The following is a 72,089-nucleotide window of genomic DNA, read 5'->3' as shown; positions in this document are numbered from 1 at the left end:
CACTACAAGTCTACTATAACAATGATTGTAACTACGGGCTTTAAGCCATATCCGGGTCTCAGCCCATCTCTGGCCTATTATCTTGAAACTTGGCTCCGGGCTTCTGGCAACGACCCTACGAGTAACCCGGCCCCTCCTGGCGGGTGACTCTAAGGTCTATATCCTCAACACTTCCTGCCATCTTTCATGTCCTTGCATGCTGGAAGAAGCGAACTGGGTGAGGCTCTGTTCCGCGGAGGAGGGCGTTTTGCCTTTTTCGAAGGAACCTCATCGTTTCCATCACCATCTCCTTTGCGCTTCCTCGGCATTGTGTCCATGTCACGTAGGAACAAAAAAGAAAGCGAACGAAACCAATTAGATGACTTGTGAAAAACTTATATCACAATTAACAGCAACATTTATAAAACTGGTGTTTGACAAAGCAATAATACATCTAATAAATAAATCAAGCAAACTGCACTTGGTTCACCACACCTACTAAACTACAGCAAAACAGATGGCACAGGTATATAAAAGCATGTGTAACTGATAAATGAGGCACACTAGTATTGGTAAGTTAGAAAGGCGACATCAATTTGATGATGTACAACCAAATTACCAGTGATAAAATTAGCATTGACACATGGTCATTAATAATCACAAAAATGATGTCGGTAAGCACACAAAAAACAACCAGACCATTGAATAAGAAATGAGCATTGTGTTGCATGTAGTTAGACTAGAAAAATACTGGTAACTACAATAACATGATAATGGTAAGTGTAATACCATCATCATGATAATTTAACCATAACAAACAACACCGATAATAGCAGTGCTACAACATCTGGTAATTTGAGTGCAATGTCATTCGCAAGTTCAATACAAACATCATGATAATTAAACAGAACAAAACATCACAGGAAATTCAAGCATTGTAACCATGCTAATTAGAGCACCACAAGCCTAGTCGATAGACAGACCGCATCAACTGGTAACTACAGTAACATGATAATGGTAAGTGTAATACCATCATCATGATAATTTAACCATAACAAACAACACCGATAATAGCAGTGCTTCAGCATCTGGTAATTTGAGTGCAATGTCATTGGCAAGTTCAGTACAAACATCTTGATAATTAAACAGAACAAACCATCACAGGAAATTCAAGCATTGTAAACATGCTAATTAGAGCACCACAAGCCTAATCGATAGACAGACTGCATCAAACAAAACCAACATAACAACATTTTGTGAATAAACTTAGGGTTACTTTTCAAATCCTCATCCACTAATGCACATCTTAAAATCCACATCCACAACACTAACAGGAGAACAAAAAACGTGTGGGCAAATCCTTAGTAGAACCGACCACGCTTACCACCACGAAGACATAACCACACCCACCAGCCAACTAATTTCACACAAATTGAACCAGTTCGAGCCATATTCAACTGGAACTAGAAGGCGACCTAATCTAACCTAATGAGAACAACAACGGGCCGGAATCGAAGGGTCCGAACACCAAAAATCAACGGCGGAGCATGCCGGCGGAGCAACAGGAATCCAGAGCGGGGGCAGGTGTGGGGGGAGGGGGATGCGCTCCTCAATGTCGATTCAGAAACTAGAAGCCAGCCTAAACTAACATAATCTAACCTAATGGAAACAACAAACCACCGGATTCGAAGGCTCCGTGCAGCAAAAATCAATAGCAGACTGGCGGGAAGCTATCGGCGGAGCAAAACAGGAAGACAAAAGGGGTGGGGAATGTGTTCCTCACCGCAGATTCCAACGCCGTCCGCCGCCAACCGGACCGCGCCACCACCAGCAACCGTCGCGGACGAGGGGGAGGGCAGCGAGAGGGGATTCGAATGGAAACCGCCGCAGCAGACGAGGAAGAAGTAATGCGGGCGAAGAGGGAGAGGGGGCGAGTGGGGATTGTGCGCATTGGGCGAGACGGGCGGTTGCGCGGGGCCTGCTTGTCATCGGCAGATAAACAACGTAACGGCTATCGCCACGCGCGCTGCGCGCACCATGGACGACGCGCGACATTGGATGCGGATCGAGCGGCTCGCGCGTCGTACGCGCCTATTGCAAACCACCAGTCGGCAGGATTTTAGCTTTGTTGTAGTTTTATTTACAATGAGCTGTTTGATTGCCGCTAAAACTGTTGTTTTAATATTGTAGTATTCGACAAACTGCAGTTTTTTCTCTGAAAAATAAAAAGAACCCAAGACCTGTTTTTAAAAAAACAAAGAAGGCGAAAAGAAGGGACTGGCGTCGTTATCCTTCCGCACTCTGCTCAACAACTCGCTACTTGCTCTGGCCTCATTCCCACGCCGCCGCCGCCCTGTCGTCTTTGGAGGAATCTCCCTCGGCGGCCATGGGGAAGCGAAGAGACAGCGATGGAGAGACCAAAGGTGATTACTCTGCCCTTCATCCTCCCTCATCGCTCCTCCCACCTCTCCCCGCCGACCGCCGGCCCCTTCATCCGCACGGTCGTGCCTTTCTCCACTCTGCATGCTGCTGGAACCTGCGGACGGCGTCACGATGCAAAACCTTGAACCCTCGACGCCATCCGATCGTTGCTGACGAGAAGGCGAGGAGGTTACGAGGAGCTCCATGTTTGGTCCGCCGGCGACGACCCCAGCGCCTTGGGGAGCAACAACGCACCAGCATCACAATTGGCACTGGCCGGTGGTAGCGGATAGCCGATGATGTTGATTGCTTGAACTCTGGCCGGCCGACTGCTCTATTGTTGTCGGCCGCAACACCCCGCATGATTTGTCTGAAATCTAACAGTCATACCATAGAGATTTTGCTGTTTTTCATTCAAACAATTCAGATTTAGGTATCCCTGTTCAAACCATACCACAACAAACTACACATGATACTTTTAGCACGGGGTGTGGGCTAGAGGTGAGTGCATGGAACGGTGGCTCAGCTTGGCTCAGCCGGCGGGAAGGAGTGAGGGGGACATATGGGCTGGTTGTTTCTTCCTCCGGGCTCCTGATGGGATGGCCCGTATGTTGATCAGCTCCGGCCAGCAGGCGTGTGCTTGCACTGCTAATGGCTAGGTAGCTGAGTGTTTGAACGCATCAATACTATGTTTTGCGGCAACAACCAAACAGGTCACAGTAATCTCAATACTTCAACATACTTTGGTATATCAAAACCGTGGTATCTTGTACCCACTGACAAAAATATTGTGGTTTTCAATACTTCAGTTTTTCTAATACTTTGCTACCAAACATAGCCTAAGCTTCAAATTGCCTCTGATCCGCACAAGAGTGAGCCAACCAGGCCGGCCCCTCAAGAAAAAAAACATTACATGAACCTTGTAGCACCTAAAAGCAGCTCCAACAACTCCCTTAAAAATCCTCCTCTAAAATTGTTTTTTCTGCCTTCTTGTAAAAGTTAGGGAAAATTTTCTCGAAGCAACTTTTGTCAATTCCCCTAAATTTCTTCCCCTAAATCCATTTTTATTTTATTTTTAATAAACACAAATAATAATGGCTAGGATCCACCAGTCAGTAACACACTGATGGTGTGCAATGCGGTGATGCCGGTGAGGGGCGATGCTATGCATTGCCCGTCAGTATGAGGCGACGAACGATAGTACGGGCATGGCGGCACGGAAGCAGGCGGCGATACCAGGGCGTGGTGACCCCAACAACACTGAAAAAGAACCTACACAAACCTTGTAGTATCTAAGAGCAACCCCAACTACTCCTTCAAAAATCTCCCCGAAAAACTTTTTTTTCCTTCCATAAAAGTTAGGGGAAGTTTTCTGGAAGGTACTTTTGTCAGTTGTCAGTTTCCCTAAACTTCTTGCACATAATTCATTTTCTATTTATTTTAATAAAATAAGAAGATAGTGCCTAGGATCCGCCAGTAAGCGACACACGTGATGGTGTGCGTTGCGGTGTTCGCCGACGAGGGGCGGCGCAAGGCCGTGCGTTGCACGCCAGCGTGAGGTAGCAGGCGAAGCTGTAGGCACGGGCAACGGTGGCATGGGCATGCTGGCGAACGCGGGTGGTAACATGGGCGAGGCGGCGCGGAAGTGGGCGGCGACTGCAGGGCATGATGCCGGCAGTAGGGGAGCATCGACGGCAGGGGTGTGGCGGCAACGATGGGGTGCATAAGGACTGCCGGCGGTGGTAGGGGTGTGGTGCACATGGTGGTAGTTGTTCAAATTCCTTTGAAATTAAGGCGAGGAACTGTTGGAGGTTTTTAGACCTTCACTTTCTGTAAATGACAGTTAATTTAGAGATACTAGAGCTGTTGGAGTTGCTCTAATACGCAACGGCCAAGAACACACCCGAAAACACTGTAACCAAAACACAATAGCGTGCAGGTTTGTTGGTCAGCTTTGGAAAACAATCTAAAATTTCTAAAAAATCATAAACCCATTTTTAAAACATGAATCTATACCTAATATTAAAGAACGGTGCTTTATGGTTGTAACACCCCGCATGTAACTTGCCATATTTGTAACTCCGACTCTTGCCATTTTCGGCTATGTGTTATGATATTCCCTCCGTGGTCGGGTTTTCTCTTTCGTTTTGCATTTTGTTCATGTCATGCATTTCATATCATGTCATCATGTGCATTGCATTTGCATACGTGTTCGTCTCTTGCATCCGAACATTTTCCCCGTTGTCCGTTTTGCAATCCGGCGCTCCTATCTCCTCCAGCGCACCCCTCTTGTTTTCTTTCGTGTGCGGGTGTCTAACATTCTCGGAATGGACCGAGGCTTGTCAAGTGACCTTAGTATACCACCGGGAGACCACCGGTCAAGTTTCGTTCCATTTAGAGGTCGTTTGGTACTCCAACGGTTAACTGGGCATCCGCAAAGTCCATTTGTGTGTTGCAGCAAGACTCCCCTAAAAAACATCCCAAAACCCACCAAACTCTCTTTCATGCTCTAGGTCGTTCGATCACAATCGTGTGGGCGAAAACCGCACCTCATTTGGACTCTCCTAGCTCCCTCTAGCTATATAAGTGCACCCCCTCCTGAAAACAAACGCAGACGAAACCCTAACCCTCGTCCCTCCGCGCGCCGGACACGTCCGCCTGGCACCGGACAAATCGCGCCACCGCCACGTCAACGTCCGCCGCCGCCCGTACCGCGCCGGCCCACGGAACCCACGTCGGGCCCCCGCGAGCCCGCGCCGCCCGCGCCTGCCCCGCCGTGCACCGCGCCGCCGCGTCGCCGGCCGCCGCCCGCCGGCGACCGCGCCCCCTCCGGTCGCCGTCCCCGGCCGGCGCCGCCTCTCCCCCGCGCAGCGACCTCTCCTCCGCCCTCCCTCCGCCGCCGACTGCTTGCTCCGGCGAGCTCGAGAGCTTCGGCCTCGATCCGATCTGAGATCTACCGTACGTTGACTTTTCCCGTAGCCCGAAATCTTCCAAGTCTTTTCCTGTTATAGCATGTGCCCCTGTTCAACAGTGCATAACTCTCTGTACATAGCTCTGTTTCGCGCGTGTAATATGTCAAATTGTTCGTCTCGTGATGCTCTACATTTTGGTCAATTGCACCATGTTCATTAGAGGCCATCTTGATACCCAAATCTCTGTTGCAAGAGGGCTAGTTGCTGTTATCTGCTGGTTCTTAGCAGAACTTGGAGATTTGTCATTTTTGTATCATTTAATCCGTGCATCTTATGGGCATGAGCTCTACATGTGTTTTGTTTTATGCCATGCTATCTTTCCAATCGTCTATGCCATGTATTTTTATGATCTCTGTGGTGACTATCACAAGCATGCAAACTAGGCCCCGTAATGTTTCTGATTTCAGGGACTTAGTGATTTCTCTAAGTGTTTGTCTGCTGTTATTTTGTTGCCATGTAAACTTGATGCTACAGAGAGATCCATGCATATTTTGGAGATGTTTAGTAAGGATGATTTGAAGCTATAGTTGCAATTGATCCATTCCTGCACTTGTTTGCAATTATGGAGTGCCATAGCATGACTAAAGCTTGCTCTACGTTTGCTATAAAATATTTCTGGCAGATTCTTAACATGATATGCAATTTTGCCAAGCTTACTGTAGTTGATCCATAGATGCTATGCTTTTGTTCTTGCCATGGATAGCTTCATATACATGCCATCTTGCTGTAGGTATGCTAGTTGTGTCATGCATTGCTTTGTGGTCAGTGCATCAAGCTCACAAAGATGCCCTCATATTATTGTTTCTGCCATGCTCTGTTTTCTGCAAAGTCTGAAACCTATTAACGAAACTTGCTATGTTTACATGCTTGCCATCATATCTTCTTGTCCTTTGTGGCTTATGGTCAGTAAGGGACTTTTGTCATATGAATTTAGTAGAATACTACCATGCCTTGCTTTGCCATGTTAACTACCTGTCTGTGAACCTGTTATCTTTTGCACTTTTGCCATGCTTGTTTGAGCTTGTTATGTTGTGAACTAGCCATAGCTGAGTGTTCATCTTTTGTGAAGCATCTCCTGTAGATTACTGCCATATTCTTTGTTGCTATGTTGGAGTGCTGTAGCATTGTTACATGTTGCATTTTAAGTGCTATCATGCTGTTAATCGCAGATTCGTGTCATTCTTGTTTTGCTTGCCATTTGCAAACCGTGCATCCGTTTCCGGTGATCTTTATATCGATTTCGACCGAAATCATCTCATCTTTCCAGTGGCATGCTTGGTTTGCCAAGTTACTGCCTTGTTCATCATTTTCCTTCCGGAGCACGCATATGCATCGCATATCATATCTTGCATATCATACATGTTTTGCATCATGTTGCTTGTGCATTTCTCGTGATTGATTGTGGTTCCGTTGCTTGTGTTCTTGTCTTGGTTAGAGCCGGGAGATGAGTTTGTGAACGACGAACCTGTTGAGTACGCTTACGAGGATCAAGCTTTCGACAACTCTGAGAACCTTGCAGGCAAGATGACCACCCCTCGAAATCACTTCTATCTTTGCTTTGCTAGTTGTTCGCTCTATTGCCATGCCGCGCTACCTATCACTTGCTATATCATGTCTCCCATATTGCCATGTCAGCCTCTAACCATCCTTTCCTAGCAAACCGTTGTTTGGCTAAGTTACCGCTTTTGCTCAGCCCTTCTTATAGCGTTGCTAGTTGAAGGTGAAGTTGGAGTTTGTTCCATGTTGGAACATGGATATGTTGGGATATCACAATATCTCTTATTTAATTAATGCATCTATATATATTTGGTAAAGGGTGGAAGGCTCGGCCTTATACCTGGTGTTTTGTTCCACTCTTGCCACCCTAGCTTCTGTCTTACCGGTATTATGTTCCTTGAGCTTGCGTTCCTTACGCGGTTGGGTGATTTATGGGACCCCCTTGACAGTTCGCCTTGAATAAAACTCCTCCAGCAAGGCCCAACCTTGGTTTTACCATTTGCCACCTAAGCCTTTTTCCCCGGGTTTTCGCGAGCCCGAGGGTCATTTTTATTTAAACCCCCGGGCCAGTGTTCCTCTGAGTGCTGGTCCAAACTAGAGCCACTTGCAGCGCCACCTTGGGGAAACTCGAGTATTGGTTTAAGTTGTACGTAGTGTTCATCCGGTGTGCCCTGAGAACGAGATATGTGCAGCTCCTATCAGGATTTGTCGGCACATTCGGGCGGCTTTGCTGGTCTTGTTTTACCATTGTCGAATGTCTTGTAAACCGGGATCCCGAGACTGATCGGGTCTTCCTGGGAGAAGGTTTATCCTTCGTTGACCGTGAGAGCTTATAATGGGCTAAGTTGGGACACCCCTGCAGGGTATTATCTTTCGAAAGCCGTGCCCGCGGTTATGAGGCAGATGGGAATTTGTTAATGTCCAGTTGTAGAGAACTTGTCACTTGACCCAGTTAAAATACATCAACTGTGTGTGTAGCCGTGATGGTCTCTTCTTGGCGGAGCCCGGGAAGTGAACACGGTCTGAGTTATGTATGACGTAAGTAGGAGTTCAGGATCACTTCTTGGTCATTTCTAGATGACGACCGTTCCGTTGCTTCTCTTCTCGCTCTCTCTTGCGTATGTTAGCCACCATATGTGCTTTGCCGCTGCAGCTCCACCTCATTACACCATCCTTTTCCTTTAAGCTTAAATAGTCTTGATCTCGCGGGTGTGAGATTGCTGAGTCCTCATGACTCACAGATTCTACCAAAACAGTTGCAGGTGCCGACGATGCCAGTGCAGATGATGGGGTCGATCTCAAGTGGGAGTTCGACGAGGAACGTGGTCGTTACTATGTGTCTTTTCCTGATGATCAGTAGTGGAGCCCAGTTGGGACGATCGGGGATCTAGCATTTGGGGTTGTTTTATTTTCATTTGGATCTTGACCGTAGTCAGTCTATATGTTTGTATTTTGGATGATGTATGAATTGTATTTATGTATTATGTGAAGTGGCGATTGTAAGCCAACTCTCGTTATCCCATTCTTGTTCATTACATGGGATTGTGGGGAGATGACCCTTCTTGCGACAAAACGACAATGCGGTTATGCCTCTAAGTCGTGCCTCGACACGTGGGAGATATAGCCGCATCGTGGGTGTTACAAGTTGGTAATCAGAGCCATCCCCGACTTAGGAGCCCCCTGCTTGATCGAATCGCTGGCGTTGTTGAGTCTAGAACAAAAATGTTTTGAGTCTTAGGATTATATATATCGGAGAGTAGGATTCTTTTTACTCCTCAGTCCCTTCGTCGCTCTGGTGAGGCCTCCCGACGTAGAAGTTTTGACTATTCTCTCCTCAAATTTCACTAAAAAAAAATTAGGATCACGCGGGTATCTTGGAATCGTTCCGATGGTTTTGTGATGAGAACATTGTTCTTGGTGCCTCCTGACATTTAGGGGTTGTGGCAGTGTCCCGGGGAGTTGAGCTCCGAGGTGTTGTCGTCACAATATTATCGTTGCAGTTCTGGAATACTTGAGTTTCGCCGACATCGAAAATCTCTTTTATGCAGTTGTTGGTGAGATCACCTCGACGCCACCCAGTACTGTGGCGGGAGTTCAGGAGTATTGCCATAACTCGTATAACGGATGCTTTTCGAAGGTTGAGGTACACGATTTCTGAAGGTTTCTTGGTTATGTGTTGACGGATGGATACAGCTGGATCTAGGGATTGCTAGTTTGGGTGATATATTTTGTGTCCCCTGTATCCCCAACACCAGATTGCATAACCAGAAAGTTTCGGGAGTTTATAAAAGGGAATTCAAGTAGTTCCTAGGATATCTTTCCGACAGACGCATGATATGAGATTGGGGTTCGACGTCTAGTGGTCCGCCTTTCCACGGTTGGTTTTACAGTGGTCTCGTAGTGTCTTAAAGAGTCCTTGGCTATGCTGACTCGGGGACGCTTCATATGTCATGTGCACAGCCTTGTACATGATGGTGCTGTACAATTGAGCCCGTGTGGGCCCCACCACGAAAACTTCGGACGAAATCTCTATCATATGTTTGTTCCGGCTTATTCTGCAAGCCAATACTTTGTTTTGTTTTGAATTGTGGTATTCGAGTTGCTTCGAAGTCAGATGTTGATTCCATATCTTTTTCAAGTGGCTTCTCAATTTATGGAAGTGTGATGATTTACTACGGAATTCATTCGTTCATCTTCGTTCGAATGTTTATTGTGAAGACTATATGTTGCAATTTCTATCCGTTGATTCTACTTATCTATTTGTCTATCAAGATGCTAAGGGATGTCACCCTCTTCAGGATGGCTCCGCCAACGCGTCAGAATCCGGAACGCAATGAAGGGAGTCAAGCGAACCCTCCGCCACCACCTCCACCACCGGAGGCATGGCAGCCACCAACGCCAATGCTCAGATGATTCTGCAACTCTTGTAAGAACGCACCCAAGGGCAAGGCAATCAAGGCAATCAAGGTCAAGGCAACAATCAGCCTCACTTCGCTACCCTCAACCAGTTTCTCGCAAATCAGCCCCAGTCTTTCAGCTACTGTGCCGAGGCCACGGATGCCGATGATTGGCTCGTGGACATCAACAAGCATTTTGAATGTAGCAATGTCAGGCCTGAGGACTATGTCAAGTTCGCTTCTTTCCAGCTCAAGGACCAAGCTGCTGATTGGTATCAACAATACAAAGATTCCAGAGGAGGTCGTGTGATCACTTGGACTGACTTCTGTCGGGATTTCAAAGCGCACCACATTCCACAAAGTGTTGGTGAGAGCAAGCGTGAGGAGTTCCGCAATCTCAAGCAAGGCAACATGTCTGTGTATCAATACAACATCCAGTTTCAGAAACTTGCTCGCTTCGATAAACAAGACGTTCCTGACGAAAAGAGTATGATCTATCACTTCAGAGGTGGCCTTAAAGAGGATCTGCAGTTAGCTCTCGTTCTTGTTGAGCCTACTCAGTTTGATCAATTCTACAATATGGCACTGAAGCAAGAGGCTGCTTAGCTCAAGTGTGAGGCTTCTAAGAAGAGACTCAGAGACGCTGTTCAGTCTTCTTCTTCCTCACTTGTGACTGCTAAGCAACAGAAGTTCTGGTTGCCTCCTCCTCCTTCGTTTCGTCAGCCTTACCAGCAGAAGAACAAAGGTGGCCATGGTTCTTCCAACTCTTCCAACTCTGGCTATCAGAACAAGTCTCAGAATCAAGCTCCAAAGTCGAATGCTCCTTATCACCGTCCACTCTCAGAGGTGACTTGCAACCAGTGTCAGTAGAAAGGTCACTATGCTAACAAGTGCTTCAACCAAAGGCGTCTGCCTCCTCCTCCTCCTGTCAGATCTTCCAGCAATGCAGTGGTCAAGCATAATCCAAAGTCTGCTAAGGTGAACATGATGAATGCAGCTCAAGCGGAGGAATCTACTGATGTGATAATGGGTAATCTCTCAGTTAATGATATTCCTGCAAAAGTTCTTTTTTATACTGGTGCATCGCTTTCTTTCATTTCAAGACCTTTTGTTGCCAAGCATGAGTTTGTGATGGAAAAGATTCCTATCCCGTTGAAGGTTGTGTCTCCGGGCAAGCAAATGACATCTAATAATTGTGTCCCGGATGTTTCCATCAAGATGGGCGACTATAAATTTCTGTCTAAACCAGTTGTTCTTGGTGACTCGGATATTGATATAATTCTCGGGATGGACTGGCTTTCTAAGCACAAAGCTCAACTTGATTGTGCTGCCAGGGAAATTCAATTGACACACTCGTCTAAGGATGTGATTATTTATGCCGCTCGTGATGAAACCATTCGGTTTTTTTCTCTCAATGAGAAGGGCGAATTGAATGCCATCTCTCAAATTCCAGTCGTTTGTGAGTATCAAGATGTCTTTCCAGAAGAGCTTCCGGGTATGCCTCCTCATCGGCCAGTTGAGTTCGTTATCGAACTAGAGCCTGGCACTGAACCCGTTTGCAAGCGTCCATACAAGCTTGGACCTAACGAGCTGAAGGAATTGAAGAAACAGCTCGATGAACAAGAGCGTCTGGGTTTGATTAGACCGAGTTCTTCTCCATGGGGTTGTGGTGTTCTTTTTGTCAAGAAGAAGGATGGCACGGACCGACTTTGTGTCGACTACCGTCCATTGAACAAGAAGACAATCAAGAACAAGTATCCACTTCCCAACATCAATGAGCTATTAGAGCAACTCAAAGGTGCTAAAGTATTCTCCAAGCTTGACCTTTGTATGGGTTATCATCAGATTCGCATTCGTGAAGAAGATATTCCCAAGATGCCGGGTCATAATGGGACCATTACGGTTCACGGCAGCCGGAAGGTAGCCTTGGAGTGTGAGGAAGGCGATGCGGCTTATGCAGAATCTGTTTGCGCAACGGAAGAGTTGAAGTTTTACAAGGACAATGTTGACCCAACAGATATGACCTCTCTGAAAAAGCCGACTACAGAGCATGAGCCGACAATGAAATTTAAGTCGGCTGATGAGACTAAACTTGTTGATTTCGTTCCAGGTGATTCATCTCAGCAGTTTAGCATCAATGCCAATCTGGATCCAAAATAGCAAAGCGCGCTCATCGAGTTCATCCGTGAGAATAGGGACATTTTTGCATGGAAGCCTTCTGACATGCCAGGTGTACCTAGAGAACTCGCTGAGCACACTCTCAATGTTGATCTGAAATTTAAGCCGGTCAGGCAATTCCTTCGGCGGTTTAATGAAGAGAGGCGGAAAGCGATTCGTGAAGAGGTGGCCCGGCTCTTGGCGGCCGGGTTTATCGTTGAAGTCTTTCACCCAGAGTGGTTAGCTAACCCGGTGCTCGTGCTCAAGAAGTACGGCACCTGGCGGAAGTGTGTGGACTACACGGACTTGAACAAAGCGTGTCCGGCTGATACTTTTGCCCTTCCCCGTATTGATCAAATCATTGATGCTACGGCGGGTTGTGAGCGTTTAAGTTTCTTGGATGCTTACTCTGGATATCATCAGATTAAGATGGCGGTTAAGGACCAGGAGAAGACGGTGTTCATCACTCCCTTTGGAGCCTTCTGCTATGTGTCTATGCCCTTCGGACTCAAGAGTGCACAGGCGACTTACCAGCGTTGCGTGCAGAACTGTCTTCATAACCAGATTGGGCGCAATGTTCATGCTTATGTGGATGATATTGTGGTTAAATCCAGGAAGGAGGAAACCTTGATAGATGATCTGAGGGAAACCTTTGATAACCGACGGGTCTACAAGATGATGCTTAACCCGGCCAAGTGTGTTTTTGGTGTTCCTGCAGGCAAGCTCTTGGGTTTCTTGGTTTCTAACAGAGGTATTGAAGCTAACCCAGAGAAGATCAAGGCAATCACCTCTCTGGCTAAGCTGGCGTGCATAAACGACGTCCAGCGCTTGGCGGGTCGTATTGCTGCTTTAAGCCGTTTTATAAGCCGTTTGGGGGAGAAGGCCATGCCATTATATCAATTGATGAAGAAAACTGATGACTTTGTCTGGAATGATGTAGCTAATACTGCTTTTGAGGATTTGGAGAGGCAGCTGGCCGAGCCCCCAGTCCTTGCTGCTCCGGTTGACAAGGAGCCTTTATTACTGTATGTGGCTGCTAACACACGAGCCGTCAGTGTGGCCGTGGTGGTGGAGCGCAAGGAAGAGGGTAAGGAGCATCCGGTTCAGCGGCCGGTTTATTATGTCAGCGAAGTACTCATTGAGTCCAAGCAGCGGTATCCGCATTGGCAGAAGCTTGTTTATGGTGTGTTCATGGCAAGCCGGAAACTTAAGCATTATTTTCAGGGTCACCCCATCACTGTGGTCAGTTCTGCCCCCCTTGGGGATATCATTCAAAACAGAGAGGCCACAGGGAGAGTGGCTAAGTGGGCTATAGAGCTCGGACCTCATGGTCTGAAGTACGTGCCACGCACTGCTGTTAAGTCTCAGGCCTTGGTGGATTTCATCAATGATTGGACAGAGCTACAAGTGCCCGAACAAAAACCGGATAACACTTATTGGACTATTCACTTCGATGGGTCCAGGCAATTGGAGGGCTCGGGGGCTGGAGTCGTATTGGCTTCCCCTAAAGGTGACAAGTTCTATTATGTGCTACAATTGATGTTTCCTTGCACCAACAATGCAGCTGAGTACGAGGCCTTGCTCCACGGTCTTCGGATGGCTAAGGAGATGAGCTTGAGCCGGGTAAGGTGCTTCGGCGACTCAGACTTGGTGGCTCAACAAGTATGGGGCAAGTGGGATTCCAAGGACCCTCTTATGGCAGCTTACCACCGTGAAGTTGATGCCATTGCTGGACACTTTCAGGGTTACCAAGTAGAGCACATCGATCGCAGGAAGAATGAGGCGGCTGATGCTTTAAGCCGGCTGGGCTCTCAGCGAAAACCGGTGCCGCCTAATACTTTCCTGGATGTCTTGCATAACCCTTCTGTCAAGCTGCCTACAGAGGAAGACTTGGCTGTCCCTGACCCGGAGGCACAGTTGGTGGCGGCTCTCCACATCATCCCGGACTAGACAGTGCCTTATCTGGCTTACATGACCCGGGGAGATTTGCCCGAGGATGAAACTTTGGCCAGACAAATAACCCGGTGGTCTAAGTCAATGATTGTTATTAATCGAGAGCTGCATCGCCACAGTGTTACGGGAGCGTTCCGGCGTTGTGTCTCCCCTGAGGAAGGTCAAGAGATCTTGCGTGAGATTCATGAAGGGGATTGTGGCCATCACGCCGGCTCAAAGTCTCTTGTGGCCAAGGCTTTTCGTCATGTTTTTTATTGGCTGACGGCTCATGCTGATGCGGAGGACTTGGTCAGTAAATGTGATGGTTGCCAATGGTTCTCGCGACGGGCTCATGTGCCGGCTCAGGAGCTGAGGATGATCCCAATTACTTGGCCCTTTGCGGTCTGGGGGCTTGATATGGTTGGGCCTTTTAAAAGGTCCAAGGATAAGAAGACCCACCTCTTGGTGGCAGTTGACAAATTTACCAAGTGGGTTGAAGCGGAGCCAGTTAGCAAGTGTGATGCAGCCACGGCAGTTCAGTTTATGAAAAAGGTGATTTTTCGTTTTGGCTTCCCACACAGCATTATAACTGACAATGGTACCAATCTATCCAAAGGCGCCATGGAGGAGTTTTGTCAACGGGAGCATATTAGGCTTGATGTCTCATCAGTGGCTCACCCTCAATCCAATGGTCAAGCTGAGAGGGCTAATCAAGAGATTCTGAAAGGCATCAAACCCCGGCTTTTGGTCCCTTTACAACGGACGCCGGGTTGTTGGGTGGAGGAGTTACTCTCCGTGTTGTGGAGCATCAACACTACTCCTAACAGGTCTACAGGTTTCACGCCTTTCTTCATGGTTTATGGAGCGGAAGCAGTCCTTCCCAGTGACATCCGTCATGACTCACCTTGAGTGGCGGCTTATGTTGAGGTGGATAATGAACAGGCGCGCCAAGATGCTCTTGACTTGTTGGACGAACAGCGTGATGTGGCAGCAGCTCGCTCAGCGATTTACCAACAGGACCTGCGCCGTTATCATAGTCGCCGGGTTAAATCCCGGGTCTTCCAGGAAGGCGATCTGGTGCTCCGGCTCATCCAAGATCAAACAGATGCGCACAAGCTATCCCCGCCTTGGGAAGGGCCCTTTGTGGTCAGCAAGAATTTGCACAACGGGTCATATTACCTCATTGACATTCGGGAGCACAAAGATTCACGTAAGTCGGAGGAAGAGACCCGTCGGCCGTGGAACATAGCTCAGCTTCGGCCTTATTACACTTGAGCCACTGGCTCTCATAATGTACATATTTCCCTAAGCCATGTATATATTATGATAAGCAATAAAGCAGGACCTCTGTCCTTTTTTCTCCCCCAAAGATAAACGTGTTGTTTTCATTACAAGATCATATGATAATTTGAAGGAGGGTCCGGCTTATGATCGTATTCGAATCTAGCCATACACAATATAGTCACTTGGGGGCTTCCTGTTCAAACATGGGTCGTATTCGAACCAAAGAGAACACAGCTGTCGATACCCATTTGATTGGCAAAGTGCCGAGCTCATTGGGGAGTTTTCTTTGATCATATTTGAATCATAGTTTAACCCCTTTGGGAACCGACATGGATCGTATTCGAATCAGCGTCGTTAAACAATTCTTAAGATCATTTGGGGGCTTCCTGTTCAAACATGGGTCGTATTCGAACCAAAGAGAACACAGCTGTCGGTACCCTCTTGGTTGGCATCGCCACACCCACTGGGGGCTATATGATCGCACTCGAATCTTAGCATAACCCCTTTGGGACGGGTCTCTGGTCGTATTCGAACCAGAAGCCTCTAAGTTTCTCTGATTTCTAGCAAGTTCTTCTGATTATTTCAAGTACGCACGGCGGGTCTCACTTTGCCGGCTTAAACTTTGATTTACAGTACTCATTGAATACAATCAGCGTTCTTAATACTGGTAAACCGGAATTAAGGTACCAACCTTATTACCCGGGTTATATAAGCCGGCAGTGCGCTTGCAGGCCGGTAAGTGTGTTATTACGGGTATATCGAAGACATAATTGAGGACAGTCTTTTTTGATTCGTCTTCCGGGTTATATATCTAAAACTACGATTCTTAGTGCGGTAAGCCGCCTAGAGACTTGTGATTTGTCTTTCTATGCAGGATAGTTAAAGGCAACTATTTGAGATTAAGGAAAATGAATGATCAATTATGACCCGGAGAGGTATAAAGGAGACAACTTAAATGGAATTCAGCATTCAACGCGTGCACGATGGCACGGCAAAGTTAAAGTGTTGGTCCTACTCTATTACAAGACTCATCGAGTCCAAAAGGGTGAAGCATTGTTTAATAAGCCGCCTGCAGGGTTACGATGCTTGCTGAGTTGAAGTCTCCGGCTCATCCCTCTCCTCTCCTCCGGCTGTTCCCAAGACCTGGAAAGTTGACGACTTCCAGTCAATGCCGCTCAGAGCTTCAAATTGAGCTTCCTCGTCAATTAACCCGGCCGGGTCAATCTCCGGGGCGAAGGTGTGCTTACGAGCTGGCGGGACTAAGCTGATAGCTTCATAACGCGGAGTGGGGATCCTCTGATTTTCTGCATTGTAACCCGGCTGGTACTTGGTCAGATCTGTGTCGTTTCCAATGAGGGTGGCCACCGGGCGCACGATCTTCACGCAGGCTGCAAAGTCCCTTTGGTCGAAGGGTGTGCCGTCTTCCTTCAAACTGGGATAGCCGAGGGCAATGTCCGCCGGGTCTAACTCTGGAAGGAACACCTTGGCCCGGCTCAGAGCGGCGATAGCTCCGGCTCTTGCAGAGGCCCGCCGCAGCTCTTGGACACGTTGGGGAAGAACGGCAAGCCGGCGAAGAACTTCCGCCAGATGAGTCGGCACCTCATTAGATAGGGCCACCACGGCCAAGGCGCGCTGTGACCCGGTGTAGAGTTGCTCCACCAGGGTGTACACGGCCTTCAGCTTGGTCACCACGCTTTGGTTAAGGTTGGCGCTTCTGGAACCTGTGTAACAGAGTAAGATAAGCCGCCGGCAATGATGGGTTATGAGACATAAAAATTATGAACTGGATGAAAGCCGGTGGAATGACTTACCGAAGATTGCGGCAACCATCTGGGACACTTGGCGCTTTAAGCCGGAGAGTTCGGCGGTCTTCTCTGTCAGAGCCTTCTCCGCCTGTTCGGCCCGGTTCACCAGAGTAGCCTTCTCTTCGGCCCAAGCTTTCCGTTCAGCATCAAAGTCCGTCTTCAGCTTTTCTTGCGCAGCAATACTGGACACAAATTTGGCATTGGCCTTCCGGGTCTCAGTTTCTTGCGTCCTCAGGCGGGTCTTCAGATCGGAGATGTCAGCTTCAAACTTCTTGCAAGCAGCCTACATAATTTTCGGGTTATAGGATGAACAGTTATTATGCAATTTTAAAGTCCCAAGCACTTTCCAAGCAAAGACAGTTGGCACTTGGGGGCTAATGCATATCGAACGTTTCTATTTACAAATGGTCGGTTCAAGCGAGTAAGCCGGAACTTAAGTCTACAACATATTTTATCATAAGTCGTAGACTTGGGGGCTAGAGTATGGTAAGAATAACAAGATAACTATGCAGTAAGCAAGGAGAAAGAAGAGTAGTACCTCAGACTTCTGCTGAATCTGGTTCACCATGCTGATCTCTACATCCCGGCTCTTGTGCACTTGGCTGACATAGCCGGAGACGATCTCTCCGATGTTCAGGTTGGCATAGTCGGTGAGGTCGAGATTAACCCGGCGGTGCTGTAGCAACTCCTCCTTGGCGGAGCACTTGGCCAGTGCAGTAGGTCTCCCCGGCTCAACAAACTCCGTCCGGGTGATTACCACGTCCGGGTCATTGGCCGGCTGAGCCGAGCTGGAGGTCTCCGGGTTAGCAGAAGCTTCTGCAGTTGCCTTGTCGGTTGGAGCGGTGGCTTCGGGAGCGGAGGCAGCTGGCGGTTCTTGAGCTGCTACCTCCGGTTCAGGCAAGTCCGGCTCTTCGACCGGCTTGTTCTTCTTCGCCTTCTTGGTGAGTTTTGCCTGGGCACTGAAAAGACAAAAAGGATAAGCACAAAAGTGTAAGTGAAGACAAGTACAACATGAGATGATCATCATTACCCGGGCACGGTCTTGAAAGCCGGCAGGTTCGACTGCATAGAGTCGCCAGAAGAGGGGGAAGTTTCCTGATAATTTGAGTCAGAAGAGTTGAGCGGTTGACGTATAACACCCGCCAAAGGATGAAAACATTACAACTTTGAGATCACCTCGGTCCGGCGTTTCCTCGACGCGTCAGGTAAAGCGGAAGAGAGGTCGGCGTCCTTGTTGGTCCGGGTGTGTCGCCGGCTCTCATGAATTTGTTGCTTCAAAAGAAATTGAGGATCTTGATAAGCTAAAGGATGTGAAAATCTTACTTTCCGGGTTACCCTTCGGACTTTCAGCCTTGGCAAGGGCTCCGAGTCGGAGGAAAGTATCATTACCTCTTCAACCACCGGGTTACTGGCTCCGGTGTCATCCTGTTGATGAACAGTATTGATAAGGCGGACAGAAAGAAAATAACAAATACAACAAGAGATTACAGGTTCAGGGGTTACCTCTGACTCGGAGCTGTCGCTTAATTGCAGCAGCTCTGAAGCAGTAGGTCTACTTCCCTTCTTGCGGGGAGCGGCTCTCTTGGCGGCTTTCTTAGCCTTCCTGGCCTTCTTGGCCGCCTCATGGTCATAGTTGACCTTCCAAAATTTGTCATCAGCCTGAAAAATACAATGATGATTTCTTAAAGATTCAGATGAAGGTTATCTACAGAAGAAGATAAGATGTTCAGTTCAGCGGCTTACCGCTGGGGCTGGGTTGGTCTTGCAGAAGGGGGCTAACCCGGTCCTCCCGCAGTCTGCCAAGCTCTCGTTCAAGAGAGCCTTGGTCATGTCCTCGGCAACATCTTCAGGGAGGTCGTTGCGGCTATGTCGTAGAGGGTCGTCTTTCCGGCCTGTGTATTCACACATTAAGCTACGGCGGCGGCTCAATGGGATCACCCGCCACGAGATCCAGACCCGGACCAGATCAATTCCGTTGAGACCATTGCCCAGGAGAGCCTTGATCTTGTTGAAGGTGGGGAGCATAGGTTGGCGTTCCGCCTGAGGTAACTTGTCAGACAGAGGGTGAGTTGGTTCCAGACGGGAAGGGCGGAAGCCGGGCAGCGGGCTCTCATCAGCCGGCGACGTGTCTTGGCAATAGAACCACGTCTGGTTCCAGTCCTTTGGGTGACTTGGCGGCTCGACGTAAGGGAAAAGGCAGTCCCTCCGTCGCTGGATGGAGATGCCACCAAGTTCCAAGCTTGGCCCGTTGGCGCACTCGTTCTGACGGTTCAGGTAGAAGAGCTCTCTGAAGAGCAGCAGGCTGGGTTCTTCTCCAAGGTAGACCTCACAGAACACTTGGAAATTGCATATATTTGACACCGAGTTGGGCCCTATGTCTTGAGGCCGCAGGTCGAAGAAATTCAGCACATCTCTGAAGAACTTTGAGCCGGGCGGTGCGAAGCCCCAGCTCATATGATCCGCAAAAACTACCACTTCCCCGTCCCTCGGCTGTGGTCTCTCCTCTGATGGGTCGGGGGCACGGTAGGACATGACGTCCTTTTTGGGTAGGTAACCTGACTTCATGAAATCCGTTAAGGTCTCATCGGTGACGTTGGACCTCATCCAATTGCAAGTGATGGGTGCTTTAGGAGCTTTGGGAGGCATGGTGAAAGTCGAAAGCCTATGATAAAAGGAAACATGCCCGGTTTAATCATAAGCCAGAAGAAATTTACAGTTCAGTATTAAAGTGGCGGCTTATGGAGGGGCCTAATGACATATATCTAATTGCATTGGGTTATCTAAGCCGCTGGGGGTATTAAGAAGTAATTTGATTGTCTACGACCTTGTCACAGATAAGCCGGAAAAATTTATGGCGCATGGCCTCCTTTGAGCCGGAAGGTCCTACGGCGCGTGGTTTCTTTAAACCGGAAATGTAACCCGCCATGACTCAACGGGTGCAGTTTTTTACTAAGTGTCGTGAAAACAGTTTTCACACATTACAGTAAATAATTTGGATTAAAACGGTCGGCTAAAAGGAAAGTTTCTAGACCTAAAAACAGACGCGAGGGAAGTTCTTGGGCTCGAACGGGGCCGTTATGCAGTCAAAAGAGGTCTACTTGCATTTGAAATGAGTGTCAAACAGCCGCCGCGTTGGTTCTATGCTATCTTAAGATCAAGAAGAGGCAGTAAAAATGAAAACTACCAAGAACTCGTGGGTGACGGTGAAGAACACGTAAGAACAGCAGGAGCGGAACGTAGATCTATCCTACGAGGAGGAAGGAACTTACGGATGCAGGGGTTCGCCGCGGTTCTCTGGACGGTTCAGGGTGATGCAGCTGCCAAGGACGACGAGGATGCAGAGCTCTGTTGCGGCGGCGGCGGCGGAGCTCGGGCAGCACGGGAGCAGCGAGAGGAAGGAGACGACAGAAGGGGAAGAATGGAAAGACCCGAGGGTCGGACTACTTATAAGGGCGAGCTCATAAGTGGGCGCGAGAAACGAGGAGACCACGTCGTGGTTATCTCCCCACAAAACGCCTCGATTTTCGGGATGGCAGTAAAGATAAGATCCGTTGCGGATATAGTGGAGTAAAAATGGACTTAATGGAAGATGACGTCACGGCGGATTACCCGGAGTCCAGAGGATGACGTCACGCCGGGTTATGGCCTTCACACAAGTGTAAGCCGGAGAATTTCTGTCGAAAGAATTGAAGATTGACATGAGCCGGCTCAAATCAATCTGGGGCCTAATGTTGAGGATATAGACCTTAGAGTCACCCACCAGGAGGGGCCGGGTTACTCATAATGGTCATCGCCAGAAGCCCGGCGCCAAGCTTGAAGACGTTGGGCCAAAGATGGGCTTAAGACCCGGATATAGCTTAAGGCCCGTATTTACAATCATCATTATGGCAGAACTTGTAGTATAAGGCAAGAATAGTTGAGAGTCCGAGCCGGACACTCTTATGAGCCGGCCGGGACTCTGAGAGCTGCTGGGCGTCAGCCTCCCTATATAAAGGGATGACCCGGCAGCGGTTTAAGGAGAAGAGAGAGATCTCATCGAGAGCCAGGCATAGCAGTTAAGCTCCCTGGTCATCGAAACCCTAATCAATACCACCTCAACTGGACGTAGGCTTTTACCTTCACCGTAAGGAGCCGAACCAGTATAAACCCCCGTGTTCCTTGTCCCGTTAACCCCTCCAAGCTTCCTAGCGGCGATGGCTCCACGACTAAGTCCTAGCTTGAGGACATCTGCCGTGACAATTCCACGACAGAACAAGTTTTGGTTCTTATGAATATACTGTCGTGTCTGTCGGCCTTGTCAATGCTCCTCCAGTGTTCTCTCGGATGATGAATTTCGTCTTCAACCCCTATACCAATGAATTCGTCCTGGTGTACCTCGATGATATCTTGGTCTTCTCCAAGAATAAGAAGGATCATACCAAACATTTGCGATTGGTGCTCGACAAGCTCAGAGAGTATCAATTCTATGCGAAGTTCTCCAAATGCGAGTTTTGGCTCGATGAAGTTCTTTTGCTTGGTCACATCATCTCTGCAAGGGCATCGCTGTTAATCCCGAGAAGGTGTCCGCAATTGTGAATTGGGAACCTCCTCAGAATGTCAAGCAGCTCCGCAGTTTTCTTGGTCTTGCAAGCTATTGCCGAAGATTTGTTGAGAATTTCTCCAAGATTGCAAAGCCTCTTTCCAATCTCCTCTAGAAGCATGTGAAGTATGTCTGGTCTCCTGAGTGTGACGTTGCTTTCAACACTCTCAAAGAGAAACTAGTCACAGCTCCTGTCTTAACTCCTCCTGACGAATCCAAGCCATTTGAAGTTTTCTGTGATGCTTCTCTCCAAGGTCTCAGTGTTGCGTTAATGCAAGAGAAGAAGGTTGTGGCCTATACCTCTCGTCAGTTGAAGCCCAACGAGAAGAACTACCCCACTCACGATCTTGAGTTGGCGGCAGTTGTCCATGCATTAATTACGTGGAGACATCTCTTGTTGGGAAGACAAGTGGACATTTTCACCGATCACAAGAGTCTCAAGTACATCTTCACTCAGCCCAACCTCAACCTCAGGCAGACTCGATGGGTCGAAATGATTCAAGAGTACAATCCGAGTATTGAATATACTCCAGGTAAAGCAAATGTCATTGCAGATGCTTTAAGCAGGAAGGCTTATTGCAACAGCTTAATTCTCAAGCCATTCCAACCGGATCTTTGTGAAGCTTTTCGCAAGCAGAATCTCCAAGTTGTTCCTCAAGGCTTTCTTGCCAACCTCATAGTCTCTCCTACTTTGGAAGATCAAATTCGTGAGGCACAACTCCTTGATGCCATGGTGAAGAAGGTGAAACGTGGTATCGACAAGGGTCTTTCCAAATACAAGTGCTATCGCATTGATGACAGAGACACTTTATTCTTCGAGGACCGGATTGTGGTTCCTAAAGGTGATCTAAGGAAAGTCATAATGAACGAGGCGCACAATTCTCTTCTTTCCATTCATCCTGGAAGTACGAAGATGTACCATGACCTCAAGCAGTCGTATTGGTGGACTCGAATGAAGCGAGAAATTGCTCAATTCGTGAACGAATGTGATGTCTGTCGAAGAGTGAAAGCAGAACACCAATGACCAGCTGGTCTCCTCCAACCTCTTGCTATCCCAGAATGGAAGTTTGATCATATCGAAATGGACTTTGTGACTGGTTTTCCCAAGTCCAAGCGCGGAAATGATGCTATCTTCGTTGTCATTGACAAGCTTTCTAAAGTGCCTCATTTACTTCCAATCAAAGAATCTATCACAGTAGCTCAGTTGGCAGAGCTATACACCTCCAGAATTGTCTCTTTGCACGGCATTCCAAAATTGATTTCTTCAGATCGTGGAAGCATCTTCACCTCTAAGTTCTGGGACTCCTTCCAGAAGGCCATGGGCACAAACATTCGCTTCAGCACAGCCTTCCATCCTCAAACTAGTGGCCAAGTCGAGCGAGTCAATCAAATTCTTGAAGATATGCTCAGGGCTTGTGTCATTTCCTTTGGCATGAAATGGGAAGATTGTCTTCCATATGCCGAATTCTCCTACAAAAACAGCTTCCAAGCGAGTTCGGGCAAGGCCCCATTCGAGATTCTCTATGGCAGAAAGTGTCGTACTCCTCTCAATTGGTCAGAGACTGGTGAACGCCAACTTCTTGGCAATGACTTAATCACAGAAGCTGAAGAAATGTGTAAAGTCATCCGTGATAATCTCAAAGCCGCGCAATCGCGCCAGAAGAGTTACTATGATAGTAAGCATCGTGATGTGGCTTTCGAGATCGGAGACCATGTCTACCTCCGCGTCTCTCCAATGAAAGGCACTCGTCGCTTCGGTATCAAAGGGAAGCTTGCCCCTAGATACGTGGGTCCTTTCAAGATCATTGGCAAAAGAGGCGACCTCGCCTATCAACTTGAGCTTCCTTCCAACTTCGCAAACGTGCACGATGTGTTCCACGTGTCATAGCTCCGCAAGTGCTTCAAGACGCCTGAGCGCACTATCAACTTTGAAGAGATTGACCTTCAAGAAGATTTGTCTTATCATGAGCACCCCGTTGCTATTCTTGAAGAAACTGAGCGCAAGACTCACAACAAGTCAATCAAATTCCTGAAAGTGAAGTGGTCGCACCATTCCAACCGGGAAGCCACCTGGGAACGCGAGGACCATCTCCGTTCTGAATATCCGGAGTTCTTTCAGTCCTAGATCTCGGGACGAGATCCTCTCGTAGTGGTGGAGTGTTGTAACACCCTGCATGTAACTTGTCATATTTGTAACACTGACTCTTCCCATTTTCGGCTATGTGTTATGATATTCCCTCCGTGGAAGGGTTTTGTCTTTCGTTTTGCATTTTGTTCATGTCATGCATTTCATATCATGTCATCATGTGCATTGCATTTGCATACGTGTTCGTCTCTTGCATCCGAACATTTTCCCCGTTGTCCGTTTTGCAATCCGGCGCTCCTATCTCCTCCGGCGCACCCCTCTTGTTTTCTTTCGTGTGCGGGTGTCTAACGTTCTGGGAATGGACCGAGGCTTGTCAAGTGGCCTTAGTATACCACCCGGAGACCACCGGTCAAGTTTCGTTCCATTTGGAGGTCGTTTGGTACTCCAACGGTTAACCGGGCATCCGCAAAGTCCATTTGTGTGTTGCAGCAAAACCCCCCTAAAAAACAGCCCAAAACCCACCAAAATCTCTTCCATGCTCTAGGTCGTTCGATCACGATCGTGTGGGCGAAAACCGCACCTCATTTGGACTCTCCTAGCTCCCTCTAGCTATATAAGTGCACCCCCTCCCGAAAACAAACGCAGACGAAACCCTAACCCTCGTCCCTACGCGCGCTGGACACGTCCGCCCGGCGCCGGACAAATCGCGCCACCGCCACATCAGCGTCCCCCGCCGCCCTTACCGCGCCAGCCCGCGGAGCCCACGTCGGGCCCCCGCGAGCCAGCGCCGCCCGCGCCTGCCCCGCCGCCCACCGCGCCGCCGCGGCCTCCCGCCGCCGCCGCGCCGGCCGGCCCCGCCGCCTCGCCGCCCGGCCTCCGCACCGCCGCCGCGCCCGCCTGCGCCGCCGCGTCGCCGGCCGCCGCGCCGCCGCCCGCCGGCGACCGCGCCCCCTCCGGTCGCCGTCCCCGGCCGGCGCCGCCTCTCCCCCGCGCCCCGACCTCTACTCCGCCCTCCCTCCGCCGCCGACTGCTTGCTCCGGCGAGCTCGAGAGCTTCGGCCTCGATCCGATCTGAGATCTACCGTACGTTGACTTCTCCCGTAGCCCGAAATCTTCTGTCTTTTCCTGTTACAGCATGTGCCCCTGTTCAACAGTGCATAACTCTCTGTACATAGCTCTGTTTCGCACCATGTTCATTAGAGCCCATCTTGATGCCCAAATCTCTGTTGCAAGAGGGCTAGTTGCTGTTATCTGCTGGTTCTTAGCAGAACTTGGAGATTTGTCATTTTTGTATCATTTAATCCGTGCATCTTATGGGCATGAGCTCTACATGTGTTTTGTTGCATGCCATGCTATCTTTCCAGTGGTCTATACCATGTATTTTTGTGATCTCTGTGGTGACTATCACAAGCATGCAAACTAGGCCCCGTAATGTTTCTGATTTCAGGGACTTAGTGATTTCTCTAAGTGTTTGTCTGCTGTTATTTTGTTGCCATGTAAACTTGATGCTACAGAGAGATCCATGCATATTTTGGAGATGTTCGATAAGGATGATTTGTAGCTATAGTTGTAATTGATCCATTCCTGCCCTTGTTTGCAATTATGGAGTGCCATAGCATGACTCAATCTTGCTCTACTTTTGCTATAAAATATTTCTGGCAGATTCTTAACATGATATGCAATTTTGCCAAGCTTATTGTAGTTGATCCGTACATGCTATGCTTTTGTATTTGCCATGGATAGCTTCAGAAACATGCCATATTGCTGTAGCTATGCTAGTTGTGTCATGCATTGCTTTTTGGTGAGTGCATCAAGCTCACAAAGATGCCCTCATATTATTGTTTCTGCCATGCTCTGTTTTCTGCAAGTCTGAAACCTGTTAACGAAACTTGCTATGTTTACATGCTTGCCATCATATCTTACGGTCCTTTTTGGCTTATAGTCAGTAAGGGACTTTTGGCATATGCATTTAGTATAATACTGCCATGCCTTGTTTTGCCATGTTAACTTCCTGTAGCATGTTGATTTCGTGCTCTGAAAATCGCTACCTGATGCTGTTTTCTGCCATGTCCAGTAATTTCACCAACTCTGTGAACCTGTTATCTTTTGCACTTTTGCCATACTTGTTTGAGCTTGTTATGTTGTGAACTAGCCGTAGCTCAGTGTTCATGTTTTGTCAAGCATCGCCTGTAGATTACTGCCATATGATTTGTTGCTATGTTGGAGTGCTGTAGCATTGTTGCTTCTTGCATTTTATGTGCTATCATGCTGTTAATCGCAGATTCGTGTCATTCTTGTTTTGCTTGCCATTTGCAAACCGTGCATCCGTTTCAGGTGATCTTTATATCGATTTCGACTGAAATCATCTCATATTTCCAGTGGCATGCTTGGTTTGCCAAGTTACTGCCTGGTTCAACATTTTCCTTCCGGAGCACGCATATGCATCGCATATCATATCTTGCATATCATACATGTTTTGCATCATGTAGCTTGTGCATTTCTCGTGATGGATTGTGGTTCCGTTGCTTGTGTTCTTGTCTTGGGTAGAGCCGGGAGATGAGTTCGTGAACGAGGAACCTGTTGAGTACGCTTACGAGGATCAAGCTTTCGACAACTCTGAGAACCTTGCAGGCAAGATGACCACCCCTCGAAATCACTTCTATCTTTGCTTTGCTAGTTGTTTGCTTTATTGCCATGCCGCGCTACCTATCACTTGCTATATCATGTCTCCCATATTGCCATGTCAGCCTCTAACCATCCTTTCCTAGCAAACCGTTGTTTGGCTAAGTTACCGCTTTTGCTCAGCCCTTCTTATAGCGTTGCTAGTTGCAGGTGAAGTTGGAGTTTGTTCCATGTTGGAACATGGATATGTTGGGATATCACAATATCTCTTATTTAATTAATGCATCTATATATATTTGGTAAAGGGTGGAAGGCTCGGCCTTATGCCTGGTGTTTTGTTCCACTCTTGTCGCCCTAGCTTCTGTCTTACCGGTATTATGTTCCTTGAGTTTGCGTTCCTTACGCGGTTGGGTGATTTATGGGACCCCCTTGACAGTTTGACTTGAATAAAACTCCTCCAGCAAGGCCCAACCTTGGTTTTACCATTTGCCACCTAAGCCTTTTTCCCCGGGTTTTCACGAGCCCGAGGGTCATCCTTATTTAAACCCCCGGGCCAGTGTTCCTCTGAGTGCTGGTCCAAACTAGAGCCACTTGCAGCGCCACCTTGGGGAAACTCGAGGATTGGTTTAAGTTGTACGTAGTGTTCATCCGGTGTGCCCTGAGAACGAGATATGTGCAGCTCCTATCGGGATTTGTCGGCACATTCGGGCGGCTTTGTTGGTCTTGTTTTACCATTGTCGAAATGTCTTGTAAACCGGGATCCCGAGACTGATCGGGTCTTCCTGGGAGAAGGTTTATCCTTCGTTGACCGTGAGAGCATATAATGGGCTAAGTTGGGACACCCCTGCAGGGTATTATCTTTCGAAAGCCGTGCCCGCGGTTATGAGGCAGATGGGAATTTGTTAATGTCCGGTTGTAGACAACTTGTCACTTGACCCAGTTAAAATACATCAACTGTGTGTGTAGCCGTGATGGTCTCTTCTCGGCGGAGCCCGGGAAGTGAACACGGTCTGAGTTATGTATGACGTAAGTAGGAGTTCAGGATCACTTCTTGGTCATTTCTAGATGACGACAGTTCCGTTGCTTCTCTTCTCGCTCTCTCTTGCGTATGTTAGCCACCATATGTGCTTTGCTGCTGCAGCTCCACCTCATTACACCATCCTTTTCCTTTAAGCTTAAATAGTCTTGATCTCGCGGGTGTGAGATTGCTGAGTCCTCATGACTCACAGATTCTACCAAAACAGTTGCAGGTGCCGACGATGCCAGTGCAGATGATGGGGTCGATCTCAAGTGGGAGTTCGACGAGGAACGTGGTTGTTACTATGTGTCTTTTCCTGATGATCAGTAGTGAAGCCCAGTTGGGACGATCGGGGATCTAGCATTTGGGGTTGTCTTATTTTCATTTGGATCTTGACCGTAGTCGGTCTATATGTTTGTATTTTGGATGACGTATGAATTATATTTATGAATTGTGTGAAGTGGCGATTGTAAGCCAACTCTTTATCCCATTCTTGTTCATTATATGGGATTGTGTGAAGATGACCCTTCTTGCGACAAAACCACAATGCGGTTATGCCTCTATGTCGTGCCTCGACACGTGGGAGATATAGCCGCATCGTGGGCGTTACAATGGTCCATCCACCTGCCAAGCTGCCCATAAAGGTGAAATAAATTACCCACCATGCCACTCGTAAGTAAAAAAACTATTTGTTAATTGTTTCTCTGATTTCTTCGCCAGTTATTGAAACCGCCTTTAAAGTTGAAGTAAATTATGCACTATGCCACCTGTGAATGAAAAAAACTCTCTATTAATTGTTCCTCTGAATTTTTCATATGTCATTGAAACGTCCGCTAAAGTGGCAGTAAATTACCCACCTCGCCATCCATAAAATTGAAAAAAATGAGTGTTCCTTTGAATTGTTCGTACATCATAGTGCCCTCCAGTTTTTCATTTATCGTGAGGCTGACCTTTGCTTTTGTTTCTCATACACGCATCGAGGATGTACGACAAAAACGCGCATCAAGGTTCAAATCAAACATCGATCCATTGTGAGCATGTTAGAATGCACGTGCCTTATGTCCGCATGCGCGCCGGTTGGTGCACAAATAATCAAATACATGTAGTATGCATATTTGGAACTTGATTTGAAGACCATGATTTTATTATCCCGCCGCAAGGCATGGGCCTTTTTGCTAGTATTTTTACAAAAATGAATATCCTTTTACATTTCCAAACAATATTCGAAAACATGATTTTTTTTAATTTGCGAATATTTTTGAAAATGAGAACATTTTATCGAATATTTGATCGTATTTTGGAACATGGCCAAAATTTTGAAAAGATCAACAATTTTTGAAATTTGTGATTATGATTTCAACAAGGGCACATTTCTTCAAACTTTGAACAACTTTCGGAAACATGACCATTTTTCTGAAATTCTGAGGATTAAAACACAAACATTTTTACAAAAATATGATTTTTTTTAAATTGCAATATATTTTTTAAAAACAAATAATTTTTGAAATTTTGTACAATTTTGTGATATTGAACATTTTTTGGAATTTGCGATTTTTAAAGAAGGAAAAAAAGGAGTAGATAGGCAGGAAAAGTGAATAAAAAGTAAAAATAAAAAAAATGGTTAAAAAAGGTGGGAACCGTACAAAACATTCCCCAAAGAAGAAGCTCTTCATAGTGCTAAATGGCCGGCCCACGAGTCGATGGGTGTGTCCTCTCTGTGAATCAATGACAATTCGTCGCACCGAGGGGCAAATACAAAATTCTGCGAGCTTGCTAGGGCCAACTGCACATTAGCTATTATTAAGGCGGCAAAATGCTCTTAGACCTCTTCCAATGCACATGTGCTTAGATAAGGTGCTAAGCATTAAAGACTTTAGCAACTAAAGTCTCCAACACATCGGTGCTTCACTTATTGTTGCTAAGCTCCCTTCATTTAATGATTAGCACCTAAACTCCTTCATGCATGGTGGGCTTCTTTCATTTAATTGTTTTTCGTAGGTTCACGCGCTTGGCATTGTTTCTTCTTGGGGTCACCACACTCATATCTCTTCTGTTAATTACCTTGCCACATCAGCTTTGTTGCCTACATGGAAGCCTTAGCACCTGTACAAGGTGGAGCACTGGGAAGGGCCTTAAGACACACACTAAATTTTTGTACTCTTTACAATGTTTAGAGGATATTGCATGAAGGTTGTGTCAATTAATTCGGATCAGAAAGAGTAGTAAAATTACGAAAAGCTTTACATTTTTTAAAATGATAATGAATTCTAAAATATTCATGAATTTCAAAATTGTTTGCAAATTTAAATAAATATTCATGAATTTAATCAAATTGCAACAACAACAACAACAACAACAACAACAAAGCCTTTAGTCCCAAACAAGTTGAGATAGGCTAGAGGTGAAACCCATAAGATCTCGCAACCAACTCATGGCTCTCGCACATGGATAGCAAGCTTCCATGCACCCCTGTCCATAGCTAGCTCTTTGGTGATACTACAATCCTTCAGGTCTCTCTTATCGGACTCCTCCCATGTCAAATTCGGTCTACCCCGCCCTCTCTTGACATTCTCCGCACGCTTTAGCCGTCCGCTATGCACTGGAGCATCTGGAGGCCTGCGCTGAATATGCCCAAACCATCTCAGACGATGTTGGACAAGCTTCTCTTCCAATGGTGCTACCCCAACTATATCTCGTATATCATCATCCCGGACTCGATCCTTCGTCGTGTGGCCACACATCCATCTCAAGATACGCATCTCCGCCACATCTAACTGTTGAACATGTCGCCTTTTAGTCGGTCAACACTCAGCGCCATACAACATTGCGGGTCGAACCGCCGTCCTGTAGAACTTGCCTTTTAGCTTTTGTGGCACTCTTTTGTCACAGAAAATGCCAGAAGCTTGGCGCCAGTCGGCGTCCTCAGAACGGGGGTCCCCAGACTTGCCTGCCTGCGGCCCACGACGTGGCTCCACCAGCGGCCCTGTACGGCCCATCTTCACCAGCAAACACTCAAGACCCTCGCGAGGGGCCAAGCCTCGCGAGGCGGACGACGCAAGACCTCCTCGGGGGCGGCCTCACCAGGATGGCTCGGGAGGGCGGAGAGATCAAGGCAAGGGGCACCTCGCGAGGTTCCTGTGATGTAAGCCATGACGACCAGGGCCAGGCGGGCGCCAGCGCGCAGTGTCCTCGTTTCCTCTTTGGTGCTAAAGAGGCAAGCGCAGGCGAGGAGTCCCGAGGCATCAGGCAAAGGTTTCCATATCAGTGCAACGAGACCAAGACCAGCAGGACAGCAGGACGGAGGTCACCGTGGAGCCCAAGACGGCGTTACCACCAGAGCCTTTGGCAGGCGAAGACCACCTTTAATCAGGATAACTTGTACTAGTTGTCTCCCTTCAAATTTGGCCGTTGTGGCATCCCTTCCTGCTCAATATTTGGGAAGAGGACCGGGGCCTCTATAAATAGGACTAGCCACCGCCCTAGAGGGGGACGAATCTAGGGCCATTCAGATCACCCTCAACCACACAAGCCCACCGAAGCACAAGAGCGCCTCCCCTCAAGAGGATGTTCTTCCTTTGTAACTGTTCATCCTCAGCCCGAGAGGCAATCCACCACACCACACTAGAGTAGGGTATTACACCACATCGGTGGCCCGAACCATTATAAACCTTGTGTCCCTTATTCAGTGAGTTCGACGCGCTGAGCTTTGAGATCGCGGTGAGGGCGTGAGCTAGGGGGAGGAGAGATCTTCATGCGCACCCCAGTGTTCGAACCTCAAGGGTTTTGCCGGAACCCGAAATCTGACATTTGGTGCGCCAGGTAGGGGTGCGCTAACGCCTTCCTCCCGCCGATCCGCGTCCCGTCGCTCCACCGCATCCATGGCGGACGTGCGTCGAGCCCGCGCAGAGCGCCGGCCGCCCTCGCCGCCCGCGTTGCTCAGACAACCCGTGTCGGTGGGCCTCCCCGCCATTCCCCGTCGCCCACCGCCAACGCCGCCACTGGTCCGGCGGGAAACGAGCAACAAGCGTCCTCGCTGCATCCTTCTGTGCGGCGGCACGGCCGCACTGCCACTCCGTCGCTGACCCCAGCTAGCTCATCGTCTCACGCTCGTCGCGCTCCCACGACCTTTACGAGGACTGGTTGGACCGCATCGCCGAGCTCGCCAGCGCCGCTAGGGGCTCCCCCGCCCCCTCCCTCTCGCTGCCTCGCCCTCCGCCAGCTACGGGCGACGTAGCTCACGGAGCACCTCCACCACCTCCCCACCAAGACAGTGCTCTGGCGCCAAGGTGCGTGGCCCCCCGGCGTGACCCACCGTGTCGGCCACCCGCGCGAGATGAAGGAGGAGCTCGCCATCCATGAGGACTTATGCACGGCTCTGGAGCTATTCAACATGGCGACCAAGTGCGCGAGAGCCGAGGAGGGGCGCCTTTCCCTCCTCGAGCTCCCGGCTACCGACCCGAAGGAGAAGAAAGCCAAGGCCAAGGACGTGAAGCGCAAGTGAGTGGCCGTGCTCGCAGCGGAGTGCTACCTCTTGAGCACTGCGTTGGTTTTCCCTTGAAGAGGAAAGGGTGATGCAGCAAAGTAGCGTAAGTATTTCCCTCAGTTTTTGAGAACCAAGGTATCAATCTAGTAGGAGGCCACGCACGAGTCCCTCGCACCTACACAAACAAATAAAATCCTCGCAACCAACGCAATAAAGGGGTTGTCAATCCCTTCACGGTCACTTACGAAAGTGAGATCTGATAGATATGATAAGATAATATTTTTGGTATTTTTATGATAAAGATGCAAAGTAAAATAAAAGGCAATAAAAATAGCGAAGTGTTGGAAGATTAATATGATGGAAAATAGACCCTGGGGCCATAGGTTTCACAAGTGGCTTCTCTCGAGAGCATAAGTATTACGGTGGGTGAACAAATTACTGTTGAGAAATTGACAGAATTGAGCATTGTTATGAGAATATCTAGGTATGATCATGTATATAGGCATCACGTCCGCAACAAGTAGACCGACTCCTGCCTGGATCTACTACTACTACTCCACACATCGACCGCCATCCAGCATGCATCTAGAGTATTAAGTTCAAAAGAACAGAGTAACGCTTTAAGTAAGATGACATGATGTAGAGGGATAAACTCATGCAATATGATATAAACCCCATCTTGTTATCCTCGATGGCAACAATACAATACGTGCCTTGCTGCCCCTGCTGTCACTGGGAAAGGACACCGCAAGATTGAACCCAAAGCTAAGCACTTCTCCCATTGCAAGAAAGATCAATCTAGTAGGCCAAACCAAACTGGTAATTCGAAGAGACTTGCAAAGATAACCAATCATACATAAAAGAATTCATAGAAGATTCAAATATTGTTCATAGATAAACTTGATCATAAACCCACAATTCATCGGTCTCAACAAACACACCGCAAAATAAGATTACATCGAATAGATCTCCACGAGAATTGTGGAGAACTTTGTATTGAGATCCAAAGAGAGAGAAGAAGCCATCTAGCTAATAACTATGGACCCGAAGGTTTGAGGTAAACTACTCACACATCATCAGAGAGGCTATGGTGCTGATGTAGAAGCCCTCCGTGATCAAGGCCCCCTCCGGCGGAGCTCCGGAAAAGGCCCCAAGATGGGATCTCACGAGTATAGAAGGTTGCGGCGGTGGAATTAGGTTTTTGGCTCCGTATCTGGTAGTTTGGGGGTACGTAGGTATATATAGGAGGAAGAAGTACGTCGGTGGAGCAACATGGGCCCCACGAGGGTGGAGGGCGCGCCCAGGGGGTAGGCGCGTCCCCTACCTCGTGCCCTCCTGATTGCTTTCTTGACGTAGGGTCCAAGTCCTCTGGATCATGTTTGTTCCAAAAATCACGTTCCCGAAGGTTTCATTCTTTTTGGACTCCGTTTGATATTCTTTGTGCGAAACTCTGAAATAGGCAAAAAACAGCAATTCTGGTTTGGGCCTCCGGTTAATAGGTTAGTCCCAAAAATACTATAAAAGTGTATAATAAAGCCCATTAAACATCCAAAACAGAATATAATATAGCATGGAACAATCAAAAATTATAGATACGTTGGAGACGTATCACGGAGCCAGATACGAAGCGCGGCCGGGATCATCCCGAGTCGTCCAAAAGCAGCTGACCGTTATGCGCCTTCCACAATGTACACAGCCATAACACCAACGACTGTCAAGAGCTCAGGGCCATTCGAGATGGATGCTTCGGTCGACACCCCGAGCGCAACGACCGGGGCTACGGCCGAGGAGGAGGATGAGGCGGAGGACGCTAGGACGATCACGGCCCCCGCCAGGAGGACCGCTGGCAGGACCAGCCTCGTGAGGGCGCCTGGAGGGATCAGCCTCGCGAGGACCACCCTTAGGGCAACGCTGGCCTTCCTCCGCTACCGCCACCACTAAGAAGGAACGATGACCACCATCAGGACGAGGGATATGGGGGCTTCCAGGAACCGCGTGCTATCGCCTGCATCTTGGGCGGAGCTCAGGCCCCAGCATCTCAGCGTATCTTCAAGCAGTTTGCTCGGGAGGTGAACGCAGCCCTTCCCAGGCTTGAGGCCACACGTCCACTCAGGTGGTCCAAGTGGGCCATCACTTTCAGCTCGGCGGACCAGATCAAGTGTGTGGCCACTGCTGGCGCCCTCCCGATGCTCTGCTCACCCGTCATCAGCAACGTACCAGTCACCAAGACCCTCATTGACGGTGGCGCAGGGCTTAACGTCCTGTCCGTCGAGACATTTTTTGAAGGGGTTAGACAGTAGGAAATGCTCCTACTGCATATATATATCCAACTCACAGCCAGCAAAGGTTACAAGTGTTATGTTACATATGCACAAGTGGGAAAAGGGGGTGTGCGGAGAATGGTACAAGGGGGGCAGCAAATTGATGATCAGAGTGTATAATTACAACTAAGCTATATAGCTAAGTAAGTCAGGCACTAGCTGCTTCTTGTGGGGGGCATCCTGTAGGCAATGTCAGCAAAGTCTCTCCGGAATCTGGCCTCCTAGGATGGGATTGATGGGTCCACCTTGCGAAAGTAGTTGTTATTCCTTTCTTTCCATAGGCTCCAAGCTGCCACCAAGAAAACTTCCATGATCATTTTCCTGGGGTTCAAAGTCTTGAGGTGTGTCATGTGTTCCAGTCTGTTGCCCTGTGATGGCTAGAGTATGTTGAGCTTGCTCCAGCATGCGGTACTAAAAGTGCAATGGAAAAAGAGATGTTCAACAGTCTCTTCCACATGTTGTCCACAAAGTACGCAGTCCAAATTATTGCCAATGTTATAATGTCTCCTCTTTAGCATGTTTCTTGTGTTAAGGCGATCAGAGAGGAGGAACCAACCAAAGACCTTAATTTTAGGGATGCATTTGGTCTTCCACAGCCATCGGTATGCATCATGAGCAATCGTCTCCCTGAAGTAGAAGGTGTAATAGGTCGTGGTTTTAAAGTCAGCAGATCCCCAAGTGCATATCCAGGCAAACCTTGGAGTCAGTCATTGTTGCAGTCTTAACATTTTGCTAGAAAGCTCGCAATTCATCAAATGCTTGGACCGAGAGGGGCAAGTCAAAAGCCTGGTTAAGATGGGTGGTCGAGAGAAATTTCCGCGTTGAGGCATCTTCATCGCTTGTAAATGAGAAAGCACGCGGGTATGTTTCTGACAAAATGGAGTTGTTCCAATCGTCCTTCCAAAATAAGGCTATGTCACCCGCTCCAATCTTAAGTTTGGTGATCCCTCTGTAAATTGGCATGAGTTGAATGAGCTGTCGCCACCAGAAAGAGCCGCATGGGGCAGCAGCATGGGGGACACTGGAAGCATAGTATGTGTCCCAGACGAGGTGCACCCAGGGGGCGTCGAACTTGTTGTAGAACTTGTGGAGCAACTTCAGAAGCATTGCGTCATTTTGAACCTTGAGATTGAGAACTCCGAGGCCACCATTTTTCTTGTGTCGACACACCATGTCCCAAGCCGCAAGAGAGTTACTTTTCTCACCACCCTCAGTTTTTTAGTCCAAAGGCCGTGTCTTCTAATCTTGTCAAATTGTTCATTGATCTTAGGTGGGAGTTTAAGGATTCCCATGGGGTATATCGCCAGCTAGGTGACGAGAGAGTTCATGAGAGCCAATTTGCCCGCATATGACATCAGTGACATCGCTGTGGTGATTCTTCTCTCAGCCTTGCAGATCCAGGGAGTTAAGTCAAGGACCGTAGGCTTGGACGTGCCCAGGGGTAGGCCCAGATACGTGAACGGTAGTTGTGCACATGCGCATCCAAAGATGTCAGAAATATCCTTGTACGTTTCCTCCGGAGTGTTCAAAGGAATAAGTGTTGACTTGTGAAAGTTGATGTGCAGCCCCACAGAATTAGCGTAATCTGTGAGTATCTGTTTCATGCAGGTAGCTTGGACACGACAGGCTGGCATTACAATGATTGTGTCGTCCGCGTATTGGATGACTGGGAATTGATTGTTACGACCAGAGGGAATCGACAGGTGCAGATTGTTGTTATGCATGGCGTCATTAATCGCTGTTTGAAGCAAATCCGCAGCAAGTACAAGGAGCAAGGGGGACAGTGGGTCCCCTTGACGGACACCACATTTGCACCAAAAGTATTTGCCGGGGAACCCATTAAGTAGCACCGAGGATTTGCCTGAAGAGGATATGCATTTAAACCAGGCAATCCATTTGTTATTGAATCCCATGCTCTTCATAATCTGTATTATAGCCGAGTGTTGTACCGTGTCAAAAGCTTTGGCGAAGTCGAGTTTAAGCAGAACAATCTCTCGCTTGGATGCTTGGCATTGGTGTATGTACTCAAAGGCCCAGGCTAAGCAATCATTGATGGTGTGCCCCTTAAGGAAACCGTATTGATTCCGGTGTACGATTTGCAGAATGATTTTTTGTAAACGGTTAGCGAGAAGTTTTGTGATCAACTTAAGGCAGCAGTTGAGCAACGTGATGGGTCGAAAATCATTGACATTCGAAAGCCTTCAAGTGCCATACGATCAGCTTCAACCCACCAAGCCCTTCTCAGGAGTGACTGACGGCTCCACCACTCCGATAGGGCAGCTCCGCCTCCCTGTCACCTTCGGACAGCGCGGCAACTACCGCACCGAGCTCATCAATTTTGACATTGCTCACATCCGCCTGCCGTACAATGCCATCCTCGGGTATCCAGCCCTGGCCAAGTTCATGGCAGTGACCCACCATGGCTACAACGTCCTCAAGATGCCAGGAAGCGGCGGGATCATCACGGTCCCCTGCGAAGATAGAGATGCGGTGTGCTACCTCGAGCGCGCCTTCCAAGCCGCAGCAATCGAAGACCCTCACAACGATGGTGCCCAGTACCCTCCTGAGGCCATCCGCAAGAAGAAGAAGCAACTACTCTGTATAGTGCCTCAGGGGAGCGGCGCCTCTAGCGGTGCCACATCAGGATCGGTGCCCGCGCCAAGGGCGCCTCCCTCCTTCGCATAGGAAGGCGCGTTGTGACAGCCTGGTTTTTGCCTTCTCTCATTTGCTTGATTTTTATTTGGATTAAATTTGAAACTTGGAGTTTTCGAATCTTTTCATATGGATTTAAACACTTGGGTACTCTTGGCTTTCACCCAAGTGCTCCATTTCCCTCTCTGATCATCATTCCCCTTCTGATCCATCCCAAAATAATCTTTGGAATATTTTTCTTAAAAGAAAAATATTCATTTTCTCTCAAAAACCCTAGCCAGATCAGTATGCTCCAAAGCAACCCTAATTTTTATGGCCCAGAAAAATCTGAGATAATTCACAAATATTCTTTGAACCCTAGGGCACCTTCCTGAGCAAAAATATTTCATCACTTTTTGGAATATTTTTGCTACAGAAAATATTTTCTGTTCTGGACAGAAATGGTGGTTTCTACAGCAACTACCATTTTACTTGCTCCATTGTGCCTGGGTTTTCTAGTGCATTTTCACCTTAGTAACTCTTGGCTAACCTCCAAAGCACAGCCTCTAACTCCCAGCCATTTGACCTCAGTAACCTCTCAAAGTTGCTGACCAAAAACTTACCTGGCGTGTAAAAACTTCTCTACTGCACCTGGATCCAAACCAAAGCATGGTAACATCTCAAACTACCACGGACAACACGCCAGACATGAAGTTTAGGCTTAGCTCGGCCTGATGTCATAGTCCACGCGGTGACCGCGTTCGTCCAGAGGTGCTGGCATGCGTGTCGGCGCGCTCTGAGTGCCGCCGAGCGCTCTGTTTCGCGCGTGCTCGCTTCCCCGACAGCCGAAGCGCCAAACTTCGCCACCATCTTCTTCTCAACTCCCTTAACTCCCCTCTGGCGCTCACCGACGCCGGAGCTCGCTGCAGCGAGCACGGGCACGGTCCGGCCAACCCAACAGTGCGGTGCGCACTGTGCTCGTCGCCTTCTCCTCGTTCCTGTGCTCGTCTCCGTCCGCCAACAGTTGTCGCGTGAGCTGCGTTGCCTTCTTCCCCTCTCACTGACGCCGCTCGTCGCCGGGCACCGTGGACAGGTGTCCACCGGTGGAGCCCGAAACCCCCTCGTCGCTCGCCTATAAATGGAGCCGCCCCCAGCCTCCTCGAGCACCATCCAGCACTCCCACACACCCCACAAGCGAGTAGGAAGCCGTAGACCCGCCGGGCAGGCCTCGGGCCGCCGTCCCCGAGCTCGAGCTCACCGGCGATCCCCTATGGTCGCCGCGGTAACTCCAGCCCCTCCCAGGCCAGGGCGACCCTTCCAGGGCCTCCGCCCCTCTCCGGTGAAGCCGTTCCGCCCCTCTGGAGCCCCTGGAGTTGCCTCTGCTCGCCGTCTTGTTCATCTCCGGCGACCACCGTGTTCTGCCTCCGCTTGCGAGGTTGATTCTGACGCCGTCCGCCCGCCCCTAGCTACGCTGCGGGTATGGGCAGGTGCGCCTCAACCCCATCTTGCCATCCCTCCCTCTCGTTTTGGCCAAGGAGTCCTCGTCGCCGGCGAGAGCTCCGGCGGAGCTGCGAATCCCTCTGTTTCCTTCTCCCCCTCCTCCTAACCTGACTAGTGGGGCCAGCTAGTTAGCCACTCTGTACGCGCGCGAAGCGGTACGAGTGGTGGCGCCCATGGGCTTTACGCCTTCGACGTCACCCCCCAGCCTGCTTATTTTTATTCAAATTCATTCTAATTTACAGAACACTTCAAACAGCCATAACTCCTCAACCATAGGTCCAAATGAATTGATTCTTTTTGCATCTTTTTCTTTGCAAAGAAATCTAGCAGCTCACCAAAGATGAGATTTTTCTGAGCTGTTTAGAATTTCTGGTGATTTTCAGAAGTGTTCTTGAAAATTCCTTTTCGTGTTTAAAATTATTTTCAGAGGGTGAGGCTTGTCTTGAGGATCACCAGAAGGCTTGTGAACCTAATCTGCACTAAGGCAAGCCACAACAACATTTTCATGGTGTCATTTCAATATTTATGATTTTCTTACTTGAATGAAATGATTAATCCATGCAATTAAATAACTATTGTGTTATTTATATTCTGTTAAGTGTTTGCTAGTTAATATGCTTGATTTACAGAATGTGGAAACTAGCTTAGTTGGTGAAGCAAAGCTAGGATCTATTTGTGGTGATGATAGAAATAAATTTTGTTATGCATGTTATTAATTATTTAAAGTTATGTTCTTACATAAATAAAATGATAAAAATTTGCTAGAAAATATTCTGTTAAGTACTTGTTTAGTCATTTTACTTGACTTACAGAATGTTTGAACCTCACTTGGTTGGTAAAGAAATTAGGATTTGTGTGTGGTAAAATCTTTGTTATTCATATGAGAAATTAATCAGAGTTACGTTCTTGCATGAGAAAATAATCAAACTTGCTGCAAAATATTTTGGTTAATATGTGAGTTATCTTGATCAGCAAAGTAATATGAGTTGTTGATGTTTATGCTTAGTGTGAATATGGATGACATCGGTCATTTTTGTTATTAAGTGATGCATGTGTAGTTTTGCATTTCATGGCATGCTATGACACCGGTCATTTTCATTTTAAGTTGAACCTGAATATAACTCTACTTGAATATACCTTTGACTGGGTCATGGTGCCGCTGAATCGAGTTTTTCCCAGTGCAACCACATTTGCCTTTGTGGGAAGGCCTTGATTCGGTCCATTGACATTGCCTCTGGTCGGTGCCCCCAACTAGGGAAGGTTACGTCGTACTTACCCTGGCCCTGTAAGCAGACATAACCTTGTGTGCCCATTGTTGAGATTATGGTACCGGGTCCCCGAGTGGGATTGTTTTGGCCATGACGGTGGTCGGTGTGTATTTGGTAGACACGGGGCCACCCAGGACTAGCCCGTTGGGGATTGGGTCGGAGTGGCCGGGAGAGTGTCATGGCAATGGAAGGGTTTCGTCGGAATGCCGTTGGTCCACCCGAATGGGAGTGCGAGGCCATGGATTCCGTGGTGTGGGTACAGTGTGCTACCTCTGCAGAGTGTATAATCTATCGATAGCCGAGTCCACGGTCACGGACACCTCGTAGTAGGTCCCACCATGAGTCAACGTTTAATAAAATGTGCACACTAAGCTATGAACTTTGCATTGTTGAGGATGGCAGAAAGGCCATCGAGATATTCGGGACCAGATATTGGTCGTGGTTGTGATCGCGGTAAGGATCACGAGTTACTCTTTTTAAGACCACGTTGGTGGCTTATTTGTGATCCGAGAATGATCACGGTGGGTAAGTTGTCCCGAGGGACGTTCGAGCATGATCACAGCATGTTTGACATAGAGTGTTGCATTCTTAATAATTGGTTAAGTATCATGATATTGTTTGCCATTATGATTATGCCTATTGTGAGCTTGCAAGTGCATTCAATGTACTGACCTGGCGTGTCATGCCAGATTTCAGGAAAGTCTCGTTGGAGAGGAGCGCTGCTCGAGTCTAGATCGTGTCCACATCGGTGTCCCTGTGATATGGAGCTTCCGCTACGACGTTATTCCGCTGCCACGTAGTTGTTCTGATCGAGGCCCCTTTATGTTCACTAAATAATGTACATATTGTTCAGCCGCACCGGGTGTGCCGCTTGGCCTCGACAGCTGTTGTAATATAAACTCTGTTCCGCTAGCATCAATAAAGCGGTTGTTTTCTGTACCAAGATGTTGTGTGTTGCCAGAAGACATGGTCTCTGGGCTGGCAATGCGTGGTAAACCGGTCGCTCTGAGCCGGGGTGCCACAACGCTTGGTATCAGAGCCGCGCTGACTGTAGGCCACACTAGACTACGACGTGTTAACTAGACGTTATATACGAGTTTAAGTTGAGTGCCGGTAGTAATTTTTGCTGGTTGTTGCATTGCATGCATTTAGCTTATAAATTTTTATGCTAACCTGCTAATGGTTGTGGGTGTAGATGGCTCCGGTGCCGTACCCGTGCCAATTGCAGATGATGTCATACATGTCACCGCACCTCCTTCGCAACGTGTGGCATCAGCTGTACCCTCTCGGAGACGACCCAGTCTATCATGTGTACCAAGAGCATCTAGCTGATTCAGTGTATGAGTATCACGCAGTGGTCACTCTGCGCACTAGTTCCGATTCTAGCTCTTACACTCGTACTTCTCGGAGCGGATACGCCTCCACCGCTTCTCGGCCTGTCCAGTTTGCTGCATTCGAGGTCCTTGTCGAGCTCCGCTACAACGAGGTACGAATGCAGAACCACCCATGTTTCTATTACTACCCATCTCTGCACGACAACGGTCGTGTCCGTTAACCTATCATTGATCCGGAGTCTGGTAGCGTTGCTAGCCACCTTGCTCGTTATGTCACTGCTAGCTATCTCATGATCCACGAGCTGGCTCGAGAGCTAACTCGTGCCCGTACTGCTTTAGGCGCTGCTTTAGTCACTACTAGATCTGCCACTACTCCATCTTCTCTGGGATTTACCCCTTATATTCCAGCCAGTTCTAGTTCCCCTATTTCGCCAGTTACTCCTCCGAGTGGCACGGGCATCTCGGCCGTGAATCCTCTAAGTACTCCTGACGAGTGGGTTTCACTTCTCGCTACTCCTGTAGCCCCGATGCTTCATCCTACCCCTGCCCCTGAGGGAGAGCCCTCGAGGTAGCGCTGTCGTGTTACCTTTAACCCAGAGGTTTCCGTTAACCACGTCAGTTCGTGATCCGAGACCGCTTCAGGGGAGGACACCGCAGCACTAGCAGAGCAGTAGTATCTTTGAGTATTCGCAGTCGTCCGGATGATGTACGGATGTAGTCGTACGAGTCATGATGTTTCTTTGCATGTATGAGAGTAGTTGAACCTGGCATGTTGTTTATCTTTCATGTATGAGTCTATGTATAATTATGTTGGGACTTTATTTGCCGTATTTTCTTCGCTCTTTTGTTTTCTTCCGGTATTTGTTGCTGGCTTTTCCCCAATTTTATTCTTGGGTGTTTCTCATCTCGATCACGTTGTCTTGGGAAAAATCCACAATAGGATGACGCGGGGAGGCAGCAGTAGCAACGTTCGTGAGGGAACTCCTATTCGTCGTTCCGCACGACAGGCAGGACATTCTCCCGAGCCGTACGTTCCGCCACCACCTCCACCGCCTAATCCGCCCTCCACCAAGCAAATTCTGCGTATGTTTGAGGAAAGAAGGAACAATGATCTAATTGAAATATTAAGAAGTGTGCAAGCTATGGTTGGACAGAATGGAAATCAGAACGGTCATCACTCAAAGCTGTCAGATTTTCAAAGGACCAAGCCACCCAGCTTCAGTCAGATTGTTGACCCATTGGATGCAGACGATTGGTTGCGTACCATTGAGAAAAAGCTTGAGATTGCTCGTACTGAAGAAAATGATAAAGTTCCATTTGCAACTCATTACCTTGAAGGCGCAACTGGCATATGGTGGGAAAATACAAAAGCCATGTGGCCGGTTGATGAGGAAATCACCTGGGAAAAGTTTAAGGATCAGTTCCGAAAATATCATATCCCTACTGGAGTTATGAAGACCAAGCAGCGTGAATTTCTCGCACTCGTCCAAGGAAATCAGTCTGTGGCTGAATATTTGCAAAAATTCAACCATCTGGCCCGTTACTCTCATTATGACGTGGCCACCGAAGAGAGGAAGATTGACAGATTTCTTGGAGGCCTAAATCCGCAACTCCGTGTACTCTCAGTATGCTTGATTTCCTAGATTTCCAAACTCTGGTGAACAAGGCTTTCATTGCTGAACGGGAGCACAAGGTTATAGCAGATAATAGGCCTGTTAACAATGACAACAAGCGTAAGTTTGAGCCAAAGAAGGATGGGCAACCAGTGCAAAAGGCTCGTACCTGGCAGCAGACTCAGGTGGAATACAAGCCAAATTGGCAGCAGAATGTTAACAAGACCACCACTCAAGTCAAGATTGTCGTGACCAACCCAATACATGAAGAGCGTCAGCGCAATAATTCTTGCTTTAATTGTGGGAAGAACAGACATTATGCCAGACAGTGCCCCAAGAACAACAAGGCGAATGCCCTAATCAGGCCACAAGTCAACTTTATGGAGTCATGGCCAATCCAGCAAAACTTCATTGGGCACGTGCATCATATCTCCGCCGATGAAGCCCAAGAGAAGCCAGAAGTCGTCATTGGTATGTTTTCTATTAATGACATACCTACCGTAATTTTATTTGACTCTGGGGCTTCCCATTCTTTTATTTCTCGGAGTTTTGCTGCCCAAAACAACTTTCCTTGCATGCTTTTGGGCAAAAATGTGCTGGTACAAACCCCGCGATCTATAATCAAGAGCAATCTGATCTGCCGTCATCTGGAAATCAATATCAACGGAGTCTACTTTCCAACCTCTCTAATAATCATTGAGTCTGAAAAGTTGGATATTATATTGGGTATGAATTGGTTGACCAAATATCAAGTTTGCATAAACTGCGCAACCCGAGAAGTCACTTTGACCAGTCTGAATGGGCAGACTATCAAATTCTACGCTCATAAGAATATACCCAAGCAAGAATTGGTTTGCACCGCTGTGGCTGAATTGGAGTTTATTCCTGTGGTCAGCGAGTACCCTGATGTATTTCCAGAAGAACTGCCAGGCATACCACCAGATTGGGAACTAAAATTTGCAATAGATCTTGTGCCCGGGAATGCATAGTTATACAAGAAGTATTACTGGATGCCCTCATCAGAATTAGTGGGGCTAAAGAAACAGCTTGATGAATTGCTCCAGAAAGGATATATTCGTCCCAGCTCTTCACCATGGGGATCACCTGCTATTTTCGTGGACAAAAAGGATGGCAGTCTCCGTATGTGCGTAGATTACCGCCAGCTGAATGAGGTCACTATCAGGAATAAATATCCGCTGCCAAGGATTGATGATCTGTTTGATTAGCTCAGTGGGGCTAAAGTATTCTCTAAGATCGATTTACGGACCGAATTTCATCAGCTCAAGATTAAAAAGGAGGATATTCCTAAGACCGCATTCACTACTCGGTACGGTCATTACGAATATACCGTGATGTCCTTTGGTCTCACCAATGCCCCTGCTTTCTTCATGCATATGATGAACAAAGTATTCATGGACTTCCTCGACAAATTCGTGGTAGTCTTCATCGATGACATCCTCATTTACTACAAGGGTGAAGAAGAGCACAAGGATCACCTCCGAGCAGTGCTACAACGACTCCGCGACCATCAGCTATACGGCAAATTCAGTAAATGCGAATTTTGGCTCAAGCAAGTTGGGTTTCTCGGACATGTACTATCCGCCAAAGGTATAGCCGTGGACCCGAGCAAAGTAAAGGATGTGCTCGATTGGGTGCCGCCCACGACTGTGTCGCAGATCCGTAGTTTTCTCGGATTGGCTGGATATTACCGTCGTTTTATTGAAGGGTTTTCCAAGATTTCTAAACCCATGATGGAGCTGCTCAAAAAGGATAAGAAGTTTGAATGGACGGAGGACTGTGAGAAAAGTTTTAATGAGTTAAAGATACGTCTGACAACCGCACCTATATTGACTCTTCCAGACATTTATCGCAGTTTTGATGTGTATTGTGACGCCTCCAGGCAAGGTATTGGTTGCGTACTAATGCAAGACAGCAAGGTAGTAGCATATGCATCGCGACAGCTACGACCCCATGAGGGAAATTATCCTACTCATGATTTGGAATTGGCTGTGGTGGTTCATGCATTAAAAATTTGGAGACACTACCTCATTGGAAAACGGTGCCAAAATTTTACCGACCACAAGAGTCTCAAATACATCTTTTCTCAGCCAGATTTAAACCTCCGTCAGCGAAGATGGCTAGAGTTAGTCAAGGATTATGACCTTGGAATAAATTACCACCCGGGCAAGGCCAACGTAGTTGCCGATGCACTCAGTCGAAAGCCCGTCAGCTTAAATGTCATATTGAGATCCTTGCCGCCCGAACTCCAAGAGGAGATCGCTCAGCTCAACTTGGTCATAGTGGATGCTGGCCTCGCTAATATTTTGGAAGTTACACCCACACTTGAGATAGAGATCCACAAGGCCCAGCCAGCTGACACCGAGCTGCAAAGACGTGCCCAGGGCCAGATGGCAGAACAGACCCCCGATTTCTTCAAGGACAAATTCGGTACCCTCCGATTCCGTGGACGGATTTGTGTACCCAATCAACCGGATTTAAGGAAGAAAATTCTGTCAGAAGCACACGAATCCTCATATTCCATTCACCCGGGAGGTACGAAAATGTATGAGGACCTTAGACAAATATTCTGGTGGGATGGAATGAAGAAAGACATTGCCTATTTTGTAGCCTGTTGCGACATATGCAACAAGGTGAAGGCAGAGCATCAGAAGCCAGCTGGACTCCTCCAACCGCTACCGGTTTCACAATGGAAATGGGATGACGTTTGTATGGATTTCATTACGGGATTGCCTAAGACTCAGCGAGGCAATGATGCAATCTGGGTTATAGTGGACACCCTAACCAAGGTCGCTCACTTCATTCCAATCAGCACTAGATACAGGGCAGATCAACTTGCACAGCTGTATTTATCCAGAATAGTCAGTCTGCATGGAGTACCCCGAACTAGCAATTCCGACCGAGGTTCCCTGTTTACCTCCGCTTTTTGGTCACGCCTCCATCAAGCCTTGGGGACAGCACTGAAATATAGTACTGCTTATCATCCTCAGACGGATGGACAGACAGAAAGGGTAAATCAAATACTCGAAGATATGTTGCGAGCCTGTGCTTTAGCCCAAGGACCCAAATGGGAAGACTGTTTGCCATATGCCGAGTTTTCCTATAACAACAGCTTCCAGACCAGTCTGAAAATGTCACCATATGAAGCTCTGTATGGCTATAAGTGTCGCACTCCTTTAAATTGGTCTCAAACTGGAGATAGCCGTATCTTCGGAACCAATCTCATGATGGAAGCTGAGAAACAAGTTAAGGCAATCAGAGACAGATTGCAATTGGCCAAATCTCGACAGAAAAGTTATTATGATGCAAAGCACCGACAGATAAGTTTTGAACCCGGAGAGCACGTATACCTCCGAGTCACTCCTATGAAAGGAGTCAAGAGATTTCAGACTCGTTGAAAGTTGGCCCCCAGATTTATCGGTCCATTCCCAGCTATGTCTCGAGTAGGTACTATTGCGTATCAATTAGAACTACCCGCTGAGTTGGCGGACGTGCACAACGTGTTTCATGTTTCACGATTGCGACGATGCATATCCCCGCCTGAGAAAAGGACTTCTATGGCTGAGGTAGACTTGGCAAATGATTTAACTTATGAAGAGAGACCGTTCAGAATTTTGGATCAGATGGAAAGGGTCACTCGCAGTAAAGTAAGGAAATTTTACAAAGTTCAGTGGGAGCATCACACAGAGTCAGAATCAACTTGCGAGCGGGAAGAATTTCTACAGTCACATTATCCAGAGTGGTTTTCCCAAGCAACCAAATCTCGAGGACGAGATTCATTCTTAGTGGGGGAGGTTTGTGACAGCCTGGTTTTTGCCCTCTCTCATTTGCTTGATTTTTATTTGGATTAAATTTGAAACTTGGAGTTTTTGGATCTTTTCATATGGACTTAAACACTTGGGTACTCTTGGCTTTCACCCAAGTGCTCCATTTCCCTCTCTGATCATCATTCCCCTTCTGATCCATCCCAAAATAATCTTTGGAATATTTTTCTTAAAAGAAAAATATTGATTTTCTCTCAAAAACCCTAGCCAGATCAGTATGCTCCAAAGCAACCCTAATTTTTATGGCCCAGAAAAATCTGAGATAATTCACAAATATTCTTTGAACCCTAGGGCACCTTCCTGAGCAAAAATATTTCATCACTTTTTGGAATATTTTTGCTACAGAAAATATTTTCTGTTCTGGACAGAAATGGTGGTTTCTACAGCAACTACCATTTTACTTGCTCCATGTGCCTGGGTTTTCTAGTGCATTTTCACCTTAGTAACTCTTGGCTAACCTCCAAAGCACAGCCTCTAACTCCCAGCCATTTGACCTCAGTAACCTCTCAAAGTTATTGACTAGAAACCTACCTGGCGTGTAAAAACTTCTCTACTTCACCTGGATCCAAACCAAAGCGTGGTAACATCTCAAACTACCACGGACAACACGCCAGACATGAAGTTTAGGCTTAGCTCGGCCTGATGTCATAGTCCACGCGGTGACCGCGTTCGTCCAGGGGTGCTGGCATGCGTGTCGACGCGCTCTGAGTGCCGCTGAGCGCTCTATTTCGTGCGTGCTCGCTTCCCCGACTGCCGTAGCGCGCCAAACTTCGCCACCATCTTCGTCTCAACTCCCTTAACTCCCCTCTGGCGCTCGCTGACGCTGGAGCTGGCCGCAGCGAGCACGGGCACGGTCTGGCCAACCCAACAGTGTGGTGTGCACTGAGCTCGTCGCCTTCTCCTCGTTCTTGTGCTCGTCTCCGTCCGCCAACAATTGCCGCATGAGCTGTGTCGCCTTCTTCCCCTCTCAGTGACGCCGCTCGTCATCGGGCGCCGTGGACAGGTGTCCACCGGCGGAGCCCGAAACCCCCTCGCCGCTCGCCTATAAATGGAGCCGCCCCCAGCCTCCTCGAGCACCATCCAGCACTCCCACACCCCCCACAAGCGAGTAGGAAGCCGTAGCCCGGCCGGGCAGGCCTCGGGCCGCCGTCCCCGAGCTCGAGCTCGCCGGCGATCCCCTCTGGTCGCCGCGGTAGCTCCAACCCCTCCCAGGCCAGGGCGACCCTTCCAGCGCCTTCGCCCCTCTTCGGTGAAGCCGTTCCGCCCCTCTGGAGCCCCTGGAGTTGCCTCTGCTCGCCGTCTTCTTCATCTCCGGCGACCACCGTGTTCTGCCTCTGCTTGCGAGGTTGATTCCGACGCCGTCCCACGACCCTAGCTATGCTACAGGTACGGGCAGGTGCGCCTCAACCCCCTCTTGCCATCCCTCCCTCTCGTTTTGGCCAAGGAGTCCTCGTCGCCGGCGAGAGCTCCGACGGAGCTCCGACTCCCTCTGTTTCCTTCTCCCCCTCCTCCTAACCTGACTAGCGGGGCCCGCTAGTCAGCCACTCTGTACGCGCGCGAAGAGGTACGAGTGGTGGCGCCCCTGGGCTTTACGCCTACGACGTCACCCCCCCAGCCTACTTATTTTTATTCAAATTCATTCGAATTTACAGAACACCTCAAACGGCCATAACTCCTAAACCATAGGTCCAAATGAATTGATTCTTTTTGCCTCATATTCTTTGCAAAGAAATCTAGCAGCTCACCAAAGATGAGATTTTTCTGAGCTGTTTAGAATTTCTGGTGATTTTCAGAAGTGTTCTTGATATTTTCTTTTCGTGTTTAAAATTATTTTCAGAGGGTGAGGCTTGTCTTGAGGATCACCAAAAGGCTTGTGAACCTCATCTCCACTAAGGGAAGCCACAGCAATATTTTCATGGTGTCATTTCAATATTTATGACTTTCTTACTTGAATGAAATGATTAATCCATGCATTTAAATAACTATTGTGTTATTTATATTCTGTTAAGTGTTTGCTAGTTAAGATGCTTGATTTACAGAATGTGGAAACTAGCTTAGTTGGTGAAGCAAAGCTATGATTTATTTCTGGTGATGATAAAAATAATTTTTGTTATGCATGTTATTAATTATTTAAAGTTTCGTTCTTGCATAAATAAAATGATAAAAATTTGCTAGAAAATATTCTGTTAAGTCCTTGTTTAGTCATTTTACTTGACTTACAGAATGTTTGAACCTCACTTGGTTGGTAGAGAAATTAGGATTTGTGTGTGGTAAAATCTTTGTTATTCATATGAGAAATTAATCGGAGTTACGTTCTTGCATGAGAAAATAATAAAACTTGCTGCAAAATATTTTGGTTAATATGTGAGTTATCTTGATCAGCAAAGTAATATGAGTTGTCGATGTTTATGCTTAGTGTGAATATGGATGACATCGGTCATTTTTGTTATTAAGTGATGCATGTGTAGTTTTGCATTTCATGGCATGCTATGACACCGGTCATTTTCATTTTAAGTTGAACCTGAATATAACTCTACTTGAATATACCTTTGACTGGGTCATGGTGCCGCTGAATCGAGTTTTTCCCAGTGCAACCACATTTGCCTTTGTGGGAAGGCCTTGATTCGGTCCATTGACATTGCCTCTGGTCGGTGCCCCCAACTAGGGAAGGTTACGTCGTGCTTACCCTGGCCCGGTAAGTAGACATAACCTTGTGTGCCCGTTGTTGAGATTATGGTACCGGGTCCCCGAGTGGGATCGTTTTGGCCACGACGGTGGTCGGTGTGTCTTTGGTAGACACGGGGCCACCCAGGACTAGCCCGTTGGGGATTGGGTCGGAGTGGCCGGGAGAGTGTCATGGCAATGGAAGGGTTTCGTCGGAATGCCGTTGGTCCACCCGAATGGGAGTGCGAGGCCATGGGTTCCGTGGTGTGGGTACAGTGTGCTACCTCTGTAGAGTGTATAATCTATCGATAGCCGAGTCCGCGGTCACGGACACCTCATAGTAGGTCCCACCATGAGTCAATGTTTAATAAAATGTGCACACTAAGCTATGAACTTTGCATTGTTGAGGATGGCAGAAAGGCCATCGAGATATTCGGGACCAGATATTGGTCGTGGTTGTGATCGCCGTAAGGATCACGAGTTACTCTTGTTAAGACCACGTTGGTGGCTTGTTTTTGACCCGAGGGACGTTCGAGCATGATCACAGCATGTTTGACATATAGTGTTGCATTATTAATAATTGGTTAAGTATCATGATATTGTTTGCCATTATGATTATGCCTGTTGTGAGCTTGCAAGTGCATTCAATGTACTGACCTGGCATGTCGTGCCAGATTTCAGGAAAGTCTCGTCGGAGAGGAGCGCTGCTCGAGTCTAGATCGTGTCCACATCGGTGTCCCTGTGATATGGAGCTTCCGCTACGACGTTATTCCGCTGCCACATAGTTGTTCTGATCGAGGCCCCTTTATGTTCACTAAATAATGTACATATTGTTCAGCCGCACCGGGTGTGCCGCTTGGCCTCGACAACTGTTGTAATATAAACTCTGTTCCGCTAGCATGAATAAAGTGGTTGTTTTCTGTACCAAGATGTTGTGTGTTGCCAGAAGACATGGTCTCTGGGCTGGCAATGCATGGTAAACCGGTCGCTCTGAGCCGGGGTGCCACACGCGCCCGGCGCCTTCCTCGGGCAAGGCTCGGGGGCTCTCTTTTGGAGGGCCTCAGACCTGGCCAACATCACGAGGGAGGCACTCGGGCACCACGTGGAGGCGTGCTTTGCGACACGTTTCCCTCAGGAGGACACCGGGCGAGGAGTGCCCGGTGCTCAGGAGTTCATCGCCAAGACCACTCAGGAGCTGCAGGATGCAAGGGCCATGCGCGGCGACCGCCGCCCACCTGGCGCAGCTCCCCATCCAGGCGAGGATGGCGGACTGCGCGTCTACATCGACATCTCAGGGCTCAACAGGGCCGCATCTCAGGAGCGTTTCTGGCCTTCGCGCGTGGGACATTGCGAGGGCCCTCCTCACAGCTATGTTCGCATGCCATTCGGCCTGCCGAGCATGGCGGCCGCCTTCCAGCGCAACCTGCGGAGCATCCTGGCAACCCAGGAGGCCAGGCATCACTCGGTCCTGGCGGAGATGGAGACGGTCCTCAAGGAACCACCTGGACCCCCAGAGCCTCCCAAGGCTCGAGGCCTCGGTGCCTCATGAGGAACAACCCCTTCACCACGCATCTTCAGCTACCCCAACATCCCTTCGACAACAGAACCAGGTGACATTTTCCAAGTTTATTTAGCTGGGAGCGCCCCCCGGGCTGCATCATTCCCAGGCCGCGTGAGCCTGTCCCTGCGGGATGTATCATAATACGTCTTTAGCTTACTCTGCTAGGGGCGCCCCTCGGGCTGCATCATCCCAGGCCGCTCGGGTCCGACCCAGTGGCATGTATCATTCTCGCATTTACCTAAGCTAATTCGCTTTCCATGCATAATCTATCCATGGTTATCACCTGCTTTATTGTCACTCATCATGACCGCCCGCGTCGCTGGCCTGCCCCATGCTCATCCCGCAACGGGAGCTACTCACGCTGGCATGACGCTTGTGATCGGGTCCGCCCCTGCAACGCTGACAAATCTGAGCGGTCGAGCTCTGACTCGCGGCACGCCCCGCGCACGTCACCTCACCGGGCCCTCTGTGCCTTCATCTTCTTGCGGAGCGACCAGCGGCAGACCGGCAATCATAGTGGCAATTTGCATCCCTCCTCGCGCTAACCTGCAGGAACCTCCTGAAGACAACAGCAGGCGGTACCGTGGGCTCCCTCTTCTCCCATGCAATTCGCTTGCGCGTTAAAAGGGGGGTTCCTAAGCATCGCGACTCAGGAGCTCTTACTGGCTCTCCAGCCCTCACCCCCTGGCCTTGACCACGGCATCGCGACCTGGCATACCAGCGGCGGCTGAGCTCGCTCGAGGGCTGGGACCTGAGGACGTAGAGCACATTGGAGAGTGTGGAGAAGAGGGGGAGACTCGCACGGGCCCAACCTAGCTACACTACGGCCGCCGATGCACGAGTCTGGCGCAGCATAAGGAACCGACTCTCGACTGCCAAGATAAGTTTCGCGCCCAGGTCGATCTAGCACTATGGCATAGGACTCTCACTTGTTACAGCCTTGTAACAGCAACGTCGCCTCCCTTTCCTACCTCTCGGTGGCTGCTTGCACGCTAAAGGGGACCTCTTGAGCATCGCGCCTCAGGAACTCTTAATGGACCTCAGGCCGCTCACCTCCTGGCCTTGACCACGGCATCATGACCTGGCATACCAGCGACGGCTGCAGCCTGCCTGGGGACCGGGACCTGTCGGCGTAGAGCACCAAGCTGCTGCGGGGTCGGAAAGGGGAGACCGAGCCGGAACAAGACATGCGTTCGCAAATTTTCATAATAAGGATGATATCAACGAAAGACATTACAGACCCTTTACACGCCCCCATAGGGTCCATCTCAATTTCTCGCAGGGAACAAAAGAGGGAAATTTTAGGAGCCCTATCTACATGCGCCAGCGCGGCCGACACCATCACCAATAGTGGGCCACGGGAGGCCGGCGCCAACCCCATCCAGATCAGCGACGGCGGCGGCCGGACGCTCGGTGTTGCTCCAAGCGCGGCGAGAGATCGGGGGCACGTAGCTATCGTTGCTCGTCTCCAGGGTCTCGTAGGGCTCGGGCGAGTCGCTGGACTCCAAAGCGTCGTCGCCGCTGCTGGCGAAGCCAGCGGCAGGCTCGTCGATGGCCTCTGCGCCGCCCCGACGACCCCCTCCGGGGCGGCACTCCAGGCGGCGGCCTTCCTCGTCGAAGACCTTGAGGAACATGGTCGAAGCGCCATCATACTCAAAATGGATGGCGAGGGCACCTTCCGAGCGGCAGACTCGAGCAACCTAGCCCTAGCCAAGGGTCATGAACATTTTGCCTGGGGAGACAGCTTCAACTTCCGCTACAGTCGCTGGGGCATCGCAGTCGGCGTGCTGCAGCCAAAGCTCGAGGGGGCCTCTCGGTGGAGAAGAACTGCGGGAAGCGAATCCAAGTGCGCGGAGGCATCGCCGCCCATACCACGAGTTCGCATGAGGACTCCGCGGCGTGGGTTCCTGGGGCGACGGCGTGCGTCACCACGACCACGGCATGGGCGGTGGCGCTCTCCGCCTCTTCCTCCGGAGCCCTCGGCTTGGGCATACAGAGGCAGCGGATACCTGGGAGGGGGCCGCTCGCACCAAGGCCTCGACACCTCCGGCCTCACGTCTGCGTCGCGGCGGTGGGCCAGCCTCTTCTTTGGGGGAAGTGGCCCGGGCTCATCGCGGGGGGTTTTCCCTTCTCTGCGGCTAAGAACCTCCGTATCGGCGCCATGAGTGTCGCTACTAGCAACGAAGCAAGGGAGAAGGAACTAGTGGAGCAGGAAGAGATGAGCGATGGGGGCTCCGCCTCCTCCTCATTTATAGCGGGAGAAGACCAACCGGCGATCTCCACGATCACAGGTAATGATGATTTTTCTCTGCATGCAGCAGGGACTCGTCAAGTCAGGCAGTTGCCGAGGCAGCGTGGGGAAGCGGAGACGCCCACGTCCAATCAATCGCCACGCGTCAAGCGAGGCCGCAGGCTGTTGGGGCCACGGCACTCCGCACTTGCCTCTTGGCTTCGCCTTGAAGCCAAGTCCGAGCGTGCCTTGGGCCCGGGGGCTACTGTCGGCGTCCTGGGAACGGGGGTCCCCAAACTTGCCTGCCTGCGGCCAATGGCGTGGCTCCACCAGCGGCCCTGTATGATCCATCTTCATCAGCAAACACTCAAGACCCTCGCGAGGGGCCAAGCCTCGCGAGGCGGACGATCCAAGACCTCCTCGGGGGCGGCCTCACTCGGCTGGCTCGTGAGGGGCGGAGAGATCAAGGCAAGGGGCACCTCGCGAGGTTCCTTTGACGTAAGCCATGACGACCGGGGCCAGGCGGGTGCCAGCGCGCGCAGTTTCCTTATTTCCTCTTTGGTGCTAAAGAGGCAAGCGCAGGCGAGGAGTCCCGAGGCATCAGGCAAAGGTTTCCATATCAGTGCAACGAGACCAAGACCAGCAGGATGGTAGGACGGAGGTCACCGTGGAACCCAAGACGGCGTCACCACCAGAGCCTTTGGCAGGCGAAGACCACCTTTAGTCAGGATAACTTGTACTAGTTGTCTCCCTTCAAATTTGGCCGTTGTGGCATCCCTTCCCGCTCAATATTTGGCAAGAGGACCGGGGCCTCTATAAATAGGACTAGCCACCACCCTAAAGAGGGATGAATCTAGAGCCATTCAGATCACCCTCAACCACACAAACCCACTGAAGCATAAGAGCGCCTCCCCTCAGGAGGCTGTTCTTCCTTTGTAACTGTTCATCCTCAGCCCGAGAGGCAATCCACCACACCACACTGGAGTAGGGTATTACACCACATCGGTGGCCCGAACCAGTATAAACCTTGTGTCCCTTGTTTTGTGAGTTCGACGCGCAGAGCTTTGAGATCGCGGTGAGGACGTGAGCTAGGGGGAGGAGAGATCTTCAGGCGCACCCCAAAACCTCAAGGGTTTTTCCGGAACCCAAAATCCGACAGCGCCACTTCATCCATCCGGCTTTGATTCGATGGTTCACATCTTCATCAATACCCCCATCCCCCTGCAGCATTGACCCCAAATACCAAAAGGTGTCCTTCTGGGGAACCACCTGGCCATCAAGGCTAACCTCCTCCTCCTCACACCTAGAGTACCGAAACCGCACATCATGTACTCGATTTTAGTTCTACTAAGCCTAAACCCTTTCAATTCCAAGGTTTGTCTCCATAACTCTAACTTCCTATTTACCCCCGTCCGACTATTGTCAACTAGCACCACATCATTCGCAAAGAGCATACACCATGGGATATCTTCTTGTATATCCCTTGTGACCTCATCCATCACCAATGAAAAAAGATAAGGGCTGAAAGCTGACCCCTGATGCAGTCCTATCTTAATCGGGAAGTCATCTGTGTCGACATCACTTGTTCGAACACTTGTCGCAACATTATCGTACATGTCCTTGATGAGGGTAATGTACTTTGCTGGGAATTTGTGTTTCTCCAAGGCCCACCACATGAAATTCCGTGGTATCTTATCAAAGGCCTTCTCCAAGTCAATGAACACCATATACAAGTCCTTCTTTTGCTCCCTATATCTCTCCATAAGTTGTCGTACCAAGAAAATGGCTTCCATGGTCGACCTCCCAGGCATGAAACCAAACTGATTTTTGGTCACGCTTGTCATTCTTCTTAAGCGGTGCTCAATGACTCTCTCCCATAGCTTCATTGTATGGCTCATCAGCTTAATTCCACGGTAATTAGTACAACTCTGAACACCCCCCTTGTTCTTGAAGATTGGTACTAATATACTCAGTCTCCATTCTTCTGGCATCTTGTTTGCCCGAAAAATGAGGTTGAAAAGCTTGGTTAGCAATACTATTGCTATGTCCCCGAGACCTTTCCACACCTCAATGGGGATACAATCAGGGCCCATCGCCTTGCCTCCTTTCATCCTTTTTAAAGCCTCCTTAACCTCAGACTCCTGGATTCACCGCACAAAACGCATGCTGGTCTCATCAAAGGAGTCGTCCAGTTCAATGGTAGAACTCTCATTCTCCCCATTGAACAGCTTGTCGAAGTACTCCCGCCATCTATGCATAATCTCCTCGTCCTTCACCAAGAGTTGGCCTGCTTCGTCCTTGATGCATTTGACTTGGCCAATATCCCTCGTCTTCCTCTCTCGGATCTTGGCCATCTTATAGATGTCCCTTTCGCCTTCCTTCGTGCCTAACCATTGGTAGAGGTCCTCATATGCCCAACCCCTTGCTCCACCAACAGCTCGCTTTGCAGCCTTCTTCGCCATCTTGTACTTCTCTATGTTGTCTGCACTCCTATCCAGGTATAGGCGTCTGAAGCAATCTTTCTTCTCTTTAATCGCCTTCTGGACATCATCATTCCACCACCAGGTATCCTTATCTTCGCTTCTCCTTCCACTAGACACTCCAAACTCCTCGAAGGCCACTTTACGAATGCAAGTCGCCATCTTCATCCACACATTGTCCGCATCCCCTCCTTCTATATTTTCATCTCCATAAGAGTGACTGAGTTTTTACGTTGGCTCGCCAAGCCTATCACAACCCTCCTCCTTTACCTGGGCTTGGGATCGGCTATGTTGAGACAACATAGGCGGAGTTAATTTAATCAAATTGCATATTTGAAAAAAATCATGGTTTTTAAAAGTTGTTTGTGGATTTAAAATTTCATGAAATTGAAAAGATATTCATGGATTTTAAAATGTTAGCAAATTTTTAAAAAAGACAAATTAAAGAAAAAGCATAATTAACAAAATGAAATAGAAAAAAAGTCTAGAAACCAGACGAACATAGAAAAGGGGAATAAACCGAACCGGGAGGTTTAGGAAGTTTCATAAAACTGGTTGGGAGCTTAAGGTAACACAGTGCCCCTAATGGGCCGCCTGTAACAAAGTGCCTTAGGCACTATTTGTGCTTTAAGTGCCAAATAGGAAATTCCTGTTCTAGGGTCAATATGGGTAGGTCTGTCCAGGATGGTCTGCTAGTGTGTTCCATTACCGAACCAAGAGAAGAATTTTGTTACAATAGTTTAAGGCATGTAAGCAATATACAACTTGAAGGCTAGTCTATCCCACTTTGAGGCTTGGTGCAATCTTCTTCCGAGCCACACAATTAGCAGCAATTGCCCTGATGCTCATCGCCTATTTTACAACAACTGCAACTTGTGCAATTTTCAACGCGGCTCATTTAGTTACTGTGTGTAGAGGGAAAGATGACAAAAAGCAGGACAATGATACTACGTCCGTCTGGGTTTATTGGCCCCCTTCGTATTTTGTGCCCAATTTTGACCACAGATTTGACTAACAAATTATAAATTGTGTGTCACAAAACTTATATTGTTGGATTCATATTTCAAAGAGGTTTCTAATGATATTAATTTTAGGATTTTTTATCAGAGGGGCCACACGACCCCCATTTTCATTACGAAAATGGAGTCACAGCATACAGATCAAGTCCCATACAAACTTAACTTCGATGCCTACCATATGCACGAGGAGAAAAACTACTCCTACATCTTGAGGCACTTCAAACTACACCTACATTATGCTACAACAAAAGAATGATCCCAAAGCTCCGTCGCTACATATGATGCCTAACATTTTGCATCAGGGAAAATAAACTCCTACAACCTGAGATACCAGACTCTGCACCTACAGGGTGCTATAGCAAAAGAACAAGAGAGATCATCGCAAATGCTACACCTTTCAACACTTTGCCCACCTGTCGCAGGGCATATTAGGAAAAGATCAATAGAGCCTCCGTACAGCAGGGCCTCAGCCATAAGCACGCTTGAAGACGTCCCTCGCTACCTGGGCTAACCTCTTGGTCATTTCCTTAAAAAAAATGCACTCCTCTTTTCTGTAGCACACCCCACGAATCCAACATAGAACATAAGGAGAAGATTATGTCAGTAGGATCTTTAGGTAAAGAACTTTGAAAGCAAGATTTATGTCTTGCTTTCCAGATCGACCACAACAAAGCAACCATACCAAAAGATGAGACCACTCTATCTTTCCTAGTATACTTAGGAAGCCAATTCTGGCAAAAGTCAAAGAATGACGGGGGTGTTTGGGAATTTCCCAAAGCACTCCCAACTACATTCCAAAGAAACCGAGCAAAAGAGCAAGTGAAAAATAGATGACCAATACATTCATTGGCACCACAAACTCACATTTGTTGATGCCTTTCCAGCCTTTTTTACACAAGTTGTCCTTGGTCAGGATCCTCCCTTTGATAACTAACCATATAAAAGCCTTAATTTTCAAAGGTACCTTCAGTTTCCAAAGAAACTTAAAACGGAACACTACTCTCCTAGCAATAATATATTGATAGAGAGATTTAACAAAGAATTGACCAGAGCTAGTCAAAAGCCATTTGACTTTGCCAGGTTCCTCACTCAGAACAATCTGACTGCACATATCTAAAAGTTTATTCCACATATCCAATGTCTCCCCATATAAACATCTCCTAAATCTAATGTAGTTAAATTCTTTTTCAAATGCTTTAGCAACCGTAATGTTTTGATGGAAAGTAAGTTTATACAAGCGAGGAAATAGTTAACAGAGAGGCTTGTTGTGGAAAGCATCTTCCCAAAATCTAGTTTTACACCCATCCCCAACAATTCTCTGAGAACAGTTATAAAAGATATCTTTAACACTCATGATATCATTCCAAAAATGAGAGTTGGCAGGAGATGACTCACATTGAGACAAAGTTTTCCTCTTCAAATACTTTGCTCTGATCATCTCCTGCCAGTCCCCATCTTCATTCTCAAGTCTCCATAGACATTTTGCACAAAAGGCTAATATTCTTGATATCCAGATTAGTAACACCCAACCCCCTTGGTCTCTAGGTTTTCAAACATCAAGCCAGTTAACTAGATGGAACTTACCTCTTTTTCTTGCCAAAGCACCCCGAGCTCGAAAGAAATCGATTCTTTTGACTACTCCCTTTGGTAGACGGAAAAAGTTAAGTAAATGACTAATGACGTTACTCAAGTAATTTTTAGTGCGGATAAGCCTACCACCCATAGACAATAGACCCCCCTGCCACGCTGTAGCTCCTTTCTCTACTTTTTCTTCCGCTGGCTTCCAGTCAGCATTACAAAGTTTCTTATAATGTAGGGGAAGGCCTAATAACTAAAAGGGAAGCCCCCAATAGCACAAGTAAAAATGCTGGCATAATCAGCTTGTTTCTCCAAAGCTTTATCGAAACAGAAAATATCACTTTTTAAAAAAAATCTTCAAACCCGTCAAATGCTCAAAAACACATAGAATAATTTTTAGGTTCCTAGCCCCCTCAAGGTCATCTTCAAAACAGAAAATAGTATCGTCCGCATATTGCAAAATATTTAGACCTCTTGCATAAAACCTAGGCATCACACTTAATAAATCCTTGTTCTTGCACCCTTTGCACCAGGGTAGCCAGAATACTAGCCGCCAAATTGGAAAGCAAGGGGGAAAATGGGTCCCCTTGCCTCAAACCCTTCCTAGTAACAAAATACGGGCCAATTACATAATTAATAGTGATGGCTAACTTTCCATTACTAACGACGTCTTTTGTCCACTGGACAAAACGTTCAGGGAAGCCTTTCATCTTTAGGACATCAAGCATGAAACTCCAATTAATTTTAACATAAGCTTTTTCGAAATCAACCTTAAAAAGCACAGTAGAACATTTATTTCTACGTAAAGAGTGGATAGCTTCATGAAGCATAAGCACATTGTCCAGGATGTAGCGAGCCTTTATAAACATAGATTGAGCTTTAGAAATTGTTTTATCAGGAATTTTCATAGCTCTATTGTTAAGAACTTTTGTAAAAAAATGAAAAGGTACGTTTAACATGCAAATGGGATGGTACAATTGAATCCTATCAGCCCCCTGCCCCTTAGCAAGCAAAGTGACTACACCATAGTTAAGCCTTGAAATGTTAATCTTGCCCTCATAAAGTCATGAAAAAGCCTAAGGAGATCGTTACAAATGAGGTTCCAGAAAAATTGAAAGAACTCGGCAGGAAAGCCGTCCGGGCCAGCCACTCTGTTGTGCTTCATAGAAAATAACGCAATTTTAACTTCATCCATAGTAAATTTGCAACTGAGCTCAACCTTATCCTCTTCTGACAAAACATCGTCAAGAGGGATACATAGAGATATATATAGGAGGTAAATCAACATGACCAAATAAGTTTTTATAAAACTTAGTTGCATATTTGAGCTAGTTATCATCCCCCTGTGTTGGGGATATTCCCCACGACCAAGACCCGGCAAACAGTTATGACCCGGCAAACAGTTATGACCCGGCAAGTACTTCGCCATGAAAATGAGTCGCGTGGAGTTAAGAAGCCCAAGGTGTTAAGAAGCCCACAGAGAAGCCCGTGATGAGAATTAAGAATAGGTTAAGTCTTAATCCGACTAGGACTCTACATGTAACCCGCCCTTCAACTTATATAAGGAGGGGCGGGGCACCCCAAGAGGGTCAAGTTTTTCTAGACGTCTCAATAGACAGGTCTCAATAGACAAGTCTTAGACAAGATCAAAGTAGATGCTCTCTAGATAGAGGTAGTGAAACCTCGCCATTGTAACCGAGATCGTCATCATCATCAATATGAATCAAGCAGGATGTAGGCTTTTACCTCCACCGTGAGGGGCCGAACCTGGGTAAAATCTTGCGTCTCTCGTCCCGTTCAACCCCTCTCAAGCTACCAATTAGATGTGTTGGCCTCACGACTAAGTCTTCACTAAGGGCGTCTGTTGTGACAAAACCACGACACCCTGGATGATCCCTTCATCCTGGATAAATCGAAAGATTTTACTCTTGCGTTTCCGCCCACTAGCCCTAATCATAAAATACTTAGTATTGCTATCCCCTTCTTTGATATCCCTCTCCTTCGAGCATTGGTACCATTTTATTTCTTCCTCTCTAAGAATTTTATTCAAATCATTTTGCAAACTATTTCTTTGCACATAGTCAGCTACTGATACACCAGCAAGCTCACACTTCTTATCAAGTATATCTAAAGCATTAATAATAAAACTCTTCTTTCTCCTATAACCACCCTCAACATTAAGGTTCCAGCCCTTGAGCCCGCTTCTTAATTTTCTCAAAACAGCCTGCCACCATTCAAGGCTATTTTTTTAGAAGCGATAGAGTTGCAAATTCTAGAAACAACGACCAGTAACTCATCTCTGACAAGCCAGCAAAGCTCAAATTTAAAAGGCCTGGTAGCTACAGCATTTACAACTCTAGTATGTACCAAAAGAGCAGCATGATCAGAGACACCTCAAAGGAGTGTCCTAACTGTAACTAAAGGAAAATGTTGTTCCCAAGAGGGGCTAACAACAATCCTTTCCAGTTTTACATACAAGGGGTCGTCCTGGTTATTAGACCAAGTAAAGGTCCTCCCTGAGAGCTCTAACTCTTTTAGCCCCCAATACTCAATGATGGAATTAAAGTAAAAAGACCATAGGGAGTTTTTTAGCTCTACTTCTCTCATTGGTCCTCCTAATGATATTGAAATCACCACCAATAACAAGGGGTAATATTATGACCTAACATATGGACAAAATCGATCAGGAAGTCCTTCTTGTCTTCGGTATGAGCAGCCCCGTAACATTGATCAAGGTCCACTTGAAACCCGATCTCTTATCCATAATGATCATTCTGGTAAGAAACCTACTAGCAGTGCACATGTCGACCTCAAACAGGTCCTCTCTAACACCCATGAGGAGCCCACCCGAGGCTCCTACAGAGGGTTGGCAAAGCCAAATGAAAGTAAATATGCCACCAATACTAGCTAACCATGGATCAGAAAAATCAGTTCTCTTGGTCTCCTGAATACAAATAAACTCTAAAGCATGCTCAGAAATGGTTTATTTAAGAAACCTTCTTTTTTCAGGTTCACCCAACCCCCTAGCATTCCAGAAAACACCAGCCATAAAAAACAGATTACTTTTTTGTTGCACCATACTTGACCTTTGGCTTGACGCTGACACCTCCACGCATGTCTGCTTTAGTTTGGATTTATATAAGGACGATAAAAGAATTAATTCATCTCTAAGCTCTTCATCGTCCTCAGATTCACATTCTGAGTCAGATACAAGGTTTCCAATGGTCTCAGGGTCAAAACTTCCCAGTTTTGACTCTTCGTCGCTATCTTCCACATTAGTCTTCTTTCTCCTATTTGCAAGAAATAAACCACTCCTAGTTTTTTCTAAGTTGTTGATCATAGAAATAGTGCTATCTATTTCCTTAGGAGTATTATCTAAGCTAACACCAATGCATTGTGTAATGTGCGAAATAAAACTAGGTATTGTATTTAAAATAGTAGGGATATTGGGAGCGGTATTTGAATCTATAGGAGCCATACCTGGGGTCTCCAGATTCTTCCTCCTTGCCATGTCAGTATCTTTGTCCATAGTCTACACCTCCTCTTTGTGTTTGTTCCTATCACTTCTTCTCGTCAATGCCTCATCTAGAGGTGCCTTTTCTTTAGCCTTTTGGACCCTAGCTTCAGCTTCCCTCAACTTTTGTTGCTTGGTAATATCAGCCGCCCCAAGATCTTGCAAAGGATTCAACACCAACCCTTGTACCTTGTTAGAGAAGGAGGTCTGCTTCGTTGCAACAGCTCTTCCAGGAGGTGAAATAGAACAGGTTGTTTTAACCATGGTAGGGCTTAGGTTATCCTTGGCATGCCTTAGGTTGCAATTTTCCTCAGCCAACAACTCCTCTTCTACTTCAGCCTCATTCTCTTCAATTCTTTGAGTGCTAATCCCGAGCCTTCTAGCAAAATCTTCAGGATCTTGAGTACAATCATACTCATCATCTTGCTGGATACCAACCCTTTCTATAAAGTTCTCCATCATGTCAGCATCCTTAGCAAAGTCTGCATTAATCTGCTCTACACCAGATCCCACCTTGTCAATCAATTGCTTCATGTCCAGCGGTTTTTGTCTCACTTCCCTTTCAGCTAGCAAGTTCTAGTCTAACTTGTATTGACTGGATATAACCTCATCAGAATTCCCAGCTATCGCATTACCTCTGATACCAACAGTATCACTATCTTGCCTTGGAGATTTTCTGCATATCAGCTCATCCTTTTCATTTATGTCCCTCGGTCTCTTATCAGTAGTTTGTTGTGTAGAAGCCGAAGGCCTGGGGTAGCTGACCGAAACACCCCCCTCCAACGGGCCTCCCTCCTCCAAAATATCCTCTAGCCAAAGAAAATTTTATATACCAAGCCACTTTCATTCAGGGGAGCACTAGCTGGAATTTTTCTGGGATCCATAACTCCAATCTTTGCTCTCACAACCCCACACTTTCTATACAACTCCATGTCCAGTTCCAGAACATTCCCTATCAGAGAACCAGCCTCATAGAAGCCTTGATATTGTTCAAGTGGTTCAGGCACTCCGTCAATCCTAACCTAGCAGACATAGAGCTTGTAAGATGCAATTGAGGAATTAGTCCACCTGTCAACTTTGATTGTTGCTTTAGTACCGATCAGTCCAAAGTAGTGGTATCCCTTCATTTCATCGATTTTTTGAATCGATGGAAATTTCACTAGGAAGTTGTCCTTAAGATATGGCTTTGCTTGCCATTACCATCCCCACTAGATCGTCATGCTGAAAGAATTAACTAGTTGTAAGGAAGTAAGTGATTTAGCTTTGACAGAGACAATAGCAATACATGTTTAACTTTATCCTGGTCAGGTTTTTTCCTAGACCTAGCAGAGAACATCTGAAGCCCATCAGCACCGCTACCAATCAGACACGCCGCAGGTTTGGGCTGATACAGGACAAAGTTTTAATAGTTAAATCAGTGGTCAAAGTTTGACCCAAACTACAAGGACTAATGAATCAGGACGGAGGTAGTAACAAGGGATTAGATGATTTGTCTCATTTTACAAGGGGTTGGATGATTTGCCCAAGATTGCTTTAATGACTAGTGGCCTCGGCCCCATCCGTCAATGGGTGGCAAACTATCAAATAGAGAAGTAAAGTGTGGCTTATGATCTAATTTCACGGAGTAACGCGAGCAAGTAAAAAGTCCTCGTTACATTTTTTAGTAAAAAGTCCTCGTTACATGAGCCCTGTGCAGTCCAGAACTACAAAAGCCCAGAAGCAAAGACGAATCTTCCCGCAACCATCTCATGGCCTTTGACAGAGACTATGGCGCTGGACATGGCAGCGGGGAAGAGTCTGGACATGGCGGCGGCGGAGAAGATTCCGGACACGGCGAAGAAGAGTCTGCGCATGGCGGAGAAGAGGTGGTGGTCACACCGCAGTCTTCGATGCTACTAAGTGCTGTCGTGCAGGACCCTCATGTTCGAGACCTCCTTCGCAAGATTATGACTAGCGAGAGAGCTGCTTCTCGAGAGGAGGCCAAGCTGGCACAACTTGAAGTAGACTCGAAGACTCCATTGTATGACGGTTGCGATCCCGAGGTGACAGGCTTGAATTTCATGCTCGAACTTCTAAAGATGAAGGCCAAAAACAAATGGACAGATAAAAGCCTCGATGAGCATTTGAAGTATCTACATAATAAAGTTCTTCCCGCGGGGAACCTGTGTCCTACTAGTGTCGAGGAGGCCAAGAAAATCATTTGCCCTTTTGATTTGTCGCACATTAGATACCACGCATTCATCAACGATTGCATCATTTATCAGGGGAGCATGTGGAAAAAACCAGATGTGAGTGTGCAATGCTTCTCGATACAAGAAGTCAGGAAAGAAAGCTCCTCAGAAAGTTGTATGGTACTTTTCGATCACTCCCCGTCTGCAGCGGTATTTCGTAGATCCTAAGGAAGCAAAGCTCATGCGCTAGCACGCGGAGAGGAAGAAGCCTGACGAGAGATGATCTGAAGCTGAGACACCTCGTAGATGTTAGCCAGTGGAGAGCATTCAACGCCGTATATGGATTTGCTGCAGAAGATCCAAGGAACATCATGCTTGGTGCGAGTACCGATGGCATGAATCCATTTGGAAACCAGAACACCAACCACAACACATGGCCCGTCTTTGGATGGATGTACAACCTCCCCCCATGGAAGTGCATGAAGACAAAGTACATACACATGAGCATGCAGATTCAAGGGCCGAAACAACCAGGAAATAATATTAACCTTTATATCGGGCTTCTGAAAGCGGAGCTAGACACATTATGGAAAACACCGGCATGGACATGGGAAGCCAGCAAAGGAGAGTATTTCTATATGAGAGCTGCGCTGATGATGACGGTGCACGACTATCTCAGTTATGGGTACACCTTAGGCCAGGTGTGCCAGGGATACTGTGGATGCACGAGGTGCATGGCTGATACAACGTCTCAGCAGCTTACGTCAACGAAAGATGGCGGGTCTGGGAAAATTGTGTACATGGGGCATCGTAGATGGCTCGAGAAGGATGACCCGTGGAGAAAACGTGGAGACCTATTCAATGGTTTGGCTGAGCATCGAGGACCTCCACGTAAGAGGAGTGGCACCGAAATAAACGAGCTGTTAAAAAATTGGGAACGGTGCCCCGCGCCGGGAAAGATGAAAAAGGCGCCGAAGCCGCTGCTGAAGGTATGGAAAACGAGGTATGTTTTTTGGGACTTGGAGTACTGGCCCAATCATGACACGCCTCATTGCCTTGATCAAATGCATATCACGAAGAATGTCCTCGAGAGCTTGCTTGGCACACTGATGAACATGCCGGAGAAGACCAAGGATGGGCCGGAGGCAAGGAATGACTTGGAAGATTTAAAGATCAGGAAAGATCTCCACATGTCGCCCCATAAAAAGTCGACGGAGGAGACAGAGACGGAGGAGAGGGAAAGGGGCAGAAAAGTCAACAAGAAGGAGGAGAATTATTGCCCCCCTTCTTGCTTCACCTTAAGTGTGAAGGAGATCGATCAATTCAACAAGTGCCTTACGGGAAAAGTCAGTTCCGGTTACTATGGGAAGATAAGCAGATTTCTAGACACCAAGAAGAAAAGGTTCAACTTATGACTGTCACATGATGATGACGCAGATACTCCCGGTTGCCATTAGAGGGATAATGGACAAGAACGTCCATGACACGCTTACTGGTCCCTGCAACTTCTTCAATGTTATCTCTCGAAAGTCCATAAGTGTGAAGCAGCTCCGAAGGCTACAGGAAGAGATCGTTTTCATACCATGTGAGCTTGAGATGTACTTCTCGCCTGCATTCTTTGACGTCATGGTGCATCTGTGTGTCCACATCGTGAACGACATCATTGACCTCGGGCCGACATTCCTTCACAGCATGATGCCATTCGAGAGGATGAATGGGGTTATCAAAGGATTCATTCGTAACATATCTCGTCCCGATGGGAGCATTGTCCAGGGGTATCTGACACAAGAGTGCATCTCCTTTTGTGAGAATTATATAGGCGTCGGAGACCTGTTTTTAGTTTGCCCGTCAAGAAGCACGATGGGAGGCTCAGAGGAGAAGGTCACAACAACGGCCGGAGGGAATTGCACGTGGATTACTCGGATCGACGAAACGACTTTGACAGGGCTAACTTAGTAGTGCTACAACACCTAGATGTGGTAGATAATTATGTGACACTGCACAAACAAACCATCGCAAAGAAGTACCGTGATAAGGGGATGCGCAAGACGGACAATGAAGTTACTGTAGAGCACAACGCCACTTTCTTGTTTTGGTTCAAAGAGCAAGTTCTTGCTAATCTCCCGGAAGAAGGCAGTTCGGATGGATTGCTCATACACGCCTTAGCACATGGCGCCGCGCCCAAACTCGTGACCTATCAGGCATACGATATCAACGGGTACACGTTCTACACGGAGGCCAAAGACATGGACAGTGATTACCAGAACTCAAGGGAGACAATTGAATGCGTGACCGACGCCAACGACACAACTGAAAGATTCTACGAAAGGGTCGAAGAGATCTGGGAGCTTGACTACGCTGGAATGCACGATGCGACGATGTTCCGTGTCAGATGGGCTAAGGACGTCGTAAGAGAAAACAAGTATTTCACTACCATGTCTATACCCGACGCGAAGAGCACTACCATGAACGTTAATGTCATCGCCAAAACTAAGCCATGGGTACACGCTAAGCACGTGACACAATGCTTCTTCAAAACCGACCTGACCAATCCCAACCATGTTGTCGTGAGGAGAGGCAAAAGGAGCATCGTCGGAATGGATGGTGTCGCCAATGAGGAAGACTACGACCAATATGGCAACCCGATGAGGGAAGATGACGATGAAGATGAAGCATACGTGAAAAGAAGAATCAATACTACATTACCTAAGAAAGATCGTACTCCATGGTGCCGGAAAAGTCACAAGGGGGGCTCAATTATTCGACAACGAACAAGAAAGGGAAGAAGCTCAATGTGAAACGTCGTCGACGTAGCTGAGAAACCATCATTTATATATATGTATCTATTTTGCGTACGCACTTAAGTAACCGTAATCGGTCAAATGATGTATACATCGTATCCCCTTCAATTACCACCACATGCATGGTTTCGGTGATATTCGCGCATTGTGGCAGGGAGACGTTCTCGTCGACTGCGTGCGAGGCCGTCGGGAGAAAAACAAAAAAAATTAAAGGGAGAAAGCAATACAAAAGAAAAATAAAAAATCAGAAAAGTAAAGGAAAATAATAAATGAAAAGAAAACTAAAACTAGAAAAGGAAAATAATAAAAAGAAAAGAAAAATAGCAGTAGCGCTGGATTATGAACAAGCGCTATAGCTAAGTTAGTTATAGCACTGGATCATAATCCAGCGCTACTGCTATGTGTATTTTAGAATTAAAAACTAAAAATTAGAACAGTTAGCAGTAGTGATGGATCCTAACCCAGCGCTACTGCTATTTTTAGTTAACCGACGCGCGGGCTCAAAATTTTGCCAAGTCCCATTACCCCCCCCCCCCCACTCTCCCACCCCCCTCCTCTCTGCGTCATCGCCCCTGCCCGCCGGCCGTCGCCCCTGCCCGCCCCTCGACCTCGAAGCCGGCCCGAGCCTCTGGATGCCCTCGGCCTCAACGCCGGCCCGAGCCTCTGCCCGTCCTCGACGTCGACGCTGGCCTGAGCCCCTGCCCGCCCTCGACCTCGCCGCCGCCGCCACCGACCTCTCCCCTGCCTGCCCTTGACCTCATCGCCGTCGCCCTCTCCCCTGCCAACCCTCGCCGCCAACCGCCCGAGCCCGTAAGCCTCTCCCTCTCCTCTCTCCTGCCCTCCTCTCTCTCTCTCTGTGATAAACCCTAGCTACTGTTAGCAAAGTTAGTACAAATGAACCCTAGCTACTGTTAACTAAGTTTATCATCATTGTAGTATATAAAAGGATCACAGGCCAGTCCACAGAGTGTGATACGGAAGAATTTGAGGTGGACGAATCTGCTAGGCATCATTGGTATGGAAATAGACATAACAAAATATTGATTCAAGTTCATAGGGTTAGGGCAGTAGCAGAGAAAGAGAGAGAGAGAGAGAGAGAGAGAGAGAGCATTTAGCAATTTAACTTCTAGCAGAGAGAGAGAGAGAGCAGTAGCAGAGGGAGAGCATTTAGCATTTAGCAATATACTCTAACATACAGAAATGCCACTCCTACTACCTAAGATAATAACTTGGTATATGCATGAGCAGAGAAGTTAAATTTGTGGAGGCAATATCCAGGTACAAGTTTTATGACCACTACCACCATCTAAATTAGGAAATATGTTGGTTAGGGCAGTTGCAGAGAGAGAGAGCATTTAGCAATTTTTGTAGGTATAAATAAAAAATAGTAGCAAATTTTTTAGCTATAAAAACAGCAGCAAATTATTTGTAGCTAGGCAATTTATCAAAAACAGTAGCTCCCTTCCTAAAATTATTTATTTTAGCTATAAATAAGAACAGTAGCAAATGTTTAGTGAGGTCATTTTGCAAAGGTTTTTTGGTTTTTGAAAAGACCACTATTTTGCAATGTTTCGTGAGGCCATTTCACTATGTGTACTTACTTTATATATGTGCTCCTGTGATGCACATATGTCATTGATGTTATATGATATATTTCATTGATGTTATATGATTTTGCAATGTTGGTTGAATGTCGAAGAATATCCGAGTGGCCTATGTTTTGCCGGAATGTTGATTCATTTTCGTTCCGGCAAATTTCAGGCGCTCCATATGTCCACTTTTTAGCAAAGGTCATGCCAAAAATTTCCGTCATTTTCGGCATGACTTGTGCTAGAAACTAGGACAAATGGAGTGCCCGAGATTTGCTGGAAGGGGAATGAATCAACATTCTGACCAAATATAGGCCCCTTTTTTCTCTTCATTATATCTTTTATTTACAATTGTTAAATAGGAAACATGTCTAGCCACGCCGAATCGGGGGTTCTGGTCGCCTCAAAGAAGACCCTGTCGAGGCAGCAAATCATTATTTCGATTACCTGGACGAACACCAGTTGCGGGTGCAGGGTGGTGGCAGTGGCACCAACCACGCCGACACTGGCACCTGCACTGGCACCACCCCCGAGATCGGCAATGATGATGTCGTAGCTGGTAAAGCACCGAAGCAGAAGAGGACACGAAGACCAAACGAGCTCGACATCGGACAAATTGTGGTCACGGAGATGCAACCCAAGAAATTAGAGCCAACGGCGCTAGAGGAAGCGTGCTCGTGTTGGGGCAATCAACTAGGATGCATCCACAGGGAAACCGCCAACACCAACGACGAGAAGTTGAAGAAGATACCACATATGGAGCACATGCTCCTAAAGAAGTTGCACAATAGGTTCCTACTCCCCAGCCGGGATGAAAGCAAACATCCGTGGGATGACGATCCCATGACAAAGATAAATAGCAAGGCGATGGTGACGTTCACCAACGACTTGTCTGCCTGGAAAGTTAGGGTGAAAAAAGCGATTGCGAAGAATGAACCGTGGTCCAAGATTCATGCTGACAATCCGACACTAAAGGAAGAGGACTTCAAAAAATTCAAGGAGACTTGCGCTAAAGAAGAAGTCAGCGCTCCAGGCCAAGAACACGCCTCCCCACCACCTCGGAAGCCATGGTTACGAGGTGAAGAGGCACGTATGGGCCAAGGAGGACGCCGAACATGAAAGTCACGGAATCCCAGACCCATTGGTGGAGTTCACCGACCCGCTGGGGCGTGACTAGATCAGGGCCCGGTACAAGTGGGACCGTGTCAATAAGATCTTTCACACGGACACGAACACAAGGGAGTTCATGAGACTTCTGGTAATTGTTATATTACCACCTTATTATATTAGCTTCCAATCAATTCGACTACAAGTTTTGTCACATTAGTAAACTATCCACGTTCCTTTTGCAGAAAGAGCAGCACCAAAAGGCAGCCGAAAGCGACGAGTCATCAGAGTCGTCGACGAGGCCCAAGTGGGAATCCCCTTTCAACCGGGCCCTAAACATACTGAAAAGGTCCCGGAGGACAAACCGCCGTCCTATGGACATGTGCACGGCGTCGGAGATGGCGCCTCGTGCACACGTCGCTCCGGGACCTTTTCAATATGTTCAGGGCCCGGTTGAAAGGGGAGTCCCGCTTGGGCCTCGCCGTCGACTGTGACGACATCAACAACCAAAAGGTGGCCGTGGGAAAGGCAACGACCATGAAGCCGAAGGACCGCATGTTCCACAACCGAGAGATGCCCCATGGCGTCTTCAAGGTTAACGTGGCCAGTGTCAAAGCGGGCTTCGAGGATTTCCCTCCTCTGGTACGAGTCGATGACAAGGAGACCCTTAAACCGATTGGCGCATGCAAGAGATGGTTCTTGCCTTGGCCGAAGGCTCTTCTTTGTGTCGAGGCGCCCGGTATCACACCAACGACAGCTTCTCAAGAAGGTATGAACACCACCCCACCTACCAAATTACCTGCACCTGTCGTGGCGGATGATAGTGGACGACGCGAGGGATAGCCTCCATTAGTGCCAGATGACGTCGCCCCCGTCGAAGAAGCAAATGCTGATGATTTCATGGAGGAGGATGATGATGACCCTCTCGAGTATATCAATACCGCCAATGACGAGGATTGATGGCTCGAGACTATGACTCGGGCTATGAGCATGGAGATGATGACTTGATGTTGCCTGATTTGCCGGAGTTGGAACATCCTAAGGAAGAATGCAAAAAGTCTCTCTTCATGTGATCCTCGCAGGAGAGGCCTCCAGATGCCGCCTCTACCCAGCAACAACCCGAGGGCCGTCCACTGATTAGCCCGACGACACTGGGGGTGGTGGTTAGGGAAGGTATCATGGGCTCACTACCGCCACCCGCCAAGAAGCAAAGGAGGAGACCGGACAAGAAAGGCCCTAAAGGCGCCAGAGCTGCTTCAAGCAGCCAGCCGCCTCTGAAGCCCCGGGAGGTAGACAGAATACCTGTCGAAGGTGCGGAGTGTTTCCATGTCGCCGACCACCCGATCCTACCTCCGAAAGCGCTATAGCACATATTGAACAATGATCTAAGGAGACTTCATGAAGATGTGCTGTCCAGAGAGAAAAGCCTTCTCATCTCGGAAAAACCAGGTTACCCGCTTTACACGGTTAAGGTGTCGGGCGGGAAGTTGTACGTCGAAAGATGGCCCGCGAATAAGTTCATCCTGCGATTTGACTACATCTACGACATGTTCCACATGACCAAGCTGGATTTTTAGTTCATCCACATGTATGCACTATATCTCAACTACATCATCAGGCGCGAGAACATAAAATATATCTACGTGGCGGACCCGTACTATATGCACGAGAGCTTCTTGGCAGTCTGCAAAGAGCACCATGACTATGCGAGCAAGTACATAGGCGAGTTCATGATCGCTAATAAGGACAAGGAAGCGATTATCCTACCTTATCATCCCACGTAAGTCATCCGCGGATATCCTTTCATAAGTTTTACTCATTCCTTTGAAAGCATGGAGGCTAATTTGAGGTGTGTACTTATTTTGCGCAGCAGGGGGGCGTCCTCATCTGTCTGTAGCCAGAATACTCCCATGCTATGTACTTGGACTCATCGAAGAACATCAAGTAAAAAGATTACACGCACATAAAGAGTGTTCTCGATAGTGCCCTATTAACTTTCAGCCCATCTGGTGGATATATCAAGGTGAAAAAGTACAGGAAGAACGGGCTGGGTTTCGGCCATAAGACCGACTTCTGCTGCATCCAGCAACCATACACCAGTAAGGATGATGGATTCTACCTCATGCATCACATGATCGAGTACAGAAGGGATAATCAACGCCTTCGCCTGTCAGCTACTACCATCGATGCCGAGATTGTCAACTGGGCCACAAGCATAGGAAAGACACCAGATCATTGAATCTGAGCTGAGTTTTATCACGTACAGTGTGAACTTGCCCAAGTGATCATGAAGGAGGTCCTCGAACTAACAGGTATATTCTACCATGGGCCAATCACACGGGATGATTGCCGAGCACTGCTACTCGCTCAACGTGTGGACCTGAAGCCTTTCAACAAGCTCGGGTGCTTCCTCCCTGACTATGAAGATTGGACCGCCGACGTGAAGGACTGATTGTCGATGACAATGTGTCACTACTGTCTTTCTATGGCAAAACTTTGAATTTATGCAGGGCGAAACTCTGTGATGTAATTAAACCGTCCTCCTGAACTAGCGTAGATCGCTCTAGTTAATTAGTTTGGGTATGAGGAACTTCATTATTTATGTTTACTATAGGTTGCTTGTATTTTGCTAATTATGACTCTTTGTGTTTCTTAAGTACATCATGTTGCCTATTATCGTTGAAACCATCCACTGACGATGCATGTACATAGATCAGAGATGGCGAAGGACAGCTACGCCGTATTCGTTGGGAGGGTTCCAGGAGTGTACGACCACTGACCAGATGCTCAGACCCAGGTCGATAGGTACCTGGGTGCTAGCCACAGAGGGATCGACAGCAGAGCCGAAGCGGAAATTAGTTACTTGAGGTGGACGCTCCAGCAAGAGGGAGCAAAACTAGTGCCTCAAGAAGTACTACATAGTCGCGCTCTTGCTCATGCTGATCACTCTTCTCTTCTACTTCATGGTTTAGATAGAGATGATGAAACTTGTGTGTGTGTGTGTGCCATGACCATGCAGTTGCATTCATTCAAGACATGACTTGTGTATCGCTATTTTCGAGATGTGATGATATTTGTGTTGGATGATGATGATGATGATGATGGTATGACGAGACTACTGTATGTGTATGATAT

The 72,089-nt window shown here is 47.9% G+C and overlaps 1 protein-coding gene across 1 annotated transcript; it reads right to left on the bottom strand.

Moving 5' to 3' along the window:
• Nucleotides 1-16,038: 16,038 nt before the first annotated feature.
• LOC141033771 (uncharacterized) lies at nucleotides 16,039-55,157 on the bottom strand. The gene is made up of 4 exons (XM_073506283.1): nucleotides 55,087-55,157; nucleotides 17,483-17,903; nucleotides 16,951-17,227; nucleotides 16,039-16,860 (listed from the first exon to the last, which is right to left on the bottom strand). The coding sequence occupies exons 1-4, from the start codon at nucleotides 55,155-55,157 to the stop codon at nucleotides 16,217-16,219; spliced, it is 1,413 nt and encodes a 470-aa protein (XP_073362384.1). The 3' UTR covers nucleotides 16,039-16,216.
• Between the last annotated feature and the right edge of the window lie 16,932 nt (nucleotides 55,158-72,089).

Source organism: Aegilops tauschii, chromosome 1, assembly GCF_002575655.3.
Source record: "Aegilops tauschii subsp. strangulata cultivar AL8/78 chromosome 1, Aet v6.0, whole genome shotgun sequence".
Lineage (NCBI taxonomy): Eukaryota > Viridiplantae > Streptophyta > Magnoliopsida > Poales > Poaceae > Aegilops > Aegilops tauschii.
Note: the sequence above shows the minus strand (reverse complement) of the source record. Positions and strands in the feature narration are given on the sequence as shown.

Excerpts from the sequence above, each read along its gene's own strand:
- LOC141033771 (XM_073506283.1), bottom strand. The coding sequence starts at position 55,157 with ATGGCGAAGAAGGCTGCAAAGCGAGCTGTTGGTGGAGCAAGGGGTTGG. Across the intron at positions 17,904-55,086 it reads TATGAGGACCTCTACCAATG|TGCCCAGGCAAAACTCACCA; the intron begins GTTAGGCACGAA and ends TTGTCTTTTCAG. Across the intron at positions 16,861-16,950 it reads GATGGTTGCCGCAATCTTCG|GTTCCAGAAGCGCCAACCTT; the intron begins GTAAGTCATTCC and ends TCTGTTACACAG.